Genomic DNA, 72,089 nt, shown 5'->3' with positions numbered 1-72,089 from the left:
AGGCAAGCTCTACTCCAAGCCCTTGGAGAACTTTTTCAAGCAGAACACACAGCAAGGTTCACCATTTGCACTCTTTTCAAGGAGAAGCAACAACTGCAGGCCAGTCCAGCAAAGCAACACATCAATGGGACAGTACTCCTCCTTCAGTTGTTCAGCTCTTCCCCTGGGTAGATGTTCGTCTTGATTCCAGAAAGATTCTAAAAGGCGGGGGTTTTGGGTACTCTTCCTGTACCCCTTTCTGCCTTTGAAGTTGGCAAGCTTCAAAACAAAGTCTCAAGTGTTTACAAGATTGTAAAGAAATGGCTCCCTGTTGCAGTTACCCCCCACTTTTTGCCTGATACTGATGCTGACTTGACTGAGAAGTGTGCTGGGACCCTGCTAACCAGGCCCCAGCACCAGTGTTCCTTCACCTAAAATGTACCATTGTATCCACAATTGGCACACCCTGGCATTCAGATAAGTCCCTTGTAACTGGTACTTCTAGTGCCAAGGGCCCTGATGCCAAGGAAGGTCTCTAAGGGCTGCAGCATGTCTTATGCCACCCTGGAGACCTCTCACTCAGCACAGACACACTGCTTGCCAGCTTGTGTGTGCTAGTGAGGACAAAACGAGTAAGTCGACATGGCACTCCCCTCAGGGTGCCATGCCAGCCTCTCACTGCCTATGCAGTATAGGTAAGACACCCCTCTAGCAGGCCTTACAGCCCTAAGGCAGGGTGCACTATACCATAGGTGAGGGTACCAGTGCATGAGCATGGTACCCCTACAGTGTCTAAACAAAACCTTAGACATTGTAAGTGCAGGGTAGCCATAAGAGTATATGGTCTGGGAGTCTGTCAAACACGAACTCCACAGCACCATAATGGCTACACTGAAAACTGGGAAGTTTGGTATCAAACTTCTCAGCACAATAAATGCACACTGATGCCAGTGTACATTTTATTGTAAAATACACCACAGAGGGCCCCTTAGAGGTGCCCCCTGAAACTTAACCGACTGTCTGGGTAGGCTGACTAGTTCCAGCAGCCTGCCACACCAGAGACATGTTGCTGGCCCCATGGGGAGAGTGCCTTTGTCACTCTGAGGCCAGTAACAAAGCCTGCACTATGTGGAGATGCTAACACCTCCCCCAGGCAGGAACTGTGACACCTGGCGGTGAGCCTCAAAGGCTCACCCCTTTGTCACAGCCCAGCAGGGCACTCCAGCTTAGTGGAGTTGCCCGCCCCCTCCGGCCCCGGCCCCCACTTTTGGCGGCAAGGCTGGAGGGAACAAAGAAAGCAACAAGGAGGAGTCACTGGCCAGTCAGGACAGCCCCTAAGGTGTCCTGAGCTGAAGTGACTCTAACTTTTAGAAATCCTCCATCTTGCAGATGGAGGATTCCCCCAATAGGGTTAGGATTGTGACCCCCTCCCCTTGGGAGGAGGCACAAAGAGGGTGTACCCACCCTCAGGGCTAGTAGCCATTGGCTACTAACCCCCCAGACCTAAACCCGCCCTTAAATGTAGTATTTAAGGGCTACCCTGAACCCTAGAAAATTAGATTCCTGCAACTACAAGAAGAAGGACTGCCTAGCTGAAAACCCCTGCAGAGGAAGACCAGAAGACGACAACTGCCTTGGCTCCAGAAACTCACCGGCCTGTCTCCTGCCTTCCAAAGATCCTGCTCCAGCGACGCCTTCCAAAGGGACCAGCGACCTCGACATCCTCTGAGGACTGCCCCTGCTTCGAAAAGACAAGAAACTCCCGAGGACAGCGGACCTGCTCCAAGAAAGGCTGCAACTTTGTTTCCAGCAGCTCTGAAAGAACCCTGCAAGCTCCCCGCAAGAAGCGTGAGACTTGCAACACTGCACCCGGCGACCCCGACTCGGCTGGTGGAGATCCGACACCTCAGGAGGGACCCCAGGACTACTCTGATACTGTGAGTACCAAAACCTGTCCCCCCTGAGCCCCCACAGCGCCGCCTGCAGAGGGAATCCCGAGGCTTCCCCTGACCGCGACTCTTTGAACCTAAAGTCCCGACGCCTGGGAGAGACCCTGCACCCGCAGCCCCCAGGACCTGAAGGACCGGACTTTCACTGGAGAAGTGACCCCCAGGAGTCCCTCTCCCTTGTCCAAGTGGAGGTTTCCCCGAGGAATCCCCCCCTTGCCTGCCTACAGCGCTGAAGAGATCCCGAGATCTCTCATAGACTAACATTGCGAACCCGACGCTTGTTTCTACACTGCACCCGGCCGCCCCCGCGCCGCTGAGGGTGAAATTTCTGTGTGGGCTTGTGTCCCCCCCGGTGCCCTACAAAACCCCCCTGGTCTGCCCTCCGAAGACGCGGGTACTTACCTGCAAGCAGACCGGAACCGGGGCACCCCCTTCTCTCCATTCTAGCCTATGTGTTTTGGGCACCACTTTGAACTCTGCACCTGACCGGCCCTGAGCTGCTGGTGTGGTGACTTTGGGGTTGCTCTGAACCCCCAACGGTGGGCTACCTTGGACCAAGAACTGAACCCTGTAAGTGTCCTACTTACCTGGTAAAACTAACAAATACTTACCTCCCCTAGGAGCTGTGAAAATTGCACTGTGTCCACTTTTAAAACAGCTATTTGTCAATAACTTGAAAAGTATACATGCAATTTTGATGATTTGAAGTTCCTAAAGTACTTACCTGCAATACCTTTCGAATGAGATATTACATGTAGAATTTGAACCTGTGGTTCTTAAAATAAACTAAGAAAAGATATTTTTCTATATAAAAACCTATTGGCTGGATTTGTCTCTGAGTGTGTGTACCTCATTTATTGTCTTGTGTATGTACAACAAATGCTTAACACTACTCCTTGGATAAGCCTACTGCTCGACCACACTACCACAAAATAGAGCATTAGTATTATCTCTTTTTACCACTATTTTACCTCTAAGGGGAACCCTTGGACTCTGTGCATGCTATTCCTTACTTTGAAATAGCACATACAGAGCCAACTTCCTACATTGGTGGATCAGCGGTGGGGTACAAGACTTTGCATTTGCTGGACTACTCAGCCAATACCTGATCACACGACAAATTCCAAAATTGTCATTAGAAATTGATTTTTGCAATTTGAAAAGTTTTCTAAATTCTTAAAAGACCTGCTAGGGCCTTGTGTTAGATCCTGTTTAGCATTTCTTTTAGAGTTTAAAAGTTTGTAAAAGTTTGAATTAGATTCTAGAACCAGTTTTAGATTCTTAAAAAAGTATTCCAACTCTTAGCAGAATAATGTCTGATACAGAGATGCAGGTGGTGGAACTCGACACCACACCTTACCTCCATCTTAAGATGAGGGAGCTAAGGTCTCTCTGTAATATAAAGAAAATAACCATTGGCTCAAGACCTACCAAAATTCAGCTCCAGGAGCTGTTGGCAGAGTTTGAAAAAGCCAACCCCTCTGAGGATGACTTCACAGAGGAAGAAATTAGTGACTTGGAGGGCAATTCCCCCCTTCCAGTCCTAAATAGGGAGACCAGGGCCTCTCAAGCCCTGTCTACAAAAATGATAGTCAGAAATGTTGCTTCCCTCACAGGAGGGTCCAGCATTTCTGAAATCACTGAGGATGCTCTCAGTGAAGATGACCCCCTGTTAGCCAGGATGGTCAAAAGATTGGCTTTGGAAAAGCAGCTCCTAGCCATAGAAAGGGAAAGAAAAGAGATGGGCCTAGGTCCCATCAATGGTGGCAGCAACTTAAATAGGGTCAGAGATTCTCCTGACATCCTAAAAATCCCCAAAGGGATTGTAACAAAATATGAAGATGGTGATGACATCACCAAATGGTTCACAGCTTTTGAGAGGGCTTGTGTAACCAGAAAAGTGAACAGATCTCACTGGGGTGCTCTCCTTTGGGAAATGTTCACTGGAAAGTGTAGGGATAGACTCCTCACACTCTCTGGAAAAGATGCAGAATCTTATGACCTCATGAAGGGTACCCTGATTGAGGGCTTTGGATTCTCCACTGAGGAGTATAGAATTAGATTCAGGGGGGCTCAAAAATCCTCGAGCCAGACCTGGGTTGATTTTGTAGACTACTCAGTAAAAACACTAGATGGTTGGTTAACTGGAAATGAAGTGTGTGACTATGTTGGGCTTTATAATTTGTTTATGAAAGAACACATTTTAAGTAACTGCTTCAATGAAAAGTTGCATCAGTATCTGGTAGACCTAGGTCCAATTTCTCCCCAAGAATTGGGAAAGAAGGCAGACCACTGGGTCAAGACTAGGGTAACCAAAACTTCCACTGGGGGTGACCAAAAGAAAGGGGTTACAAAAACTCCCCAGGAGAAAGTGGGTGACACTAGAAACAAAGAAAAAGAGTCCTCTGTAGGCCCCCAAAAACCAGAACAGGTGGGTGGGCCCCAAGACACAACCCAAAACAAAGGTGGGTACCAGGGTAAGAACTGGGATGCCACCAAGGCCTGGTGCCACAACTGTAAACAGTCTGGGCACCACACCAAGGACACTTCTTGTCCCAAAAACAAACCCCAGAACAAAATTCCTGGGGTAACCAGTGTAGCCATGGGAGATGACTCCTCAGATGAGGAGGTCTTCCTAGCCTTCAACTGGAAACAGGGCCCAACAGGTGAGTTGGAGATTCCAGAGGGAAGCAGACACTTCCACCACCTACTGGTGAATGGAATCCCAACCACTGCCCTGAGAGACACTTGTGCCAGTCACACTATTGTGCATGACAGGCTGGTGCTCTCAAACCAGTACATCCCAGGTGAGACTGCCAGGGTAAGAGTTAGCCTAGACAGGGTCACTAAGAGGCCTGTGGCTTTAGTACCCATAGAAGTGGGTGGCACTCTTAGCTGGAGAAGGGTAGTAGTCAGTACAGACCTCCCCCTTGATTGTCTCCTTGGAAATGACTACCCAGAGGTTAGTCAGAGCCCAAGAGAGGAACTGGTCCAGTGCCAGTCCTCTCCCAAGGATTCTGGAAGTCCTGCCTCTGCAGTAAATGCAAGCAGGCCCCAGAAGAAGAAGAAAAGAAAACAGAGTAGGAAGGGTGGACAACCTTTAGCCAAGGTTACAGCAAGCCAGGGAGATTCTGCTCCAGTAGGGGAGAACTCCAAAAATGGCCCTGATAAAGTCCAACCTGACCCACAAGAAGTCCTGGCTAGTCAGGCAACTGTTAAACCTGAGTGGGTGGCTCCTCAGCTAACAGAAGAAAGAGTGGAAGAAGGGTGTTTACTACAAAATGTGGTAACCCCCCACTCTAATACAGCAGACAGGCACCCTGAACCCAAAGAAGCCTGTAACTTAGCCCCTTCCCTTGTAGGTGAAGAGCTAAAGGTGTGGTTCTGGGCACTGACAGCTGTCAGTGGCCTCTGCTGGGTGTTAGCCTTTATGGCTGCACTATCCTTGGCATGGTGGTCAGACCCCATGCCAAATAGCAAGTTAGGCCCCCTGACCCTGTTGGTCATGGTGGGGTTACTCCAGCTCTGGGTAACCTCTTTGGGTAAGCTAGGAATGACCCTGGCTAAAATAAGATTAGCAGAGGTGGATACCTCTAAACCCAAAATAAAAAGAATGGGTGGAGACATTGAAGAGGCAGACAAGAGGCAATTCAGACTAGGTCCTATCACTGTGGAAGTGGGTCAGTTCCCCAAAGGGAATGACCTGAACAGAAGGATGTAAGGCAGAGTAGGCCCTGCAACTAACCAGCCTATTTCTCCTACTCTTCCTCGCCTGACAGACTAGGAAGACTCTCCCAGCTTGGGCTGAGTCTCCTGGCCTGTGGGCTGGGGGGGGCTTGTGTAAAGAAATGGCTCCCTGTTGCAGTTACCCCCCACTTTTTGCCTGATACTGATGCTGACTTGACTGAGAAGTGTGCTGGGACCCTGCTAACCAGGCCCCAGCACCAGTGTTCCTTCACCTAAAATGTACCATTGTATCCACAATTGGCACACCCTGGCATTCAGATAAGTCCCTTGTAACTGGTACTTCTAGTGCCAAGGGCCCTGATGCCAAGGAAGGTCTCTAAGGGCTGCAGCATGTCTTATGCCACCCTGGAGACCTCTCACTCAGCACAGACACACTGCTTGCCAGCTTGTGTGTGCTAGTGAGGACAAAACGAGTAAGTCGACATGGCACTCCCCTCAGGGTGCCATGCCAGCCTCTCACTGCCTATGCAGTATAGGTAAGACACCCCTCTAGCAGGCCTTACAGCCCTAAGGCAGGGTGCACTATACCATAGGTGAGGGTACCAGTGCATGAGCATGGTACCCCTACAGTGTCTAAACAAAACCTTAGACATTGTAAGTGCAGGGTAGCCATAAGAGTATATGGTCTGGGAGTCTGTCAAACACGAACTCCACAGCACCATAATGGCTACACTGAAAACTGGGAAGTTTGGTATCAAACTTCTCAGCACAATAAATGCACACTGATGCCAGTGTACATTTTATTGTAAAATACACCACAGAGGGCCCCTTAGAGGTGCCCCCTGAAACTTAACCGACTGTCTGGGTAGGCTGACTAGTTCCAGCAGCCTGCCACACCAGAGACATGTTGCTGGCCCCATGGGGAGAGTGCCTTTGTCACTCTGAGGCCAGTAACAAAGCCTGCACTATGTGGAGATGCTAACACCTCCCCCAGGCAGGAACTGTGACACCTGGCGGTGAGCCTCAAAGGCTCACCCCTTTGTCACAGCCCAGCAGGGCACTCCAGCTTAGTGGAGTTGCCCGCCCCCTCCGGCCCCGGCCCCCACTTTTGGCGGCAAGGCTGGAGGGAACAAAGAAAGCAACAAGGAGGAGTCACTGGCCAGTCAGGACAGCCCCTAAGGTGTCCTGAGCTGAAGTGACTCTAACTTTTAGAAATCCTCCATCTTGCAGATGGAGGATTCCCCCAATAGGGTTAGGATTGTGACCCCCTCCCCTTGGGAGGAGGCACAAAGAGGGTGTACCCACCCTCAGGGCTAGTAGCCATTGGCTACTAACCCCCCAGACCTAAACCCGCCCTTAAATTTAGTATTTAAGGGCTACCCTGAACCCTAGAAAATTAGATTCCTGCAACTACAAGAAGAAGGACTGCCTAGCTGAAAACCCCTGCAGAGGAAGACCAGAAGACGACAACTGCCTTGGCTCCAGAAACTCACCGGCCTGTCTCCTGCCTTCCAAAGATCCTGCTCCAGCGACGCCTTCCAAAGGGACCAGCGACCTCGACATCCTCTGAGGACTGCCCCTGCTTCGAAAAGACAAGAAACTCCCGAGGACAGCGGACCTGCTCCAAGAAAGGCTGCAACTTTGTTTCCAGCAGCTCTGAAAGAACCCTGCAAGCTCCCCGCAAGAAGCGTGAGACTTGCAACACTGCACCCGGCGACCCCGACTCGGCTGGTGGAGATCCGACACCTCAGGAGGGACCCCAGGACTACTCTGATACTGTGAGTACCAAAACCTGTCCCCCCTGAGCCCCCACAGCGCCGCCTGCAGAGGGAATCCCGAGGCTTCCCCTGACCGCGACTCTTTGAACCTAAAGTCCCGACGCCTGGGAGAGACCCTGCACCCGCAGCCCCCAGGACCTGAAGGACCGGACTTTCACTGGAGAAGTGACCCCCAGGAGTCCCTCTCCCTTGTCCAAGTGGAGGTTTCCCCGAGGAATCCCCCCCTTGCCTGCCTACAGCGCTGAAGAGATCCCGAGATCTCTCATAGACTAACATTGCGAACCCGACGCTTGTTTCTACACTGCACCCGGCCGCCCCCGCGCCGCTGAGGGTGAAATTTCTGTGTGGGCTTGTGTCCCCCCCGGTGCCCTACAAAACCCCCCTGGTCTGCCCTCCGAAGACGCGGGTACTTACCTGCAAGCAGACCGGAACCGGGGCACCCCCTTCTCTCCATTCTAGCCTATGTGTTTTGGGCACCACTTTGAACTCTGCACCTGACCGGCCCTGAGCTGCTGGTGTGGTGACTTTGGGGTTGCTCTGAACCCCCAACGGTGGGCTACCTTGGACCAAGAACTGAACCCTGTAAGTGTCCTACTTACCTGGTAAAACTAACAAATACTTACCTCCCCTAGGAACTGTGAAAATTGCACTGTGTCCACTTTTAAAACAGCTATTTGTCAATAACTTGAAAAGTATACATGCAATTTTGATGATTTGAAGTTCCTAAAGTACTTACCTGCAATACCTTTCGAATGAGATATTACATGTAGAATTTGAACCTGTGGTTCTTAAAATAAACTAAGAAAAGATATTTTTCTATATAAAAACCTATTGGCTGGATTTGTCTCTGAGTGTGTGTACCTCATTTATTGTCTTGTGTATGTACAACAAATGCTTAACACTACTCCTTGGATAAGCCTACTGCTCGACCACACTACCACAAAATAGAGCATTAGTATTATCTCTTTTTACCACTATTTTACCTCTAAGGGGAACCCTTGGACTCTGTGCATGCTATTCCTTACTTTGAAATAGCACATACAGAGCCAACTTCCTACAAAGATCCTTCCTTGAACAGGCCAAGCGCGAGAAATATACCAGTGGGTTGGAGACTGCATTGTGTGAGGGCAGGCACAGTCCTTTCAGGTGCAAGCGACCAGTCCTCCCTCCACTCTAGCTCAGATGGCTCATCAAGATATGCAGGCTACCCCCAGCTCCCTTTGTGTCACTGTCTAGAGGAGAGGTGTGAACAGTCCAACTGTCAAACTGACCAAGAGAGGGAGTTCGCACCGAGGCAGAGTCACAGAATGGTTTAAGCAAGAAAATGCCTACTTTCTAAAAGTGGTTTTTCAAACTCACAATCTAAAAACCAACTTCACTAAAAGGTGTATTTTTAAATTGTGACTTCAGAGACCCCAAACTTCAGATTTCTATCTGCCCTCAAAGGGAATCTGCTCTTTGAAGTTATTTAAAGGCAACCCCCATTTTAAGCTATGTGGAAGATATGCCTTGCAACAGTGAAACCCGAATTCGTCAGTATTTCATTGCTAGGATATGTAAAACACACCAGTACATGTCCTACCTTTTAAAAACACTGCACTCTGCCCATGGGGCTACCTCGGGCCTACTTTACGGGTGACTTACATATACCAAAAGGGAAGGTATGGGCCTGGCATGTGGATACACTTGTCAGGTCGAATTGGCAGTTTAAAACTGCACACACAGACACTGCAGTGGCCGGTCTGAGCCATGTTTACAGGGCTACTTATGTGGGTGGCACAATCAGTTCTACAGGCCCACTAGTAGCATTTGATTTACAGGCCCTGGACACCTCTGGTGCACTTTACTAGGGATTTACCAGTAAATCAAGTATGCCAATCAATGATAAACCAATCAACAGTACAATTTACCTAGGGAGCACTTGTACTTTAGCACTGATTAGCAGTGGTAAAGTGCAAAGAGACAATAAACCAGCAAAAACAGACCTGAAAAAATAGGAGGAAGAAGGCAGAAAGTTTGGGGATCACCCTGCAAAAAGGGCTATTTCCAACAGTACCTATCACCTGTACCCCTACATACCAATAGCATTGCCATTGATCCCAAGTGTAACATTGTTATGAACATTATTTCTTCAGTATTCCCTTTGTCAATTTTTTTATAGTTTTGGTGGAAATGTCAAAGAAGCACCCGTCTTGTGAAAATAAAAGTTTAAGGAATGGCTAGGCGATTTTGCCTTTGAAACAAAAGCACAGCCCTATCAGCATAACTTTGAGATAACACATTTATTCCTATTTATAAAGCTGAATTCTACGAAATTCTTATCACAATCTTGGCTCTTCCCACTCACTAGGTATCTGTCTATTTCGTTACTGATCGAGAAGAGCTCGAATTAGATCCTCTCCAAACACAGTACTACACAATATTTCCATTAATTTCCGTGCCCACAATTCCTACACCAGACACTATGCTCAACTATGCACAGTATCATAGTTGGCAGAACATGCATTTATATGTAAACACCCCTAAACTTTGGTTCAGTTTATAAACATTGTGGAAAAATAACTCAAACAAGAAAAAATGGTATCCAATCTTATTTTAAGTTGCTGTTTGCAAAACATAATTTTTAAATATATGCACCATTGGGGAACAACCGTTTCTAAGACTAGTCTTGATACAGCTTTAGCAGCCGTGTCAGTCACATGTAATGAGAAAGATTAATAAATAATACACATATTCACACGTAAGACGGGCTTTGTCTTAGTCCTTTTCAACCATTGGTCTGTTCAGCTGTCACTCACATTTAGATTCTGCCCACCATAATTACAGCATGGGGATTTATAGCCAGCTGCAGCCATTGGCTCTATTGCACACATCTATCTGAACGGAAGAGTAATTCATAACCTGGGTTGATGGGTCAATACTTTACTTGCCAAATGCGTTTATACCTTATATCCTTTTCTTTATCTTTTTAGATATTTTAATTCTTTTTATTTTGTAATCCCAAATGTTATTGATTTTTCCTTTTTGTAATCACATTTTAATTGTCCTTGCCTATTCCAACTAGATATTCAAATTACAGTAATTCAAAACCAGTAAAATCTTCCATTTGAGCAAATAAAGATTATACTTTACTGTGAACTGGATTAAAACTAAAAAGGATTTCAATACGTGTTCAAAGTAAACCTGCCTGCTAGGAAGCATCCATAGTGTTCTATTACAATTGTGTGTATTTTTTAAATGTTTTATTTCATATTTTATTTTTGTAGCATCTGCTTGCAATCAACAGTACTAAAAATAAACAAGTCACTGCACCACCTCTCAAAGGTCAAATCTATTGACTTTGACAATGCCTGTTACCTTTTAGTTCAAATCACACATCCCCTTTAGGTAGCTCGATACTGTAAAAGTGCTTGTTTGATTCAATAAAATTAGAACGCAAGTGTGCAGATATATGTATTTCTAATTGTTTTGTAAAACATGTTACGGCTGGAAAATTATGAATCTTGCTTTACCATTTATGTCCCCCCCCAACCCATCAACTTGGCGGATTGTCAGAGGATTTGGAGCGACTGTGATAGTACAGCAAATGGCAGAAGAAGGCACACCCATGCCTGACAGTCTGCATATCTTTGCAGCTTTTACAGACCACACATCACCCATGTTCACAAACTGTTTGTGAATGCACAGTCATGACTCCCATCCCATCAGTAGCTCAAACTTGTTTTTGTCTTTTATTAGACATATTAACCATATAGAATTAAAGAGAGATACATTTCTTCACAATTTCAATCAACGTTTGCAAAACTATTGATTTTAAAATGAATTAGATTAGAACAGTTGACATTATTGAAAATGTCTTTACCACATACATAGGGGGCGGTGGGCCGGCTTGTACAACACATACAAACTTAATCAAACACTGACGCTGTTCCCTTATTAAAATGATTCACATTTCAAAATTCTCCTTTCTACACCAACAAAATTCTGAATTAAATTAAATCATTTAAGCAAAGGCAACTAGGTTGGGGGGTGTAGGGGGCAAGGTTAATGAACTTTAAACTCCCAACACGGTCATCTACTGTAGTAGAGTAAAACCTCAAAACACACCAATACAGAACTGGACCCAAACAGGGAGAATCTATAAAACCGCACCAGTTACAACACCGGATTCCTTTCCTCTGCTTTTCACAGTAGCTCAATTATGTACTAGTGGTGTCTGCACTAACATTGCCCAGTTTTTAGCTATGTATTGAGAACATTGTCTCTCTACAGCAGTCTATGTCTGAATGCTCTTGGGGGCAACATCTGACGACCTCTGGTGGAGTGTTTAGGATATGTAGTTCTCCCAAGGGAGGGGCAGAGGGTGCAGTTTTCCACAGATCCTGCTCCTTGCAGGGCCCACAGTGCCACTGCTACCTCTACCTGATTCATTGGAGAAGGTTATTAGAGTAATTCGATTTCTCATATGTTGTAAATATGTTTTGTAAAACAGCTTCCCCTCAGTTTAATGTTGTGCAGCACAATGGTAGTTTGCAGGGTCACTCCTATCTCCTTGGATAGACCTAGGACTCAGAATCCCTCTCCTCTTCCACGATGTAATAGATTGTCCAAAATTAGCAATAGTTGCAGACATTGTCAACTTCTTTTGTTTTTTTTTAATGGACATGTTGTCTTCTACAAGACAAGTGCAGCGTGACGAGCAGGAGTGTAGGCTTCAGTTACAGACAGAAAAGACACAGCACAAAAAGCAGTGGCATCAAGCTTCCTTGCACTGAACACGGATGAAATGGATAACAACAGTGACACTTTCATTCCCAACCAGAACAGATGCCTGGCACACAGAAGGATCACAAGCCCCCCTAACAAATTTGTATGGCACTTAGAGAAGTTACACCATGGCAGCAGAAGTTCAATGTTCCCGCAAAACATGACCGCTTCTGCACAGGCAGTGGCACAGTGACCGCATCGCACAGAACCGGAACGTGTTTCACACTGAGGGAGAGGCATTCCTTGCTAGGGTCTGACTAGGTTCCTCTTCCTCTGTAAGCAGCAGTACCATTCGTTTCAACACTTGTGCAATACTGCATTTCTTTTAATACATAACCCATCTTTAACAAAGTCTATTTCTTCTGCAGAATGTAAATGTTCTCGTGTTGCATGTGCACACATGTAAAGAGAAACATTTGGGAACCGATAAATATTGTGCAGTCTAAGACCTTGGAAGCATTACCTGTTTGTCTTAATCCGTCAAATTCCACTCCTGAAGTTGAGATAAGTTAACATGATATTTAGCCTCATGACTGGTGAAAATCTATGGCTCTCACTTGACTTGGTTCAGGATATTCGTGCAATGTTTGACACTAAGGGCCTGATTCTAACTTTGGAGGACGGTGTTAAACCGTCCCAAAAGTGGCGGATATACCACCTACCGTATTACGAGTTCCATAGGATATAATGGACTCGTAATACGGTAGGTGGTATATCCGCCACTTTTGGGACGGTTTAACACCGTCCTCCAAAGTTAGAATCAGGCCCTAATTGTTCTCTAAAAAGGTTGACCATTTTCCGCTGTCAAATTCATTTTATCAATTTCATTCACTAAGCGGAACCCCTGCGCTCGAAGAGCGCAGTAGAGTGAAGGAGGGGGTACTGCAGCTAAGCTTCAGATATGTAGCAGACCTGGGGGTGGATGAAATGGACAGAGCCTCCCAGATACATACCCATAGCACTGCCCAAGCATATCCATGCTGTGAAAGTCAATTGTAAAGTGATGAAGGCTGCTGGCATGAACTGGAGTGGCCTCTCCAATTTAAAGAAAACATTGATCCATCCAGAATCCCAGACACTGAGTCAGGTTTGATCTCTGTTCTAGAAGAGCATGGCATCTTGAGGACACTGCGGATATCAACCACTGGGAACTGGGTAAGATGGCAAAATGGGTCTAAACACTGTTCATACCTCACCAAAGTAAGTTTGAATTCTCGCATTGCATCGTGTTAAGCATTAGTGTCCCACTCACTCGTGGTTCAGTTTTGTGTTATGTCACATGTCCAGCATAGGTGAGGGAACACAAAAGTAACGGAACCAGACAAAAAACAGAATTGTATTGGGTTCTCAAGTACGTGGCTTCAATTAAATGCTTGGGAGGGGCACAGAGTAATGGGCTGGAAGCAGTTACTTTCTTCAGAGCTGGAAATGACGGACACAGTCATTCACAGACATGTGACATCCCTCGCTGCAAGATCCTTGCCCTTCATGAGCATTTTATTGTAAAGAGGTTGTGGAGGTTTTGATGCATGTACTAGTCTGACAGCTGGAAGTAATGTCAGAGCAATCGAGGTAATTAACACACTGCATCAGGTCAGAGTCTCTGCTGGTGTGGCTGCTGGCATTTCATACCCTTACATTTGAACTCATGATATAAAGTCTTCCATATTGATGAATATGAATGAGGTGTGTACAAATCTTTGCGTATTCGGGTCTTGCACAAACATTTGAAAAACTAGATCCATCTATTTATGTTTTTTCATGGCAAATCGACTATTATGGCTTTTAGTTTTCCATTCCATTTTATCTAGAACATTGGTACAAAGGTAGACCCCTTGCCTCTAGTTGTGGTGGAGTCATTCCTATATAGAGACACCACTTTCAGTTTCTCCTCAGACTAGGTTCTTTTAGTCTCAGCTAAAGGTATTGAAATCAGACACTTATATTCGAACAGCAGATCCTTTTACATATACAGATCAGTTTTGTGTCCAAGTAGAAGAGATAATCACAGTGGTTCCAGTGGCAGACTAAGTGCACCAACTCCTCTTTCTACATTTGTCACAAAAACAATAATTTTTGAAAATAAGTAATTGTGATAGTAGCTGGATAGGGGGTTTCTGTTTCCCTTTAAAAGTGTGTTGCAGTCTAGTTTAATGTCTGTGGGGAAGCCAGATCCAGATCCTTACATAATGCGTTTATTTCTATTCTCTCACTTTCTAGCTAAACAAAGGACTTTTATTCTCCATGAAAAATATCTTTACTCGGAAATGTGTCCCTGCCCCAAGTGATCTGCCTTTATGTCTTACTAGGGGCCTCAGTTACAAGAATCTGACGCATTGACATTGATGCCTCATATTTCTTGTGCCTGCCGCAAATGCCCTAATGATGTGATGGTTGCACTGTATTTATAATATAGAGCTCCATAGCACAGGTTTTAATGGAAGCGTCAGAAATTCTGATTCATCTGTTGACGCTAAAGTGACACATTGCTGGAGATGTATTGTTAAACTGACACAATTCCAGCAGTGTGTCGGAACACAGAGGAGAGTTGTATATTAAAAGCCTTGCATCATTCCTTTTGCCTGGTCTAAGGAGGCATAAGAAGTTTGACGAAGTCAAGTCGGAAAGTGATGCAGTGAAAATATGTACATTTCACTGCATCAGATCTGCATGACTTCTAACGTGGGGAATGACTACCCTGCATACATTATACATGGTGCATGTATACTATGACGCAGGTCTTTACAAACTTACGCATTGGGCCCAATGTGTCAGTTTGTAAATATGGAGCAGTTTGGAGTACTGATTGCGCTGCCACTGCATCTTAAAAAATGATGCAACGATGGCCAAGCTCCTTGTAAATGAGGCTCTGGGAGTGTTAAGGGTTGTGACATATGGGTTCTGGGCTCTAATTATCCCTTTCTGTAATACCAGGGTAGTAGGTACATGTGGAATTCCATTCCGGTAGTGGGATAACAGTATTCAAATATCCCACATTCAAGGACAACAGATATTTGTCCATACTGAATAAAAATGATGGGGTTGATATAGAGTTTGGCTTATGGGTCACTCCATCACAAATGTGACAATATCCCATTTGCCTAATTACAAATGCATTATATCCTAATGCACTTGTGAGTAGGTGGACGGTATCTAACAGCACATTGAGGTTTCATGAATGAACTGCAAATACTCCCTGCTGTGGGCTTCTGGCCCATCTATTTGGAGCTTATCAAATTTGATTTGATTCCCAGGTTGTGTGTTCCAGGTCCAGAAAGTCTCTTGGGAATATAAAGCAACATGGCTTGCTTCCTGAGCACTTGCTGTAGTAGATATAATTGCTAACAAACATTCTCTTTGACTGCTGATCACCTACATCTATTTAGGGAGAGTTTGGAAAGTGTGAAAAATGTAATGTCCTTTGCTGATTTGGAATGTATATGTCTCACAAAGATCCACTAGAGTGAATATTAGATTCGAAATCTGGCAAATCATGGCTATGGTGTAACAACAGTTTTTTAACAAAAGATGTGTAGTGAATCCTATTTAGTTTTTATTGGGACTCAGGAGATTAACTTAGCCCTTTGGCTTGCAGTCCTGTCCCCACTGTCACCTGGTGACTTTTCACCTACTTAGCGTGCACTGTTTTAGTCAATTTATTGTATTATTTCCTTTAAGGCAGCTGCCATTGTTTATAGTTATAAAAATGTTTTGATTTGCATTATAAGTGCCACTATGTGAAGGGGTCACTATCAGCATCATAATCAAGTGATGTACGTAGGTATTCACACCATGTCCCTATCTCACACACATGTGACAGGAATATAATATACACTTGTTGGGGATTGTTTACATAATTGCAGCCACAAGTCTTCCTCTTTATCAATTGTTTGGAAACATACCTACATCAGGAGTCCTACATTATCTGTATAAGTACATCTCACACAGATAAGGTTATCACAGGCATTCCTTCCAGATGCCATCTACACTGCACGTCACCTTGCTGCAGAAATCAGCCTTTGTGTCACCAGGTAGTCTGACTAGAGGTATCATTCCAAGGTAACGAGGGTTGGTGGGTGCTTCTCATGGACATGGTAGTGGAAGATTAGATTTATCATACCCAGATCTCGTTAGGTGAGAGATTAGGTTATCTATGCTAGGGAATTGACATTTCATGCTTATTGCAAGATGGTGGGGTCTTTGTATTCACGACTCTCATCGTTATGATTATGCTTCTTTTATTGCTCGTTATCCTAATCATTGCAGCTCATGCATTTTATCACAGATTGAAGTCTTTTCAATGAACCTATTGAAAACTCTCCTGCATCTCCTTCATTGCCTGTGTGTGACTGAGACTCAATGCTAACATGAGAAAAGGGTAACTTCTGTTCAAACACGACTCCTCTGAGAAATCTCAGTCTAGAGTCCACGCATAGGACTGCCAGAAATCACCTTTTACTGTTTGGGTTTTTGGTGAGGTACTGCTTGTGAGCAAGGAGTGTTGAACCGACAGCTGTGACTTGTTGTAGGAGTGACAGAGTCGCCTACAAACAAAAGTGCTGTCATCCCTGAACCAACAGTCTCGCCTAGGAGCGAGAGTCCAACTATGACAGGTATTGTTACCCCCTGTTGTTATGTCATAAAGGAATTCCAGGATTCTTTGCCAGATGTCTCACAGAGCCTGTCAGTGAACTACTGGAAGAGCAGAGAGCATCATGAGTGGAGTTGAGGGGGAAAGAGGGCATAGAAGGGGATGATGGTATGTGGTAGAAGGCCAATTTTGTTTCTACAATAGGGAGGAGTGGCCATGTTGGGTATGGTTCCTCCATTTCGCCTCTGCCCCTGCATAGTAGTTTGAAATAAGGGCAAATGATTTTTAGGGGCCATATAAAGTGTGAGTAAAAAGCGTGTTACAGGATGTTTTTCACTTCAGGGTTCTGAGAGACATCATAGACAACTCGAGCTTCACTCTTGTCTGTTTCACGTGACTCAGAGACCCTCAGTGAAAAACATCTGTTACCCATCTATAACTCAATATATAAAATTAGCCTATCCATGACAGTCACTTAGATACTGGTGTTTGTGGCAGGAAGGAATATAATATAGGGTCAACATGGCAATCTTTTAGTTATGTTTTTTTTTTTTATGAGAATAATTTTGTCTTCAATGTTTGCATGTACGATGATATGTATGAAAGGTGTGAGAGCTAGAATGCGATTTGCAAAGCTATGTCTGTGCAAATACGTTTGGAATATTTTCTGTGAGAGGCAGAGTATTTTCTATTCCACATGTGGCATTGAAGGGCAGGTCAGTATTGATAGCAACCAGATTACATTTAAAATGCTCTTACCATTTCGAGGTGTATACCCAGAGAGACATAATGTTTATGTAGTGCATGTTAATCAGTAGTGTTGCACTGCAGAGACAAACATGTTTTGAGATGCTTGGGGTTTGCGATTTGTTGTAGAGGGTGTTTATCAAGTCCTCCTCGGTCTAGAGGGAGTAAAGGGGGCTGCATGTGCCTGTTTAATGATACTGAGTTGGAAGTGGATGTGAGCTGACTGAGCGATTAGAGTATGGAAGAATAGCTGTGCATTCTAATTGTACAATGTACCTGCTTCTGAGTCATGCACCTTCAGATGGCTGCATGTTAAAAGGTATCCATATGTGTCTAAAATGACACTCATCCATGACATACACTTTCTGGTGATAAGTACTGCAACTGTTGTATGACCGATTAGCATATTCTTTCTGCATGCAGACTTGCCTCCATCTCCTCCATGAAATGCTGCCTAAATAAGCGAATATTGGTACTTTTAGTTGGAGCTTACTAAATAGCATGTGTGCTTTCTATTTCAAGACATAGTACGCCTTACTAAGAAAATAGAGGTGTTTGGAGCTCTCACTTTGTTTGCAATTGATGGCTTTCCTTGTCACCTTCATTGGCCCTCTTCTTATATGTCTCCCAAGTTCTCAATTTTGTGTCTGTCCCTCCCATGCAGCATTGTCTTCTTACAATATCTTTGGTTTACTGGCATCACTGCTTGCTTTTCAAGCACTACTTTTTTCTTTTGTAAAAATAATTCAATAAGAGTGCATGATTTTTCAAGGTGCTTCCCTCGTGGACATCTCTCACCCTGCACTTCGTGTTTGTCTCTGTTGCACGAATGCTTCAACCCACCCTCTTCCCCTCACCTGCGTGCTTCTCTGGTATGCATCCCCCACTCTCGCCCTCTGTGTTGCTTTCCCCAACCCCTTCATTGATCACATCAGATCAATCTTTATTTGAGTGTCAGAGACACATATGAAGTTACATAAAATATACAAATAATATTAATAAAATGCATACTATATACGTACCTCAATATTGAGTCATTTACAAGCAAACATAGGAAATTACAAAGGTATTGACTGCCTACCATGAATTATTGACTTCAAGAACAACCCAAAACATGCCTCATCTTCATTTAAAACTTGTAAAAATGTCGGGCTACTATACACTGTGCAACTTTGCATTTTCTTGAAAAGGGAGTTAAGAAACCAACAGTAAAATTTGTGTACATTTTACAAAAGAAAATAAAGTGACCTAGAGACTTTTCAAAAACGTTGTCAGGTGGACATGTGTGCAAACATGGATCAGTATGAGGACCCAGTGGGATTAAGAGCAAATATCTGATTGCCCCTGTTTTAAAAGGGAACAGTATGATATTCCCCATTGACCAAGAGTCAATAACAAGTAGGGTCCTAAGCCAAAACTCGTTTTTAAATAGGCTCAGGTCTTTATAGTTGTTTTGCAAAGCTCCATTTCTTTCCTACAAAGATGCCTGATTTCCATAAAAAAGGGACGTCATTGTTTTTTACTCAGAAGCACATACAACAGCCGGACTGTCAAACAAGGAAGATCGCCCTAACCATGCAATGGTTTTACACACATAGGGAAGCCATATGATGAGTCCTTTGTCACAGGATAGGCAGTCTGACAGCTACAAAGATGTTGGGTCCATTTTAATACAGTCCTATGTATGAGAGCCTCAATTGTTTGTGGCTGATATATTACGATGTGGGGGGGAGTACTGAAAGCTTCCAGCTACAGAAGCAGTTCTCCTCAAGCTGAACCATGTATAACAGTAGGGGTGCATTGCGTTTCATAAGTTCAGAGAAGGGGTGAAATTGTCCTCCTGGCCAGAGGCAGGGCAAATTTAAAAGCACACCCACGGATCACCTGAGTTATGTATGGCAGTTAGAGACATTAGACATTAGACAAACTGTCCTGTAGCACTGATAAGAAGTGCACTAGTGTGACCTCCCAATCTAGCTCAAGCAGGAACTACGGCAACCTAGCGAGACTGACCTTGCCAAACACGGATGACAAATTCGTGAACGCCCCTGTGATGCTTTCACTCACCTCTGCCCTCATTGCTTTTATGTCCCCATCAGCCCTTTGACCTCTGTTGCTTTTGGGTCCCTCTTGTGTTACTTTGGCATTCTCGCCCACCCTCCCCTATGTTGCTTTGCCGTTTGCACTCACCTTGTTGCTTTACTGTGCCCCCTCCCACAAGTGGTTTCCATCTTCTCTAGTCCTCCTGCTTTTAAAAAAATGCTTTGCACAATTTATTAGGTCGAGGATAGCAGTGCATAAGCCCTGCCTTTTCTGACGTGTTGGTACGTATCTGGGCTTTTAACCACGCCCACCCCACGCCCATCACTATCACTCATTCATGGGCTTGCCTTTCGAAAATCCTTTGTTTTCATTGGTAATGCTTTACGTTTGTCCCTCCTTAGGGCAGTTTTGTTGCCACCTTGGCCATCGACCCTGTTATATGGATAATTGCACTTTTGTCGATAACTTTGACTGTGAGCAAACTTATTTTTCCCTTTGTCTCTTTCTTTGCGCTCATGGTGGCGCTTTGAATCATCTCGCTTATATTAACTGTATTATTTTTTTCTCCAGTTTGTGTGGCAAGAAAAGTCCAGTTAAGAATTTACAATGCTAATAGCTCTAATGCAAGCAAATGCGAGACCCATTGCATTGCAAATGCTGGTTTTTGTTTAAGTTACCTATCCAACGATCCTTAACTACAAAAAAAATACCTGTGTGAATTTGTACACAGATAAACGACTGGCTGCATCAAAGACTTATTTTGTTCTTTTTTCTTTTTACCTTCAGCCACTCTGAGCAGTATAGCGGATGCTCTACAGCGTGTTTAAAAACCATAGTATGGCACCCCTAACGAATATAAAAGGACATTAGCATTGGGGTAATAGAAAATACACAAAAGAAGAAAAGACAGGAATACTAACATTTTCATATATATAATCTGCCCTGAAATTACATTCCTACTGGTTATAATTACATGACTTTATGTGTGAATCACAACAGGCTTATAGCTCCAGAATCCCTGTTTAGAAGCTGAACAGGCAACCCAGTCACAAGTAACTAGTCCACAAAGATAAATGAATCGGACTTCCACTTCCAGAACTTCTCCCAAGGCTTTTCCGCTCTGCACATAAATTGCTCCTCTGGAAATTACTGCAGATTTTGAGGATGATGTTAGTACCTTTTTCATCAATATCTAAAGCTGTTGAAAAGCATGGAGTCTTTTAACAAACAACAATCACAATTAGAATTCTTTGTAAAGAAAAGTCATTATTTCCTTAGGAACGAACAGCAAAAAACATGAAAAGTCAGGCAGGGCGAGATGATACATCACTCAGGAGGGGTTTTCACAGAGATTTTGAAACTGTCAATGTTGTTCCTAGATGTAAACGCTTCCCCGTCTCCTCCTTGCTTTTCCTCTCTATTGTCTTAATTCACTGCTCACTTTACTTGTATGCCCATCGCTGTGCATTATGTCAAAGCAGTGGTGTACTTTGTTACATCTTTAACAACGCTGTTACTTCTGCATTCTGCTTTTCTGTTTTGTTCTCTTCTTTCCCATAGTAAGATGTCTTCTCGTTTTTTTTCACATATGGCTAGGCATTGTCACTGAAAACCTTTTTCAGGTATTGGATGTGATCTCATAAGAGAGCCTTTGATATTAGTCACTGCTTCAAAACTATGGTGCACAGTGCTTACAGAAGGCGGGCTTTAGTACCAGCCTCAGGCCAGAGTTAATAGAACCCGAGTAGCATTATCTCACGCTACTCTTAAAACGAAGTCGATAATTTCACCCGCTTGATAAACTCTTTATACTTGTCTTCTGCGAATAAATAGTCTGAGAACTGGCTAAAGTTATGAATCTACAAACTGGCGACAGAAGAAATAAATCTGGACTGCCTGAGCATTACAAAGGTCAGCTCTACTGATTAAGTATGTGGCCAGACACCGAAGACACCATGATCAATAGATGTCTTCGTTTTCAACTGCAATTATATTGCAGCCTACAAAAAATATCTGAACTCAGCAAGGGAAGGACTTGTAAATATAAGCCCATTCTCAATACGATTGAAAAACAAAGCTAAACTGAACTCTTTCTGGAGTCCTCCTTGAGTACCCCAAAATATGTCTAGATTGAAATCAAAATGTCCAAAATGAATCTACTCTGACTGCATTTCCTCAGAAAGGCATGTCTGTTCTGGGAAAAGGACCAACCGCGCGTGCATCCATCAGACACCTTCATGGGGCCAGTTTCACCTTGGAAAACTGCTCTGATTCGAGCGCTTTGATGTGTGAAATCCCAGAGGCGACTGCGAATTCTGACTTCACACCTTTCATCTTCAAACCTTGCTCCACGCTTATGTTCGAAAGCACTTACACTCCATAGAATAAGCCTCAGGTGTAGATGCTAATGACGTGCCAGTGTATCTTGTAAAGCCGTGAGCCGCATCCAGAAGCACCTACGGGGCCGCGTTCCACCTTATTTTACCTCAGCGTTCCTAAAGAAATCCTCCATAAAGTGCCACGTGCAGAACGCCTTTTGAGCGCAGCACTATGTTTTGGTCCTTTCTATGGTTTTAGGTATCACATCCGTAAACAAGAACGCTCAAGATGTTTGATCTAAACCTTTGTGAAGCGAGTGCAATACATTAACTGTTTCTTTGTTAAGCCCATTGCGTTAGAGCCAGTTGTAAAGAGAAAGCAAATCACTTAAAAGAAAGCCAGGCGTACACATGTGAATGATGTCAGTGAAAGCTCTTGCCTCTGCCATTCAGCACTGACGCAGGCCTAATCTGGTGACACCATCCAGAACACAGAAGAGCACTCGTCTCCGGAAGAGGGGGCGGGGCTCTCCTTTCAGCAGCTATCCACGCTATCATAGCTTCAACTTTTGAATGGAGTACCGATTATTGCTTGCTTTTTATTTGTTTTGTTACATTATGCAGCTTTTATGCAGAGTACATTGTGTGCATTTGCCAATAACTCGGTCAGCATTTGTCTGTGATTGTTGGGGAGCCCATGGGAGGTCTTCAGAGAGTAGGATTTACAGACCAGCCTTACCTTACCTAAGATGACTGAGTGTGGTGTGGGGGGCTTAAAGGGCAGTGGAAAGAGTGAGGAGGGTGTATCAATAGGGTCACTTAAAACACAACATGTTTTAAGCTTACCAACTTTTTGGAGGACTTCAAAACAGAGTTGAGAGATTGTTGTCAGTGTGGACATGCAAAAATCCCAGGTGAAATCTAACAGACACCTCACCATACCCGACTGAAAGCATTTGTACACAACTATTTACAATAGAATACATGTTTTAGGTGGGGTGGGTGGGTGAGTCCTCAAACAACCCCAATGAAGGGACACCCCCAACAGTCTCTATTTTAAGGGTCAGTAGTCCTTGTCACTGCTGGCTTAATCTCTGCATGCTCATTACACTCCTTGCTCCCTAGCTCTTACAAATGTTGGAATTGCACCCAGAGGGATAACTGCAGGTGGTGTTTGTAAGAAATTTGGTTACTGGTTGGAGGTGCAGTGAACTACTCAAGCAGCAACCACAAGCCTGGTCAGGGTGAGGCACAAGCAAACCACAAATTAACCTGTGTCCAACGTTCTGGTAGTTTGGCATACAGAAGTCAGGCTTGACTTAGAGGCAAAGTGTAAAGTATTTGTGCAACATTTCAAACAGTAATAAAGTAAAAATACAACCCGGGAAACAACCCACACTACTTTAGAATCAAAGAAGAAAATATTATAAATAAATACCAAAATGACAAAAATACAATCAGTAGAACCGGAGATATGAAAGTTTAAAGATTTCAGTGAAAATAGTTCCAAAAAGTGCAAAGCGCCCACTGTGGATATCTGGTTGCGTTGGGCTGGGACAAAGTCACAAGTTCAGGTCGACCACCATGGAGTGTGGACGAGCTAGAGGGACCTACTTAGGTCCACTGTATGGAGTATCTTAAGCCTGATGTGCGGTCTGCACGGTGTCACTTTGCCAGACTTTGCGCCATCTGGTGTTGCTTCTGCTGAAGTTGTGTGCGGGGCTTTGCATCACATTCGGTGACTTTCAATGAAGCTGACAGATGTGCAGCAAGGTTTTGTATGGTTTTGCGTCAGTTTAGATGAAGCTGCGTGCAAGGCTCTGTGTCACTTTGCATTATTTCTGATGAGACAGTTGTGCGGCAAGGCTTTGTGGGGCTTAGCGTTGGTTACAATGAAACTAGCAGATTTGCGGTGAGGCTTTGTGGGGCTTTGCATTGCATTTCTTAATGTCAGTTCTGATGGGGATCACATCTGGACTTGGCAGAGCACCTTCAAGCCCACTTCCAAGGAATCAGGACTGGGGAGACACCACTTGGAAAGGCAGGGCTCACAAATGGCACAGTCCAAGTGCTGGGTTCAAGGTTGTTAAAAGCCTGTTATGTCCCTGAGGCTTCTGATCAGGAGGCTAGAAGTCTACCCATTGAAATCACTTTGGTGTCCTACTTTCAGAGATGCATGTCCAGTCCTTCTCACCCAGACAAAAGGGCAGCAGGGCTGCAGTCCATCAGGCAGCAGAGTGGCAGCCTTTTCAACAGCACATCAGTCCTTTATCCTGGCAGAGTATCAGCAGGTCCAGAAGCTTACTGAAGAGGTGGTATCTAAGGTCCAAAATGTATACCTGGGTCTTCCTTTGAAATAAGAGAAGCTGCTGGAGGGTTTTCCCTTTCATGCCCTGACTGCAGACTAACTACAGGGGTATGCAACCCTTTGTGTGGTGGCAAGACACAGCCTAGACTATTCAATTCTAAGTAGGGCTGCGCCCAGCACTGCCCTCCCAGTGATGGCCCACCCAGGCACATCTAAGCTCCCTATTGCTTGTGACTATCTAGGAGGAATACACAAAGCCCAACTGTCAAATGCACTCAGTCGTGTGACCAAGAGACAGGCTGCAGCCAGCAAATGGCTAAGTCATGAAAATGTCAGCATTCTAAAAGTGGCATTTTCAAAATTGTTAGTAAAAATCCAACTTTACCATAAGAGAGGATTTTTCACTACAATTCCAAAAACACCAAACATGAATTGTTTACCTGTTCCTATTTGGAAGTTACAGCTTATTAAATGTAACAAGGTAACTCTGGTGTTATCCTATAGGAGAGGCAGGTCTTGCAGGAGTGAAAAATGAATTCAAGAGTTTTTCACTATCAGGACATGTACAACTAAAAAATACATTCCCACCTTTCTTAATATATTGCACCCTGCCCCCTCCCCCGGCTGTCCAGGGTCTAGTCTAAGGTCTGGTAGGGTGATGTAGTGTCATGTGGCAGGGTGGTTTTGGGGGTGTCTAATAATACTAAGGGGTGGTTTTTATGGGGTCTGGTGCTCACCTTTCTATTGGTAGTATATTTAATCTCAACAAATATCGATTTAGTTTAATCCGACGGTGCTTAAGCTAAGAAAAACCTCTGCAACTAAAGCTTAGCAATGATAACATCTATGAATGTTACCCTCAACTCTAATCACAATAAGCACTCGTCATATTCCTTGATTTAACAGTAGGTCGTATCTCAATAAATATTAAAAAGTCCACAAATAAATCAGATAGATTCCAACATTTGGCACATGATCTTCTTTATTCTTCCTATTGAATTCCGTTCTAGCCAAGCCAACACATGTTTTGTCTGGGGGCTACCCCTCGACTTCTTCAGGGCTTTCTGAATCTGGCCTCCTCTACTGGATTCGTCGTCTCAATCTTCACTGCCTGTATTTGTTTAGTAATGCCAAATAACTAATACTAATACTGTTGAATCAAGGAATATGGTTTTGGGGTGATTTGCAAGAGGCCTAAGCAGTACCTGGCCATTTGCTTTTCAGCAGTGAGAAAGCAGTTTTTGCACTGGCCGGCCGTAGCAATACCAGGATGTTGCACATGCGTAACTAAGGAACGTATATACAGATGTTTATTGGCACGATGCATCTTGATGCGTAGCTGCATCTGGTCAGAGCCACCTTGGCTACATAGACATCGTTAGGGCCACGGTAAACCTTTTGCAGCCTGCCCTGCTGGTGCTGTGTACCCAATGGATGCCACAGTGACTGACCTGCCTCTGGTTGGTTGGTACTCGAGTCTGAATTTGCTGTAAATTCAATGGTACATGAACCCTGACCAAAGGACTCTAAGCAGTCAGTGCTGGTCCAGTAGCTTGTGACCCTGGCACACACAGGCAGCATCCCGGTGGGCTGCTAGAAGCATGGACAAGAAAGTAAAGTGCCTGAAGCAGGGGCAGCCTTGTTTGACACGAGAGGGTACAGATTGCTAATGTGAATGAAGCATAGTACAGAAAGCCTCCACATGTACTAATTTGCACAAGATCATACGTGGTGAAATTTTGGGAAGTGCATTGAAGGGACAGCGGGGCACAATGGAACCGGAAAGTGAATCACTTTAGGATAGATCAGCCTATTAGAGTCAATTAAACCTGTGAAGTAAATTAACTGGCCTGCCTCCTTTTCCTTGAGAAGCTAGGCATGACCTAGTGATGTGACCTACCCAATTCCTGGGGGCTTGCACGGTTCACTGAACGGGCAATTAAATGAAGGAATTATTGAGTGCGCGTGGGCAGGCTCGAACATGCTTGCAAACTGAAGCTCACCCAAGTCCTGGTGGGAGTCACTGACCCAGCTTTATCTCTTACACCTAGGTTGAGGACTCAGTCGTGAGCCAGTGATGATTGTGTCCGCATGCCTAAGAGTTACACTGCAGCATTGACTCAGATCAGGAATGCAGACGTCTAAAGTTAACCCATAAACCAAGGGTAAGAGGCACAAAATAACTGGACACTCAGGTATAGTGCTCGGTTACACGCAACACTGCTGACAAGATAATAGTTACAATGAGAACCTTCTGTTTTTATTCCCATTTACCACGTACTTGGTATTTGAAGATTAGAGTAGCCATGGCAGTCACGAGATTCTTCCAAGCACGGTTTATTTCTATCTGGCAGTGGCCGAGTAGAAAGGGCAGTTTTTACTGGCAGCATAGTGTGCATGCATTGCACATCCTGCTTTCTTGCTCTGATGCTCACATACGGCAACACGCATTAGAGTCTCGGAACATAATTGGAAACTCCGTCTTCCATTTCCACACTTAAAAATTTAGCCATTAGATTGTTTCTGTCAATTGCACTTAATAGCCGTACTTAATGTATGGGCCTTGGAAGGATGCTAGGACGGGTTACGGGGTCGAGTGTAAATCTCGCGCCTCGCTGACTGAACTACCACACTCAGACAATGGTTCTAACTGCCAAAATGTTCTAACAGCACTGGAAGGAACCCTGGTAACATAACAGAAAGGAACCAAAAGCAATGAAACAATACGCCAGAGAAAGGAGAAATGTGAGGTATAAACTTATTAAGAGTGAATAAAAAACGTAACCAACACCGTACTAGCACCGAGTACTGCTAGTGAAATTAGAGCAAGGGGGAAGTAGCATACCCTGGGAGGGACAGGACAGGGACTCCTTGTTGAAGGGCGCCAAAGGTGTTTTTATATTAATTATTTTATTTTGGTAAATGCTGCAAAACAACATATGCTAAAACAACAAGGTGATGGATGGAATGCTCGAATTAATATCAACCATTGGCAATCGTTCGGGCCACATCCCAATCCATCGTTTTTCACCCACCATGCCAACTTAGCTTGGACCCATCCATATGCAAATCAATCTTGGCCCTGCTCCTCATGGGAACAGTCTGCCCTGAACTGCCAGGCCAGATTGTCCCTGAACAAGAAGACAAACAACCCAAGACTGGTTTTGCCCTTATTAGGGGTCTTCGGCAAGGTATAGCTTGGTTCCAGTGGAACAATGAGCCAGGGACCCATGTCTGGGAATACCCTGCACACTTATTGTGATTCATGGAATGCTTGACTTAATCACAGTCACTGGGAATCGCTCATGACCACATCCCAATCTATCACTGGAACCAAGCTGTACCTGGCTAATGAGCCTGTGATTAAGGCAAAACCAGTCCTGGTGACTTGTGCTCTAGTTTAGGGAGTCCTGGCTTGTTAATTCGGGCTGGACTTTTCCTGTTGCATCAGGTTCCAGTCTGATTTGCCTATAGCTGGGTCTCAACTGAGGTGGCTTGTTATGCAAAATAACAATGGAGTGTGATGTCGCTTGAGTAATTACCAGTGGCTGAGATTAATTCAAGCATTCAATCTATCACTTTTTTGCACACTTTCAAACAACAATACGCAGCAGAAGAGCACTTGAAATACTGTGTTGAAAACTGTGACTTCCTTAACACCTTTTGTATTCAGCAGCATAAACTAACCCTTTCCATGCTCTCACGGGGGACCACACTTTGATAATTACTGCAACACTGGTCCTTCGTGCCTATATATACCCATATCCTGTCAGGGTCAGACTGACCTAATAACGCAGAGCCCCATGAGCTGATCGCATAAATTAGTATGTGGGCTGTCTTTTTAAAAATGTTTATGGAGCTGATTTATGGCGAAGTGGGGCAGTTTTTACTGTTGATTTCTCTGATAGTAAAATACACTTTGACTGCAGCAAACACAAATACATGCAGTCACCCACACCTTGCAAAATACTCATACATTGTGTCTTTACAAGATCAGAACTGGCCTGATTTGGGAATCTGGGACACCTTTTATCTATCTGGTTCACCAATGAGGACCACTTTTATTTTGGTGCCGAAGCCTATATTTTTTCCCAGTCCGACCTTTCTTGTATCAAACACAGCTCTGTGCTGGTGGTGCTAGTGAGGATGCAGTCTCTAGAACTGGATGTCTGCCCAACCTCTGCCATTACAGAAAGGACTCCAGAGACCTCTCTTCCCTTCTCCATCCCTTTGCCAACCAAGCAGGCCGTCTGGTTTTGAAGGCATCACTCGAAAGCAAAAGTCCATTTTTTATTGCCTTGCAGGCTGACTGGTGCACATACAGACTAACCATCACCCAAAGTGGTTGTATTGTATAGATGCCAGTCTAGTGGCTTCAGAGACAAGAAAGTAAGGTGAGAATGAGAGGTCTTAGAAATGGGGCTGGATCTGCAGTAGAGAGGTGCAGGGAGAGGAGTAGAAAAAGTGGAGAGCTACAGAACTGAGAAGCACAATAGGAGAAGGAGAGGAAACAGCTTGCAGCAGGGGTCATCAAGAGATAGAGGTAAATGCTGATTGACACGTGCATCAGATGGAATTGGAGAAGGGCACGGCTCAGTGGAAGGCATTACAAGGGTCATGTTGCAATAGCGGTAGCAGTGGGCTGTGACAATGTTGGTCAAGGACCACAAACATCTAAGAAAATTTCAGGCATCTCCCTTTTTCGTGTTTTACAACTTAAGCAATGCATTATTTTCAAGCTGTGTGGAAATTCCTAATTGTGCAGAAATGAGGGGTTATGCTTTGCATGGTAAACCATACATATACATAAAGCTAGTTGTGGATTTTATTTTTTCCTGCACTGAATCAATTTTTTACTCATTATAATTATGCATATCTCAATTGTACTCACAACCAAGAAAAACTGGCCATTTTGGCCTACTTCAGCACACAGTCTGCACCACCCACCAATAATCATGCAAAATGTAAGTTAGATGAGAACTAAGGTGATCGAAATGCTTTGCGAAAAGCTTGCCAGTGGCCATAATGTGGTGCATTTTAACACACTTTCAGCTCCACATATTCACAGATCATTTACAAATGTTAGAGAAGAAACTAGTTAATTGAGATGCATTGTAATGAGAGTTTTGGCTGCATAGCTGTTCACCACCTTCGTATTTCACATCCCAACATCCCCCTGATAATAACAATAATAATAATAAAAATAATAATAGTATAACACAATAGCAATAACAATAATGTCAATAAATAGAATTTCAATAATAATCACATGTTGGTTTGAAGAGCTTATCTAGGTGCTTTGTTGAATAAACACTCAATTATCCTATTTAATGGTCATATATACACAGTATTCTAATGTAAAGGTAATGATTATGGTATATTTCCATACGTTATGTACACTTCCTACACAAACACACACCCACACACACACAGATCTCACTTAAGACAATTACTTGTTTCAATCTTTTTAAATTATGTATAACTTAGACTTGCTTTAGGCTACATTAAGATGCTTAGCATCCCCTAACCCCCCTCCAGCTCTATGCAGAGAAGGGGTGTTGAATCTATGGGCATAACTAGGTGGGGTGCCATGATTGTAACCCTGAAAGCCAAACATGACATATGACCTTATCTTACAATCATTATAGCTCCTTTCCACTATTACACTCCGCCCCCGTGACACTGCTATTTTATCATGGCTATCTCGTGGGTCCATTGATGTATACACGTCTGACATGTTGATAGAAAGTGCCCGTAACGTCCCTATTCTATTTGTTACATATTTCATGAGTGACCTTCCCATCCGATTGTAACTGCATCCTTGTTGATTGCCTCTCCTCCTTCAAGTGCGAATGTTTTATTTTGAAGATTGATAACACTGAAGTATTCTGACTATGACCAACTGCGCCCATTGTTATATTTGAGACAATTAAAATAAAATTGACTGTTTTTTAAAAATATATGGCTGCTGTTGATGCAGGGTGTAGTGATAGACGTTGATATTTGAACTGTTAAATACAGTATGGATTATTGTTATTTTATTACATGCTAGACCAATAGTTAAAAAAACAATACTTCTATTTTTTTTAAAAAGGTACTGTGCTTACCATGAAATAGTTTTGTTTGTTACATCAAAGGACAGCATTGTTATTAGTGCACAAACTAGAGTGATTTGATTTATGAAAACCACTAAGATGCACTTTATCGTGTGAAGGTTATATATGCTAAAAGATAGATTATTTTTTGTGCTCTTGCATCCCTTCAAGATTCAATCATAGCTGGTTTGTATCACTTGTATGGAAAACAAATACATTTATAGTATCACGCTTGTTTTCTATGCGATTCGTGTTTTTTCTACTTATAATTATTACATTCACTTTTACTTATTTATCTTTTAAATGAAGACACATACATTATTTTGTTTGTAACCAGAGAGGGTGAAGATATTGTTCAATGGCTGAATTGTAGAGTATGTCACCGGAGTTCACATTTTTGATATCAGGACTCACAGGTGGGGCAGTCTATTTTGCCGTTCTTTGCGTTTGCTTGTGTTTTGTTATACACGACAGGGCATCTGCTTCCTCCTTCGGACAGAGCAGGTGGGATTGATGGCTGTGGTGGCTTCAGCCAGTTGTGTGTATGTCACATATGCAGAAATATAATTGACATGAATATCGCATCCTCACAATTGTTTATAAAAATATACTCCTATCTGGTGTACATTCTCCATTATTTACTCAGGAGGAGTGATATTTTTCTAGTCAACATTTAAGATGACAATTATGTCACATATTCTGACAATTATATTCTGGTATCACACCATTTTGCAGTGTTGGTGACGTGGCAGTCTGAGAGGCTTTTATTCTCCGACCATTTCTGACATGTTCTAACTTGGCCACACCATAGAGAAATTAGATCTACAATGAACCACCTACTTCCAGGTCACAGGGTCAGCATAAGACCTGTACTTCATTTTTTCTTAGTAATGTTGGGAGTTGCACTGGGTGTCCTTACTTATGCAGTTTGCCCAGGGCATAGCTTGGAGGGGGGGGGGGGCTTACACTCCCCCTAATGTATTTTGTGATAACTGGTTTGGTGCAGCTGCTTTCAGTCGGGTACAGTGAGGTGTCTGTCGGATTTAAACAGAAGATTTTTTAATATATTCTTTTGCCTCTCATTCCTCAGATATCAATTTTAACACTTAGGCTTGCTGTGTTTGATTCCATTGGTTCTTCCTCACTGGGTCTAACAACATACATTAGATGTGTGGTTAAGTCTTTTCACTATTTTGTTCAGTGATTAATTTGTAAATAAAAATGTGCCGGTGCCCAAAACTCTCCTCTTAAACACGCAACTGGTGCAATTAAATGTGCGAGCACGGAAAACTGAGGCAGTGGAATCCTAAAGCCATCTCGGGCCTCTTTAATCTATTTACAGCCACTACCTACCCCTTTAGCTATCTCTAGCAGCTTTCTGCTTTCTCCTATTGTGACGATTTTTCATTTTTCTCTTCCTCCGTCTTTCCCATATGTGTCTTTTGCTTGCAGTAAATGCTTGAGGCAGAAAGATAAGTGTTGGCCCTCAATAATAAGTGCTGGTGCCCGGCACCAGAAACAAGCACAAATTAAGCACTGATTTTGTTCCTGTCTTTGATCTGTTTAGCAAATGTTTCATGCATTAAAGTATTACACTAAAGCCACGTTTTCTTTTGGGATTCTGTTTGTGGCAACTGGCTCCTTAAAGATGCACCTGTATCTTTCTCTGTCCTCTCTTTTCTCAATATATCTGCCACTATTTTCTTTGACAGAGAATATGTTTGATATCCTCTGCCTTGGTGAGGGCTACGGAGAAGGTGTGAAGGGTTGCTTATGAGGTCAAGGATCCTGATGCTATCTTCCTAACCTGTCTGATGTTCGTAATCCTAGGCAATCACCGATGTAACTGTGGCTCATTTTCAGTGTGTGTCAGATTTTAAATTATAGAAAATCAAAATCCTCACTTGCACATGATTTAAAATACCAGAATGGTATATTATTATTATTATTATTATTATTATTATTATTATTATTATTATTACTAATAATAATACCAATACATTTGCAAATTATAGTAATAATACTTTAAACAGTAATGATAACAATAATACATGTAATAGTAATAATACTACTAATACTAATAACCACAATAATACAAAAATAATACAACTACTAATAATAACAATAACAGTCCCTTATGTAATGCACATAACGCACATCCCACGCCGTATTCCCTCTTTGCTCCTTCACTGCAAAGTTGCCATTAAATTCTGATGTGGGGAGAACTTTGAAAGATAATGTTTAAGTTATCATTTGTTTTAGATGCCGCATATTAGGGTTATATGATCTAATGTGTTAAATTCAAACACTTGCAGATATTAAATAGGGTGCTATGTAATTTCCATAATAAAGCTTTCCATGACTCATCTTATATATTGGCTCCTAGGACCAAGCTAGAGCTTTCGCTTTGCTTTAGATTGTCTCTCCACGTGAATATGCTGCTGGCCTACCTTTACTCTGAAAACCGTTCATACATAGAAATGGTAGACCCTTCTCTGGAAAGGCACTTGAGTGTGCCCCTCTATGGAGTGATATGTCTTGACAAACTGCAACTGAAGTATCTTGTGTAGCAGATGAATGGTCTCAGGCCATTTTTCATTTACATCTGTGACACAAAGCTTCACTGGCATTCTTTTATATATAAAGTTGTTTCTCATTTAAAACTAGCCTTACTTCCTTATAGCTGGGCCATGGAACTCCAGATAGACATCTGCATTTCTCTGCTTAGCCCTTGAGATGTGCCATCATTTTGCATCACGTGAATAAAGTACATTATTGAGCTGGAGTAATGCATGACACTCTATGATTGTTGGCCTCTGGTTTTTAGTTCATCATAACAATTTCAACAAATCTACTGCATCTCACAATTTCCATAGGTGTTTATTTCTATGCCCCAAATCATCCCTAACCAGCAGGTGTATGTTTTTGCGTGTGTGGATATGTATCAGAGAGAGAGAGAAAGAGAGGGCGAGAGAAGGAGAGGGAGGTAGCGTCTCTCTGTGTGTGTGTGTGTTTTGTTAGATAAACGGTTTCGGTTTTCTGGTCATTCATCTGCACATGTTGTGTGTTGGTTTGATTTGCAGATTAATACTCAAATGTGTTCAAGCTGCAAATTGAAAAGAGAATGGTGTTTAATCTTCATACACCCTTTTGTTGCCTATCTCTTCATTTCAATTTACAGCTCTTAGATGTATAGACTTTATACTGAGCACTCTCAATAGTCCTTATGCGTATGGCATGCATATTATAGTATTTTTGATACTAAATATATGTACCAACGTGTTTCATATAGCAGATGGTGATATTGTTTTGGTTCTGTGGACGGGCACAAACACAGATCAAAGCCGAGTGGAAGCATTTTATTTTATCCACTAATTTGCCGAGGTAAAATGTTTCCCAGTTAAAACCTATAGTTTAAGTTCATTGTGAAATTGAGAAAAAACCGAAAGGCTTTTTGAGTGGCGGAATTTCATATCATAGTCTCTAGGAAAATAAAATAATGAAGGAAAGGACACTTAAAGTTAATTTTCGGAGTGAAAGTAATTTGCCACTCCACAATATTTTACATGGAGCTAAGTAGGAATGATCTTATTGTTGAACTGACGTTGGGCTCAACCTAATTATTTTTCCACTACAGATAGAATATTATTAATTTAAAAAGAGTTATAATTATAGTGAGTAATTTTATGTTTATGTTTCGTCTCTTTTAAAGCGTGGCAATTACCATGGGGTTTCTTGGCACTGGAAGCGAAGCAGGATGCTATTCTACCAAATAGTAACAAAAGAGGAGCTAGCTGGATGAAAACGACTGCGCCTTCAAATCCTCCTGAATTTTAACCAAACATTTTGGGATTTTAAGGAAAATAACAGGGTATTCCAAAGTTTAGCAGCTGCCACAGAACATGCACGACCTCCACATAGTTAAGAATTGCCGCTCAGACGAGGGAGGCGGAACGCAGGCTCTGTGAGGTGTTAACGCAAATATATTAATTAGAAACTATTAATGAATGTTTATGTATTTTGAATAATGAAAAATGCAGAAAATGATTAACGTAGGAAAATAATGTGCACGTTTGAAAATGTGCCCTCAGAGAGCGACTACCAAGATTCACGAATTATAGTAAAAAGTGACTAACATATGTGGAACATTGAAAATATATAAAAATAATGTAGTAATATGTCATATTGAGAGATATAACATATGTTTTGCATTATATTGTAGAGCTTAACTTAGCCAAAGTTGTGGCCTAATTTTGCCAGGCCTCGTGCAGAAGCTAAATATTAACGTTCAATGTAAGACACTGACGGGTTGAACTAATCGTGAACTGCTCATTGTTTAATAAAATCTGCTTAGCTGAAAACTTTTGCATGAACCAATGGACAGGAGACGATGGAATCAAATTTTTATCAAAGACTGTGAAAAGCATTCAGAGTGTACTTTCCCAGGACTTGAACAATAGAGACACTGACTGGAGAAGAAGATGCAACATTTTTGATACCTGACGAGCCAGACGATGAGGACATCGTAAAGTGAACCAATCAACTACATGGGAACTGTGTAATGTTAGAACTTATAGATTTGAATTATAAGGATCATTGGACAAAGGAAAATCTTGTGATGAATTGACTAATTTGGAATTGGGAGATAGTCTGGGTGACTTTGATATAATGTTGTGGCAAAGGAAGAAAACTTCAGATGGAGACAGATGTTAGGAGAGAGACCTTGTTCTGAAATTGATGCAATATTGGGGAGAAGAGATTTGAGATTCTGTCATTGGGCTCATGCTCTTGAGAGCCTGATACGATGCTGATCAATTGATGACCTGAAGACGAAGACTGAATTTGTTGCTTATCCATACCGTGGATAGGTAGCTATGACAATGTGCCTTTCTAGGTACCAACTGCGCTGTCTAATAGTTTCCTTCTAGCTAGATGTTGTTCGAAATTTGTGTTTTAAATTGTTTTTGCATGAAGTCACACATGCTAATGCTAATCTGGGGTAGGTGAGGTTCCTATTCTAAGATGTTGACATATACAGTGACAAATGATTGACAGTCTGATTTGCTGAACTCAGCTACTCATGTTGACGTATTCAGTTTTGTTTCATATGTTGACTTCTGCAATTCCTTTAGAATTTATTCTGTCTCAAGTTTTGATTAGATTGTGTTATTGGTTGTTACTAATGAAGTAATCTTGATTTTGATTTGAATAAAGTTTGAATTAATCTCATGACTTAGTATTGTAACTAATAGGGAATAAAATGACTAAAACGTATATTGAGTTGTGGTTCTTCATGACTGAAGGGTCATGGTGTGATTTTATTACCTGTTGATTAATGATTTGTTTAATGGTTAGTGATTCTTGTGTATTGATTATTGTGAACATTGGTTACATCGTAGCTAGGTTACTCAATGCAAATCAAAAGGTTTATCAACCTATACGCATCCCCTTGTAAGTTTACTTATTAGGGACCGGGTGGGCAAGCAGATGTTTGTAGAAAAAAACTATTAATAACGATTTAGAGCTGAAAATAATCTTGTGTACCAAACATAAAGGTTTGAAGGCCACTTGCCCTCTACTGGAAGCTAATGTTGTGTAGCCAAAGCAGTAGAGGTGGAGCTGAATAGATTTTGAAACTGAGAGCTAAGATACGAGCAGCATTTTGGACCAGTTAAAGGTTAGGTTGTGCCTTGGCAGGGAAATCAAAGTAAATTGCATCGCAGTGATTTAGGCACGAGGATAGAAAGGCACTGAAGATTGGGATCTTGTGGGAAAATAAAAAGAGGTGAATAAACTTCTTAAGCATTCCGAGTTGAAATATATATGAACGGACCACTGAGTTGATTTGATTTGAAAGTGATATTTTGTTCTTCACACAGTTATCTGGAGCTGATTTCCCTCCGAGACAAGATGAACAGAGTGGGGGATCCCAAATAAGATGTGAGCAAGGAGGCAACAAGATCTCGATTGTAGTACTGTTAAGTTTCAGGTGATGCATGCACATACAGGAGTTAACCGCTTGAAGACCATTAAGTAAAGCATAATAACTCTGAACTGGTTTCCAGAGACAGGGAGAGGACATATCCTTGGGTTACACTGCATGTTAATAATCTGTGTTCTGAGAGACAAGGTGAGAGTTTCACCTTGAGACCCTGTCGAGCAGGAAACTCCTAAACCATTGATGGGCTGCCAACATGATTCCAGTTGCAAACAAAGGGTTTAATAGCAGCTCATTGTCTACTAAGACGAAAGACGCAGAGATCAAGCAAAATTAAAACTTCTGGGGTATCAGTATTGGGCTCATACGGTGCTCATTATCTAATACTGCTATCACAACTCACTGGGTGCTGCAGGTTGCACAAAATCCAGCCTGAGCCAGATATAAAAGTTTGTGACCCTCGAATTTGAGAAGCTGATTAAAAAACGCATGTTAAAGCATCTTAGATAAATTTGGAATATAAGAAATAGTCCGGATATTATCAATAATCTCAGGATCACAAGATTAATTTTTCAGCTGTGGAATAATTCAAGTACATTTTAATTGAGCAGGAATAAGTCTTCTCCTTAGTAAATTATTTATAATCGCTTGCATGTCTCGACGATCTTTTAATAAAAGCTCTCTGTGAAATTTAGCTTGCAAAATATCTGCAGCTGACCCTGATGGCTTACTACTTTTTATCAGCTCAAGGCATTGCCCGTCACTTAGAGCACAGAATTGTGACAGAGATTCCCCTGAAATACTACTTCTATTAAATGCCTGTTCATCATGAGGAAAGCAATTCTGTGTTTTTCACAGTGGGATCTAAAAGAGAGATCCTGAAATTATTAGCAAATTGATTGTATCACTCAACAATACTAAATTGGGAGTTGGATGCCTTTTAATTAATTAGTGACTCCTTTTAATTCATTAGTGACTGTAAAAATAGCAGCAATCATATGAGAGGCCAAAAAGATTTTCAGAGCAAAATACTTGGCATGACATTCTTATAATTTAATCTACTACACTAGATTTTAGCTTCCTGTGAGTAGTTACGAAGCCAGGAGCATTCCAGTAGCCATAGCTTCAGTGAAATTTTGGTAAGATCTTCATTGAACCAGTTCTTATACAGTTTTGATGTTTTTTTAAAAATTACAGTTATATAAACTTAATTTCAATCAGTTTTCAAAATAAAATATGCGTACAAATGTTTAATTCAAATAAATGTTTTACTTTCCCCTATACCTTACAACATGGAGACTCCACTATTGGGGTAGAGATCTCTCTATGGAAAGTGCAGGGAACATTTAGAAAGCTTAACCAACCTTACAATGAATTAGTAAAAATATGTTTATGTTAAGTATTATTGTGAACTAATTGTACATATTTAGTTTAAATGTATAACATAATTAAAAATGCTACAACACTATTATCTTAATTTTGAATTCAAACTTTATTTAATTTGAATATATTTTAAACTAAATTATTTTTTCCTGTAGTTTAAATTAAAAACTAAATTCCCACCTAAACACAGTTTTATTATACATTAATACCTAGTATAAGTAATGTATATATTAATTTAAAGTAACTTAGCTAAATTATGATAAAATAATTATGTCACACCATATTTGAATTCAAAGATATTAAGAAATTTATAAAATGAGTAATAAATATGTATTATGTTTATATTTTTGCATTAACTGTAAATTATATTTATTTACATTATTAAGTATTTGAAATAATTTCACTTAATTTAACATTATTTCCTATGAGATGTATTTTAAGTCTCTACAGTCTTGATATTCAGTGGGAGGGTGTTGCAGTATCAGTGGTTGTCCATGTGTGGTGCTTGATCTATTATTGTTTCTTTTTTAGCAGTAATATCTTACATTTGTAAATGTAGCTACCACCATTTCTCAAGGGGTGGAGATGTGTAAGTATGCACTTTTGAGGAACTTTACACTCCGATTATTTGAGTTGCCAAAAGTAATAAAGTAGCTCAAAGTGTAAATTACTTGTGTAAATCACTTACAAGTGTATGTTACCTTTGTGAATAGCCCCAAATGTGTGAGGTCATGAGCACTGCATTGGGGGAGTTATGATTGTGTAGCTATCCATAACTGTCAGATATCAGTGGACTTTTGATTTTGTCTATTCTCCATAACATTCTTTCCACTAAAGTTGTTTTATTAGCTTTCCATCTGTTAGAGATCACAGGACGAGACCTCTGGTTTTATGAATAAATATAGTTCCATGAAAAATCTTCAGTTGAAGATATGTTATGGTTATGATCTAAAATCTATGAAATTTGCGTGTTAAGGTAAGCCCAACAACCATAAATCCCACCAATACTGTGTACTCTATGACCTCACACGGGACATTACAGATGGCATCACAATTTACATTTACCAATGATATTATCAATAACTTCCCTCATGGGGCAATAGTACATTGGAATCCTAATGAACTCATTCTGTTTCTTGGTTCCCATTAGCTTAAATTGACGTAACAAAATCACTGGCCATGAGTTATTTGCTTTGAGAGAAATTGTACCCTACATGGCCCAGATCAGGAGTATTTTTACACAACCTAGCAAATATGTGCATGTTTATGTGAGAAAGCAAATGAGCCACTGGTTTCTAGTCATATACAGCAATGTAAATCTATGATATAGTTTATATACTTAAAAAGAAAGGCGATAAGCTGAAGAAGCCCCATGCTATACCATTCAGTGCAAGTATGAATGTCTCTTTTAGTACTGTACTTTGATTGACTAATGGCAAAAATAGCAATTTTAAGATTATAAAATTGACTATCTGCTAAAAGAATGCATTGCTTCCAAATGTATTATCTTCAGAGAACCTGTTGCCACCTTCTTTAGTAGAAAGTGCGTGATACTTTTTAAATGTTCCATCATCTGCACTAAAAACAAACACGTTCTACACTACTCTGGTTAAAATACACCAGGGACATAGCCAAAAACTAAGAGGTTTAGGATTTGTCTCCCTTTACTCCCTCCCTGGCCCAACAACGTCATTAGTAATTCTGACCTTGGGGAATAGCTTTAAGCCCAGAAAAAGTGCTCACAAAATGAGCAGACAAGGCAGTCTAGCTATCAAGGCTAATCAAAAACTCAGACCCCACCACAAATAACTATTTTGTGAAGTGAAGGGGCATGCAGTGAAGGACAGCACTCTATCAAGAAGGCATCAACGTTCAATCCCATTGAAGACTGCAAACATATAAGGCTGCAGGTGAGATACAGAGGCCCAGGCCCGACCCTGCTTAGCGCTTCTGAGATTTGGCGCATTTAGGACTCCGTGGATCACCACTTCGTGGAATTCCAATGAGTTTTTTTTCAACTCTGTGGAATTCCACAGAGTCGGACTCCGTCAACTCTACCCAGGCCTAATAGTGATGGAAGGTTACCACATTTACTGAGAGCTTAGTAGCCCAAGCGAGTTGGTGGTAGCAAACTGTTTTAATAGTAAATAATCAAGTAATATAGCCAGGTTGTCTGATGTGTGTCAGGGGAGTGGAGCCTACTGTCCCACTCAAAGGAAATTTCATAGCCCTGTGCTCAGTTCAACCTTGGTCTACATCAGGACAGATGAGAGGAGGCAGTGCATGCACGTTGGGGGTCGCCGCGCTGGTAAGTACGTCAAACAGTGTGTGCTAAGTACATGGAGACAGCACCTACATGTTGGAGTGCACAGCACTGGTATTTCTGTGATACAATCTGTGCTAAAGTACATGGAGGCACTGCGAACATGTGTAAGCGCATCATGCTGGTCTGTAGGTATTCCCGGGAAGTGGTACGGTATGTGAAGGGCTAAACACATGTACATGTGAAGCTCCAGAGATGCACAAATGCCTGTGAGTGGTACAGTGCATGAAGGCCTATGGGTCCCATATTGGGAACCACATGGCTTGTTGAAGGAACATGTGGAAGTAGATGAGCACTTCAGACAGATTTGTGGGTAGATGCATTCCTGAGAGCTGGATGAATCACACAGCAGTGGAAGTAAAAGCATGGCTTTTCATTATCCTTCTAAATTGATCTTTGATTCTGAAAGAGGTCACTGGTCAAGGGGGCTGGGATACATCTCAGGAAGGAGATGGGGCACATAAGGCAATCATAAAGATTAGGGCTGGAGCCCTGGTAATCATTTGATACACATATCATTGAGGCTGATCCTCTAGTTACTCCCAGGGCCTTTATTTGGGGCTCTCAGATTTGGAGACTCCTCTGCTGTGACAGAGGAAAAGGCACCTAGAAGTGGCAAACCCATAACATGAACTTCAAAAGCAGAAGCACTACATTACATTTGTATGGAACTGGATTATGAAAGGGAAGCTTGAGACTGCGAAATTGAAAAATTGAAGCTGTGCATCATCATGGAAAAGCTCAGTATGCATTCTGCCTGTTGTAACCAAGACTGGGGACAAAGGATCTGCCAGTCTCTCATTAGATTGAGGGGACATCACACAGAGAATCAAGAACCCTCTCTTGGACCCTGGATCACGAGCCTCTGTTTGGCAAATGAACTGGTGACCCTGAGAGGAGAAGGAGATCGCATGGAGGGAGTAAGCTCCAGTGGGGATCCTGTCCAGTGGATCTTGGGAGCAGAGTGTCAAATTCTGTTCCATCAGGACCACTGCACTGATAGAGTTATCTACATGTGTGCACTGTTAAACCAATTGGGCTGTCCTCCCATGTGCAGAGTCTACAACAACCTTTATGCCAGGTGGGGGCTGCAGCAAAGAATAGGAGCCATCACCCTTGGTGTCACTCTGAACAAAAGAAGGGCCATTATTTGCATCTCCATCACCTGAGGAGGGTCATCACCTTAACCGTGTTTCTCATGACCTCCGTATGTTGGGCTGCAGTGAAGATTAAGGGCTATCACCCTGGTGCAGTGTTAGATCAAGAAGATGACTGTCGTCCAGTGTACCTCTGTAGCCAGAAGGGGACGTAGGCCTGTATGTTCTGTTACAATCCCCTGTGTGTCCACAGGGTGCAGTGGTGGATTGAAAGGGCCGATGGCCTGAAGCAGCCTTCAACAATGAAGAAGAAGTGTGTCGTGATCTGTGAGGAAAAAGCAACAATTCAATAATCTGAATCTGGGAGCACCCAAGACTGGATGAGCACTATGGATGCCTCCTTTTTCTTCTGCAGAATCCTGAATTCCGTTCATTGCCTCTGAAACTTCACTCCAACAAGAGTGGGTAAGACTAAAATACAGGAATACAGGGCCTCGGCCAAGCTTGTTACGACTCGTGTGCTACAGTGTGGGGACACAATGACTTTCGCAAAGTCTTAGAACTTCTAAGACTTTAACTCACTAGTGTGTCTTAGCCTGGATGTTGCCTCAGGTAAACGGGGAATGATCACAGCCCTTGAAATTGTCAGTGGGACTTGAGAGCTGATCTGAGTAACACTAGCTTGCCTGCATTAGGAAGACTGTTTATATTATTTTGGTGTGATGTATTGTACTTTGTGATAGTAGGCAAATGCTCCTTTATTCATAAGAGCAAGTATTGGACTAGACAATCATTTATTGGGGTTGCTGGATATATGTTGAGTTGTGAGCCTGCATTCACCGTACATCTACCTTCTCCTTGAGAAGCCTTGGACTGATCAGCCCACGCTACCACTGAGATTCAAGTGCTGAAGGGGTGCTTGGACTAGTTGCTCAGAGCACATAGTAGGCCAGGCCCTAGGATACCAGGAGTGAAAGGCCTAAACCACCGCTGTTGGGACTGGTAAGGCCTGCTTGCCCTATGGCCCCCTGAAAGGGTTCTGACAAGATCACAATAATCTCATTCAATGTATGTCAGGGATCTTCAAACTGGGGGGCGGGTCACCCCTAGGGGGGCCTCAAGTGCTCCCAAGGAGGTTGCCAGGCTCTGGCCAAAAGAGACATTTTGCAAATACTGTTTTTATGCAGAAAAACACTTATTGCTGTTTTAAAAAGGTAACAGAACCTAACTACAATGTTTAAAAAGGTTTAGGCATATTTAAACATTGCCAACTTAATTGAATAATTATGAAAACTTCTGAGGGGGGCCCCCGGAGATGTTTTTTTTCCCCACTGAGGCGCTCGCGGCATTAGAAAGTTTGAGAACCCTGATGTATGGTGTTTAAATGCCTTTGCCACAAGAACCGGGGTAGTACAATTACTAAAGAGGCTAAACGGAAACATCATCTTTGTCCATGGAACACACTTCTTGGACAGAGATGTATGGAGGATGAGATTTCCTTAACAGTTTTATGCCTTAGTGAAAACTAAACCTAAACAAGCATGTCCAATGTAATGGGTCTCCCATTAGCTTGAGTTAGAGCTATTGGCTTTATAAATTAATAACTGGACTTTTCTTGCCACATAAATTGGTAGACTCTGTCTCATAATTTGGTATTTTCTGCCACATACATCCAGTGGTCCTGCATATAACAAAAGCACTTTCATTTACCTTCTTCCTCCATCTGCAGCCAAAAATGAAAATGTTGCCATTTAGCATCCCAATTTAAATCTGCCAGGATAATTTCAATAGAATACCACTTTCACCACACCACCATCAGAGTTGCTGGCTGGCCAACACAATTCCACAAAAAAAGACAAGTGTTTGCAATGCAATGGGTCTCGCATTTGCTCAAGTTAGATATATTAGCATTGTAAATTCCTGACTGGACATTTCTTGCCATATAAATTGAAAATGAAAAGTAAAACAGTTGACATAAGTGAGCCGATTCAAAGCGCCATGGCCACCATGAGCGTGAGTGAGAAGGAGAGACACAAAATGAAAAAGAAGTTTGCTCGCAGTCAAACGTATCTGCAAGCCTGCAATTATCCATGTAACAGGGTCAATGGCCAAGGCGGTAACAAAACCGCCCCAAGGTGGGACAAACCTAAAGCATTTACCAATGATAAATAGGATTTTTGAAAGGCAAGCCCATGAAGTAGTGATAGTGATGGGCGTGTGGTGGGTGTGGTTAAAAGCTCACAGATAGATCTAATGGGCCAGAGTGCTTGCGTACTTGACCTAAAAATAGCTGTGCATGACTCCTAAAACCAGCAGGGCACAGCCACCGTTTGGTGCATTAGGCCTGCAGTGCAGTCTGTCAGCATACCTACTTCACACAAATAAAACCACCCCAAGCAGCAGGAGCGATGAACACCATGTTCTACCTTGCTTTCAGAGATTGCATACTGAATCTGTACGTTCCATTTATCACTGCTCCCCTGTGTACTCCTGGTGGTATTGACGTGAGAAAAGCAGACGTGTTCTTTGAAGAAGATGGACCTGTTACGGCACTGCTGCAGAAGGACATAGCAGGGATTCGTAAGATACAAGGAATGGAACATGCAAGCACATGATCTTCTTACAACAATTTGAGAAAACGTGGCAAAATTATGTGCAGCTACTCTAATTTTATGTGGCCTGATTCACAAAGAAATATTAAATCTGGGCCCGTTTACTCGTGGGTGCAGAGTCATAACTTTATCAGGATGCACACGCATTTACAGAGGTATGCCGGAAACAGAGCTAGCCTTTTCTCCAGTGACACTCAGGACGGGATCAAATTTGCCCCCCTCCCTTTCCTTGCCCACATTTCGTCTTAGCTCTAGCCTACAGTCTGCTCTATTGTCCCTTCCCATTATATTACTTACCTAATCCTTTATTCTACCTTTATAGAAAATATTCACCTAAGCAATCACTTTAAACTAATTTATGAGCCCTGGTGAGGATCCCTCAGGGTTCAGAAGAACATTCTGAGACTGAATTACCTGTTCATAGGGTCTGCAAAGTAGATACTGAGAGATGGACTTTCTAGGTCACTCAACCAAGCAGACAATCGTCTAGAGCAAATGCACCACTACAGATGGCCTTACATTAGAAAATAAGGTGCAAATAATGTGCAAATTATATGCCCTATTAAAAGTGTCATAGCCAGGATATCGACTATATCGACAGTGTTTTGAAGCTAAGTAAGTCTAGGTAAGTATGCAGTGGTGTAACAAAGGCCCCCGCATCCCCCGAAGTGTGGGGTGGGAGCTCCAGGGGGGTGCCTCAGCACAGTACCCTGGCCTGACAGTTCCTGATGGAGTTCAGAGGGGGCCCTTCGTGTAGTTTGCTAGTTTGCAAGGGGGCCCCCTCAGGTTTCGATATGCCACTGTAAAGTATGGATGTTCTGTTCTTAAATGTGTATATATATATATATATATATACGTGTGTGTGTGTATTCTTTGAGGAGTCTGTGCCATTTTGCACAACCCTCGTTTTTGCCCTTCTGAATGTTATACTAAGAAGTGCATTTGTTGCATCTAAGAGAGTGACAATGAGACTCTATGAAAACATTATGAACAGATCTATGGTTCAAATGTATTTACATATGCAGTTCGGAAATGACTGTACTTACATGAGCAATTGGCAAAACTGCAATTTACATTACCAATAAGCGTATTAGTTTACAAAACAAATCAGTGTGTGCGAGAAGAAAATCATGGAAATGAGACCTATATGAAGAATTGAGAGCAGCCACATATGTGTTCGTCCTCTTAATGAGACACCGTGCACAGCCCATCTAAATGAGGGTCTTCTCCAAAAACCAAGCATATGTATATGTAGAAGCACATATAAATTAAAGGTTTGTTGGCTTGTGAGTTGAAAAGTGCTCAAATTAGGCGTTTTATTGTTTAAATATGTGTTATATATAAATATATATTTATATAAGAACTCACTAACCTGTGTTGATTAAAGCGAAACGAGAGCACCATATCTGCTCATAGAGCTTTATTTGAGACAGCAATCCCAATGTGTGGAATACTTGGCATCGGGCTCTCACAGACCGGTCTGTAATTTTCAAAGCGCTCTGTGCGCTGCAAATATATTTCTGTCACAATGTACACAACAGTCAATAAATACATCGACATCACAACAGACAAGGTAACCGATATAGCGTGGGCCAGGGCACAGTCTGAAATATAAAGGTACAACTAGAAACATTTGTAGGTATTTGAAAAGTTGATTTCGTGCGAGGAAAGCAGTATTTCTTACATTAAAAGAACACGGCTAGCGTTGCTTTGCATTCCTTCTTTGGAGCTATCATTGCAGATGAAACAAGGTCGATAGTATGCGAAGCGCTGGACTTCTGCCCAGCGAGATCGCGCTGCGAAAACAGAGAAAAAGTAGTCCACAAACCCAGCGAGCGTTGCATGTTTTCTGTACTTGGTCGCTGCGCTCGAGGAGGGCTTACCACCGAAAAGGCATGACGTATGCGTGCCTTCCACTAATCAAAAGAAGCGGATTCTAACAGGCAAGCCAACTTGCCAATGAAAGACACTGACGTGATGTTGAGGGGGCTCCGAGCCCTTTTCTAAAACCTAAAGTGTCTCGCTAGCGATACGCATGCGCAAGCGCATGCGACGCAGGTTCAACCCTAAAAAGGAGGAATCCTCATAGGCCAGCATCTGGGATTCATTCTGACACATACAAATAAGGAGAAGGAGTGCCATTGATCGTTGTCAGTGGTACCCAGAGAGGGAGGGAGGCTTTAGTAGTAGTACATGCTCCTAATAGTGGTCAGAAGCTTCTCTTTAAAAAACAAGAAATAGTGAAATTAACAATGGGCCACACTTATCATGTGAGAAGACTGGAATGTGATCTTAGATGGTTAATTAGGTCGATCTATCCAGGGATATCGAGTACTCAAGATACTATCAAGGGAATGCCAGAAGTGGATATCCGACTTTAGGTTCATAGATGGTTGGCGAGACACACACGCAAAAGAAGTGGACTATTCTCGTTATTCTGCTACACACACATCTTATGCCAGAATAAATCATCTACTACAGGAACTCAAAAACTGCATTACTAATATCAATCATGGAGTCATGTTCCAGTCATATCACGCTCCTGTCATTGAGACTTTAGACTGGGACACAGCAAAAAGGGTTAATGCCCACCAGTGGTGTTTTAACACACAAATACTGAGGGATAAAGTTGCTACAGAGGCAATGCCCAATCAAATCAAATAAGTTCTGCTCTACAATGATACTCGGGAAATACCCACCCTCCAGAGCATGGGGCTCACTTAAATCAGTAGTCAGGGGATTTACATAGCTTAGAAGACCAACTCAGCATATTAAGGAATATGTCTTTAAATATTTACCAGCTCAACTTTAAAAAATAGAATGACACCATAAACAAACCCACTCGCAAAAATCTGGAGGCAGGTCATTGGAGTTAGGGGAGACCTTTGCATGCTTTAGTTAAATAAAACTGAATGCTCCTTAAATAAAGAAATACTATGTGGGAGGGAATAGAGTTGGGAACTATTAGCCCCCAAAATGAAAAAGTTGCAATCACAATCTTTGACCCTTAGCCTTTAAAAATGGATAGGTCTTTGGTTACGCATGAGCATGAAAAAGGGGTGGCCTTTAAGGAATATTACGAAAATGTATATGCCACCGAGCTGGTTGCTCCAACCGATGCTATGAGACATCTGAAAGAGTCTGTCTATCACATATTACTTAAAATCAGATTGAAGTCCTGAATAGCCATAAAACCGAGGCAGACATTATTAAACAAACCAAAGGGTGGCAACAGCAAAGTCACCAGAACCAGATGGGCTGTCTCCGACTTTCTATACGACCTGTTTGGGACCAATCAGATTAATGTCAAAAGGTTATAATTAAAGGACAAGTACAGGGAAGGTCACGCCGACAATAACCGTAGCTCATATAACTGTCCTCCTAAAGTAGAGGAAGCCTATAAAAGATGCTACTAAACGCCGGTGTTAAGATCTATGCTGAAAGCATAGCTCATCGACTTCTAGGTCTCTCACCAGAGCTGAAAACGAGAATAGCCTTTAAACTAATTCCATAAGTTACTGAGTCCGAGGATCCCCAATCTAAATGCCCATTTAGGCTATCTTTTCGAGTGGTCCAGGACAGAAACAGAGTTCCAACGATGATTTATTGACCACTTTATGTACCGAGGCTATCCTCTGGAAACCCATGGAAACCCCTGAAATATCTATGCTCGGACATCATAAATTCCAACGTCACAATGGCGATCATACAAAAATGCAATGAAATAGATGAGTACTCACAAACTACCCATCAACATTTACACAGATGTTTGGTGACTCAGACTTTAGACGTGAATAAGTAGGAGACACGTTCCAACAGTGACATAACAGGAGGTGTGTAAAGACAGGGGACGTGCTTACTAAAGGGACAGTCAAACTTTTGAACAAATTGAGTCAGAGTAATGACTTTCAGAATCAGAAAGATTCTATGCCTGATTTAGTGTTTGACGGATAGGATACTTGTCACAAATGTGACGGATATTCCATCTGGCATATTACAAGTGCATTATAAACTATGGCACTAGTAATACAGTGGACAGGATATCTGTCACATTACTGATGGATTATCACATTCTCCCAACTCTAAGTCAGGCCCTTAGATACTTCCACATAAGACACTTGGTGCTACTAATGGAACTAAAGAAGGAAGCCATCTGATCATTGACCACCTTTGATAAATTACCTTAGCGGGTAACTGGAGGCCCACTTTATACCTAAAAACTATAAAATATTTATAGGCGGGCGTGGACACCCTACAAAATCATTGAACAGTTAAAGTTGGAAAAAGAGCTGGGCATCTCCCTGTCCAGAGAACAATGGGGATCACTACAACATTTACAAAGAAATTAGACATGTACAGCGGAGAGAAATCACCAGGAAGATATTACTTTGCTAGCATTGGATCCCAAATCGGTTTCACGCTGTTAGGGACCCCCACTCTCCACTGTGCTGGTGAGTAGGCAATCAGGAGGGCACAATCACTCATATACTTTGGTCTTGCCTGACATTTACCGGTACTAGGACGAGGTCCTGACTGCAATTTGAAAGAAATTATAGATACACCCATGCCGAGGGAACCTTCTGGGATACTTTTGGGATGGATAGCTAACACAAAATGTGAGCAGCGTGGAAATCAAACTAAACTCAAAACTGGTCTGTTTTAGAAGCAAAACAGCCAGTCCTTACATATTAGTGATAGTCAGACACCTGTGCCAGATGACTAATATGGGAAACTTTGGTTTATCCTGAAGGTGGAGAAAACTACACATTCAATCCGTGACAATGAAAAGAACTTTGAAATAATCTAGGGTCCAGCTTTGGTGGCATATGGCTGTGAACCTCAGGACTTTGACGTGCCCTAGCACTTTGACAGCCCTTCAACTGACTCAACTGTAATTATGTCATATGGGTGTGTCTATTTACTCTGATGGGTTAAATATTGAATTTAGTAGTGGCTGATGCTGTCTTGGGATTAGCTGGTGTGGAAATAGGAGGGGCTTCTAAGAGGTGTGGTTTCTTTCTTTGTTTCTATTTTAATGTTTGGACAAATCCATCAAAATCTCATTGAAATATAAAAACAATCACAATTCACATGCACATGCCTGAACCCTTAGTTCATGAATGTCAATGGATGTTCGCAACTGATGAGGGCATGAAAGCACTTTTGTGTTTGTAAATTGGGGATTTATTTTGGATCTGCATAGTGAAATGTCTTGCCAGACTTGCCAAGGAATAGTCTGTCTTCCTCTCTCACTCCAATTCCGATGCCAAAACCACCTCTATGGAAACAGTAAGATGAAGCATAATAATGCTGCCTGTATTGTGCAACCAGAACAAACTCAACCACGAAACAACTTGGGGTTTGGTCTTTAATTCAACCCCAAATTGCCTTACTGTAGATCTAGGTACCATTAGTCATGTGTCACTAGTTCCAGACACATTCAGCACTGAGATCCTGCTTCCTTCCTGGGGCACATGTGCACACCTGGAGGAGGGAAAAGCCCAACAGTAGAAATAGCAACTCCACTAACCTCCAAAGACATTGCTGTGGATTCCATCATTACATGAAATATGTAGAAGAGCACAACAATATAGGAACATTCATGTATTCTGTGTAATAATTTTTTTTAGTGAAAGATGGTAAACTGAAAAATATTGAAGGGTAATCGTTTCAAATACTTGCATCAGTATTTTTTCCGGTTTTGAAATTAGCTTTCCACTTCTCCTAGATGAAGATATGTTTTATTGAAAGTTTCAAATAAAAAAGCAACAAATATGCTAAAGAACAGAACAGCTTCAATATGGGTACTCACATGAATCCTCCCCTGTTTATCCATTTATAAGGCAGTGAGCAATCAATGTGCAGTTTGTTAACATCGAACGTCAAATGTTCATTAACTGTGATGTCCTTTTGAAGCAATGTGAAGATGAAAGTATAATATCAGAGCATGATACATTTTCTAAAATGCAAATATTTAGTCCATTATCCTCGGAACCATGGATTCTGGACATGTGCACAATCCTTCTTTCTCAAAGGCCTCAGAACTCCTTGTCTGGGCCTATCATTGTGTTCAGTACTCTGTGGGTGGAAGCTGTGGCTGAAGGTTACCCTTCCCAAAGAACTACTTCAAACAGTGCAGACCCACAAGACACTGGGTGCCTGATGACCCTCAGGACACCCTGTGTCCACGTAAAGCTAGAGCTTGGTGTGCATCCCGGGCTCTTAGACAGCATCCTGAAGCAGTCACTTTGACATCAAAACACACTGCGCACTTACTTAATCTATGCAAAGTGCGCTCTGAGTGTGTGGTCCTAAAACCTCCATTGGCATTGAACCCAATGTGCATAGCCTTTCACATCAGGATGTGGTTCTGTACTAAGTTCCTATAACCCACGGAACCTGCGGACAGCAGGCTCTGGGAACAGGGATCAACAGCAGACAATCCCTAGGCCAGGTTAATTTGCCATCAAACACTGGTGTGCATGTCCTGTGGTTATGCACAGCCTGTTCGGGTGGCACATATTTTATTCCATGTATACACAATCAATCTATCAATCAGTAATTTGTTAAGCGCGCTGCTCACCCGGTAGGGTCTCAAGGTGCTTGGGTCGGAGGGTGCTACTGTTCGAAGAGCCAGGTCTTGAGGCACTTCCTGAAGGTCAGGAGGTCCTGGGTCAGATGTAGGTTGATGAGGAGGGAGTTCCAGGTGTTGGCGGCAAGGTGGTAGAAGAATATGCCGACTGTGGTGGTACGGTGGATGTGGGGGATGGTTGCGAGGTTGGCGGAGCGGAGCTGGCGTGTCGGGATGTAGAAGTTGAGACGCTCATTGAGGTAGGCAGGTATGGCGTCGTGGAGAGCTTTCTGAGCGTGGATCAGGAGTTTGAAGACAATCCTTTTGTTTACGGGGAGCCAGTGGAGGTCTCTGAGGTGGGATGAGATGTGTTTGTGGCGAGGGAGGTTGAGGATGAGTTGTGCTGAGGCGTTCTAGATGCGCTAGAGTTTCTTCTGGAGCTTGGCCGTTGTTCCTGCGTAGAGGGCGTTGCCATAGTCCAATCTGCTGCTGACGAGGGCTTGGGTGACCATTCTTCTGGTTTCCATGGGGATCCATCTGAAGGTCTTGCGTAGCATGTGAAGGGTGTTAAAGCATGAGTATGAGATGGCATTGACTTGCTGGATCATAGAGAGCGAAGAGTCCAGTATGAAGCCGAGGTTGCGTACATGGGTTGTGGGTGTTGGGGCCGAGCCCAGAGTGACAGGCCGCCAGGAGTCGTCCCATGCTGATCTGTTGGGGCGAAGATGATGATCTCGGTATTCTCCAAGTTCAGCTTGAGGCGGCTTGCTTCCATTCAGTTGCCGATGGCGTGAAGTCCGGTGTGGAGGTTGGTCTTAGCGGTTGGGGGGTCCTTCGTGAGAGAGAGGATGAGCTGAGTGTCGTCCGCATAGGAGACGATGTTGAGGCCGTGGGATCGGACGATGTTGGTGAGCTGTGCCATGTAGACATTGAAGAGGGAGGGGCTGAGTGAGGATCCCTGGGGGACTCAGCAAATGGTCCTTGTGGCTTTAGACAGGGAAAAGGGGAGGCGGACTCTTTGGGTTCTTCCAGAGAGGAAGGATGTGAGCCAATCCAGGGCTCTGTGGCAGATTCCGGCGTCATACTGGTGTGTGCAAAGGGTGTGGTGACAGACGGTGTTGAAGGCTGTGGAAAGGTCAAGGAGGATGAGGGTAACAGTTTCACCTTTGTCGAGCCTGCACCTGATGTCGTCGGTGCAATCAATGAGGGCGATCTTGGTGCTGTGGTTCTTGCGGAAGCCAGACTCGGAGATGTTGAGTAGGCTGTTGTCCTCCAAGAAGCGGGATAGTTGGTTATTGACTGTCTTCTTGATGACCTTCGCAGGGAAGGGGTGTTGGGAGATTGGCCGGTAGTTTTTGATGTCTTCGGGGTCGGAGTCTATGGTGCTCATGGTCTTGGTGGTTTCCTCGTCGTTGCTGGGGGTCCAGGCGCTCAGGACGTTGGTGTGGCTGGGTGCGTTGGGATCAACCTTGGCAGTGGTGGTGGACACCAGTGCGATGCTTCCATGGATGTCTGTGATCTCGCGGTGAAAGAAGGTGGCGAGGGAGTTGCAGAGGTCCTACGAGTGGGGTGGGTTGGCAGAGCAGGACTTGGGATTGGTGAGTTCCTTGATGATGCTGAAGAGCTCCTTGTTGTTGTGTGCGTTGTTGTCAATTCGTTCTTTGTAGAAAGAACTTTTGGTGGTCCAGATGAGCTATTGAAGTTTGCGGATGGTGGATTTGAGGTTAGCGTGGTTGCTTTCTGTTTGTTCTTGGCACCAGATCTTCTCGGCTTTCCGGCATTCTCAATTGGAGGCCTGAAGGTCTTGGGTGAACCCGGGAGCTTTTTTGTTGGCGGGGGTGTTGGTGGTTTTCCTGAGTGGAGCGTGAGTGTTGGAGCAGTCGTCGAGCCATTGCTTGTGGTTGAGGCTGCGGTGTTGGGGTCGTTGGTTTTGGGTGGTAGGGCGTGTGCGAGGTTGGAGATCAATTGGTCCTTGGAGATCTTGTTCCACTTGCGGTGAGGGAGCCGATGCTGTTGGTGGTAGGTGGTGGGTTTCTGGAAGGAAAAATTAACACAACGTTGGTCGGTCCAATGGAGTTTGGTGGTGTGAGTGAAGGTAACATGGCTACTGGAGGAGAAGATGGCGTTGAGTGTGTGACCGGCTGAGTGGGTGGGCGAGGTGACCAGTTGCTTGAGGTTGGCAAGATGGTCCAGTAGGGCTGAGGAGTTGCTGTCGCCGGTGTTCTCAGATGGAAATTCAGGTCGCCCTGGAGTACGTAGTCCATGGAGGCGAGGGCACGGGTGCTGATAGTGTCAGCGATGGCGTTGCAGAATTGTGGGCGGGGTCTGGGGATCTGTAGACAGGGGGTTCCTCTGGTGTTGGCGTTGACGTATATCTGGAAGTGCAGGTGTTCTGCGGCATCTAGGGCATCGTGGGTGTTATTACCAGTGAGAAGTGGTATTTAGAAGATACAAAGCTATATCATTTGCAATAGTAATCTCACATTTTTTTGTCAGGTGTACTTCGTAGACTCATAAACACCAAGGGTAAAGCATTAGGTCATTTCAGTGAGCTGGATGTACAAACTTTGGCCAGTCTTGGTTTAATAGTTCCTTTTAATTGCTCCACAAAGCCTAAAGCCTCTGATCGGTAACTGCAATATAGCCTCTGTTCAATGTGTAATGCTGCTCACAACATTCTTATAGTCTCTCTATTGAAGTGAGTAAATCGATCTAACTCTGGAGAAGCTGGTATACAGTACCTAGGTACTAGCCCCCTCAACAGTAACTACAGTGAGACTATCATTTGTCCTTTTTGGGTAGGCATCCACCCATGTGGAGAAGATGCATACCATGCCTAGTGAAACCCACTGCAGAAGGGCCCCTCTTTGTCATTACCATGGCAGTAACCTTGCCATGGCATGGACTGATCAGCCCCAGTCTCACCCCTTCACGTGACCCCGTTGGTGCTCCATGACAAAGGAATGCTGCTGACTCCCAACAGAGTGTCACTACATGGAACAATGACAGCCCCGGCTGGTCAATGACTACCACACTCACAGCTAACTGAGATGGGAAAAATTCCACTTTGTTCAGCTCTGACCCTATTCACCATTATCTTTACCACTATTTGGGGTAAAGGAGTCAATAACTTTAGATTCACTGAAACATTTCAAGTCAGGAGCCGTTACTGACTCTTGGCCCTTTCAAGGCCCCCAATTAAATTGACAAAATGCAGTATATTTGGAAATGCATGATTACCTTTCCAAATGAATGAGTGAACGTGAAGGGTAAATTTAATGTCCTGTGTTACTTTAAATTACACATTTGCACAACTGTGCGCGGAGGATGCATAGCTACCTTTCAGACATTCTAATGCTTCAGTACAACTATCCCATTATTATCGATCAGTGCACTCCTGCAGGTAGTCTAATGACTTTGGTTCAAGGACAGGCCTTTCAGAATTCTTCAAAATTAAGCTATGAAATCTGGATCTTGGCAAATGAATTTTAGTCCATCTGGCACCACAGAGATTAGCCGAAGGTTTGTAATATAGATGGATGAGGTGCAACTCGAAGCAACCAAAGCAACATTAATATATGTCTTCCTTCCACATACAGTTATTCTTAGATTCGACTTATGTTACCCGGTTTCGCAGTCCATCCATAACAATAAAGAGGTTGCAGATGGTCACCTGTAACAGATATCTTTAGAGACTCTCAGAATGAGCTTTCAAGACCTCAGTGTCTGCGGATTTGTGTGTGTGGGGGGGGTTTATGCAGTTGCTGTTGACATTGACATGTCACAAAAAGAGCTCAACAGTATTCAAACCTTGCACGACTGATCCATGTCCCCATAAACTGTACAAATAGAGTGACCTCTAAACCACTGCCATGATCTTTGTACAACTTATGCAGTTATGGGAGGAATCCAGATGTAAAACTCAGAAATAGAAGAAAGCAGGGAAAACAAATGTGGCACAAAAATGTTATTTAAAGCAAGCACACTAAACATGTGCATTCACAGAGATATCACATGAAATGCTATGTTGTTACTACAGACCAGCAAAACTGACATTATAAAAACACTGCTTATGCTCTCACAGGATGCATGTGGCACTGGTCTTACACAGATATATAATAACCCTTAGAATGTGGTTGTGGGTAAATACCTTTTTAAAAACACAAGCACATCTGACAAAATGCAAAGGCATTTGCCACATGCAGATGTAATGAGCGTTATTAGCTATTTATTGCTATTGTTGATGGAGGGTAGGGACATCATGGCCCATGCAAGGCTTTGACCGTAATGAGTCATAGCCAATCCCAATATTCAACAATACTAATAAATATAATATCACACTTTACACTACACACAATACACATATACATAGAGACATTCACAGCAAATGTAACAACCATGTAACAGTACAATGAGTGGTGCATGAAGGAATATGTTAAAGTGAGGCAGAAATACTCCCCCCAGTGTGATATGGAGTGTAACATGTAATGAGAATATCAGCAGTAAGATTCTGAAGCGTTAGTTAATGATTTGTGAGGATGAGCAATAAAAAAAGATAGAGTCAGTTTTTGGCTCCAAGAATGACTGTATGGTGACTGCGTACCTGCAGGAGTGTGAATTTTCTAATGTTTTTCTTAATGATTTCTAATGTACTAATCATTGGTGAATTAACATGAGAAAACGGGTGACTTTTGTAAATGGTCGCCATAATTCATTTTTGTTCTCCGACTAAGCAAAACTTTAGCTAAAGTCGTAGTTATTTTCCATTGCTCAATGCTTACATAAAAGAGTGTGCTTAATTGCTTGTAAATGTGTAAATAGCTACCCTTAGCGGGTTGCTGCATAATGTCTTACAAGGTCAGATTTATTAAGTCATTATAAGAGTTGAATGTTCTATTGTTTGAAATTGTCACTAGTACATGGTTTCTACCTCGAGGATGAAAGTAGGTGTTGTGAGTTGAGACATTTCTTACTGAGAAGAGAAGTTTAGATGAGATGGAACAATGGAGTCACAGACGAGACGGAAGAGGAAAAGTTACTGTTATGAATGTGCCCTGGTTATTGTCGATGCCATTGTATTTTAGATTATCAAATAAAATAACTATTGGTTGAATCTTAAACCACCGTGTATACTGACCAATCATAGACTTTTCGAAATTAAATTTAACGATCTGTCATCTGTTCGAGGGGGTTGGTTGTGAAGTACTGTAGGAGAGAGAAGAGAACGAGATTCCGCTATCCTTTGATGATTTAAGTCATATTAGCGATGTGTGTTTAACTGTTGATGTAGACCCGATCCTGATGTGTCCCCTTGCTGAAGTAGACTGCTTGTTGTTGTTCTATGGGTAATGTATGAAATTTCATTGATATATGTGTCTTTTTGCCTTGCAGGTACTAGTTGCAACTTATAGTTTAATTGCTGCAAATAATGATAATAATGATTTTTTTTATTATAAACCGAGCTAGAGAGATTTTTCTAAATTAGTGTTTCTAAATTCTTTTACATGAAGTCCAAAATTTTAATGCTAATTTTTGGTTGTGAATCTACCTTCACAAGCTCATGATTCATGTTGGCATTCTTTGATTGTTTGTACTAATGTATACTTTACCTTTGTTGCCAATTCGAGTGTTATTAATCAGTGTTACGATACTTGAGATTATTTGCTTGATTGCTTTAATTAAACTTACAGTAGATATATAAGATGTTTTAATCAGCCACTGTTGATTCTATATGCTTATTATTTATGTTTGAGAGTTAGTTTCATGACATTAGCATTGTTAATTAAGGGAAATAAATTCATAATTCTTCTTATTAAACTGGTGTGGTTATTGTTTGAGCTCCATATCTTTGAATACGATTATTGTTGATGATTACATTACTCATTATTGACATCCCCTCAAGCCTTTGTCGTGTCGATCCATTGGCTAGCGCAAAATCTACTACTTAGTTTGGAGTAATAGCTAGGATTTTGTGGTGCTGCAGCATACCTTAAAGGACTGGGCTAGTATGAAAAAATCAGTTCATTAGATCTGGCAGCAACAAGATCAAAGTAAAATAGACAAAGGACTGCTCATCCATGAGGAAGTCCTTGGTGGGGTGAAATGTGTTGGAGCAGACTTGAGTCTGTGTGGGGTAAATGAAACAAGGTGGAATAATAAACATAATTTATAAGTCAATCTGTTAATTTGGAATGCATGCCATTCAAATCTTTGAATCTTGTGGAATATTGTAACACATGGGGGAGCTATAGTTACAAAATAAAACCTAAAACCCAGATAGTCTCCAGTTATGGTTCAGATTTTATTCACAGGATTGCTATGCAGAGTCAGGGGACAGACATGTTTCCAGCATATGACGATATTTGCATTTCATTGCTTTTTTAAGAATCCTCTCTCTGTCCCCAGCTGATTTTAAGACTAAAGTTACAGACGCAGCACCAACAATCTGAAACTCTCTTGGCTAAGTTAGGATGTTTAGAAACACTACTCCAGTTTTGGAAAAAAAGCCTGAAAACGTTCTGTTCAAACTAAAACTGGAGTAGTGGTTGTGCTCTCTAGCTATCAGTATTGTCTTGCTAGCTCTTCTGAACAATCTTTTGAGTGAAAGCACACCCTCTCATTCTCTTCTCTACTGTCAAATCCACAGTTTCTTTCCCACTTTGTGGTCTCTTGTGTCCTGTTTCACCTTCCTTCTGGAGTCTCACAATGTGGTTTTGATGCTGAGATGCACACAACTGTTCCATCTACATGTTTGCTTGCTTTGGCTATAGGTAATAATGCTCTGAATTGTGTTCTACTTCACAGTACGCTGATACCTTTTGAGTTGAGTAAGTTCTATAAGAGTGTGCTACCAATTATATAGTATCACCCCACTTTTGTCTACCAGTTAGAATTTTGAAGCTCTGTCAGCACTCCTGTATCACTTCAACAGATCATCCAGTGATGAAGATAATCAGGAATTGCCACCATCCTGTACGATGGAGACACACTATGAGTATGTTTGCACCTCTGCATGCATTCTCAAAAGTGTCCAATGTGTCTCCATGTTGATTATTGTGTGCACAGCACAGTCCCTAAATTCGGGCATGGTTTCAAGGAGAATATCATATCATAATGGGCACACTCAAAGGAATCAACTTGCTATCCTTTCTGCAAATTCTGTTCTGATAGACCGCTGCTTGTGAACCACTCTAATTTTGCTTCCACCGACTTAATCTCCCCACTAATTTCTCCAGTTATGCAGTGAGAATATCATCGTCAAATTGTCATGAAGTGAGAGCATCATTGTGTTTGATGCACTACAAATGGGATTTGAAGCAGGATCTATGTGGGTTGCAAGCAAGCAAAAAAAAAAAAAAAGCTATAAAATACTATCTCAGATTTGATAACCATGCTTCAAACTATTGTGAATCTAGCCTTACCCATGCTATTACCTGTCTTTCTCCCTCCCTTTAACCTTCCAATGCCATGTGAGCCTTGCATTGTTATGATACATGAGTAAACAACTTACATTTTTGTGTTATTGTGGAATCCACAGTCTGCATGTTATATTGAGGTTGACAGTGACTCTTTCTGTGGTAAGAGGGCAGTACCACAAACACACTTCATTAGTGTCACAAAACTGGAATTTATTTATATTTGAAATAGATTTTCTGTCACTGCTTTGACATTCTGTTTTTTTAGACTATGCCACAGCAACATGCACAAACAACAAGGTGATGGATGGAATGATTGAATTAATCTCAACCACTGGCCCCATCCCAGCCCATAGTTTTTTACCCCACCATTCCCTCTCAGTTTGGACCCAGCCATCTAAAAAAATCTGTTTTGACGCTACTCCTCATAGGACAGTCCATTCGGAACTGCCAAACCAGGTCCTCCCTGAACCGGAACACAAGCCACCTAGAAACAGTTTCACCCTAGTTAGGTCTCTTCAGTCAGGTATAGCTTGGTTCCAGTGGCACAGTGAACCTGGGACTTGCATTTAGGCATACCCAGCACATTTAGAGCAGCAAATGCAAAAACAATTAGGTGATACATGGAATTCTTTGATTAATCTCATCCACAGGCAATCATGCAGGCCGCATCTCAACCCATTGTTTTTTTAATAGATTTTCTTGCACTTCTTTGGCATTCTGTTTGTTTTTTGTTGTTTTTTAGAATATGCCACAGTTACATGCACACATTAGGTATTTATGCCCAACATGTTAAATAGTTGACCAGCTGCCACCGGCCAATGGAAACTTGAAGGCATATCTTATTAGCAACCTGGTACATATATGGGTGATAGCAAAACTAGATTGTTGTCTGCACCAGTGACCATCTTGTTATTTTATCAATCCTGTACTCATTAAATTAAAAAAAAAAAAACTTTAGTGATGAAATTTCCTCTGAGGTCATCAAAGGCAAAGGTCATGTGTAATCACCTCTGTGATGGTATTGGGGGGCATGGGTCAAATAGAATGTGATGTCACATAGGCTACCTGTGGGATCTTTTGGGTGAAATTGACATTTATCCTATAGTCACCACCCTGGCCTCCTGGAATGTGGGTCATGGAAAGTGTTTGTACACTATGAAGACAAGGAAGAGCCATGACATTTGCTACTATTCTCTTCTCTTATCAATTCCTAAGTAAGAAACTGTTGCTTCCCCTACTAATAGAAGAGGGATTAGGGACGCAAGTATAGTGGTGTTCTACCTTTTAAGTGAGCTTTATTAGGGACACAAGGCTTATCAAATCCCCCGGGACACTGGAATGGAGCCTAACAAAGTGCACGGAGAGCAAAGAGTGAAATCTAGAAGGTACGTTGGGATGGGCAGTGAGACAGAGGTGTTCACTTGCTTTGTTTAAAAAGGCTTTCTGTGCTCCAAACATGCTGTTTGAGCTACAACTGTTACTGTTACATCTTTCTGTGTAGGTCGGTGAGGCTGCCTAAACAAGACGGTTTGTATTTCATTCCAGGTTGTAAGCCTGTAAGCAAGAATTAATAGGGGACTTGGGAAGACAGTTTTTTCTAGTAGGCACACATTCACCGTTTCACATATGTACAGCCTTGATTAATTCATGAAGCACATTAAAACATAGTTACAGGGTGTTGGAAATGACCCTTTCTGCAGGGTCATCCCCAAACTTTTTGTCGTTCTCCTCTTATTTTTCTGACCTTTTTATTGACTTTAGGACTCCGGGCGCTTTACCATTGCCAATCAGTGCTAAAGTGCATGTGCTCTCTCCCCTAAAACATGATATGATTGACTTACACCTGTTTGGCATATTTAATTTACCAGTAAGTCCCTTGTAAAGTGGTATACCATATACTTAGGGCCTGTAAATTAAACCTACAGTGCTGATTGCACCACCGTCAGAAGTAGCCTTTCAAACCTGTCTCAGGCATGCTACTGCAGTGCCTGTGTGCGCATTTTACTGCCACCCTGACTTGGCATTTCAAACTACTTGTCAAGGCCTTCACTTCCCCTTTACTACACCTATGCCACCCCTAAAGTAGGCCCTAGGTAGCCCCGTGGACAAGGTGCTGTGTATGTAAAAGGTAGGACATGTACTTTTATGTTATACATGTCCTAGTAATGACAAAGAGCCTGCTTTGTTTTTCACTACTGTGATGGTGGCTCCTCTCATTGGTTAGCATTGGGGATTCACTTATATATTTTTAGGTGGTAATTTCTGATCTGAAAGGAGCAATGTTGCCATGCTAGGTATGACTGGAATGGTAGCGAGAAACCCTGCTTACTGGTGTTGTTTTTACATTACTATTTTAGAAATGCCACTTTTAGAAAGTGGGGCTTTCTCTGTGCTTATAACTCTTGTGTTTTGCAGCCTGACTCCAATCTACATCTAGGGCAGAGTGACAGCTATACTTTGTACATACTTTTCAAAATGCCACAGCACAAGAAGGACTGGGTGTGACAGGAGAGACATCTGCATCTATCTGCATACTGATAGTCTTCTTGGGCTTCGAGAGAGAGAGGTCGTTCACATCTTACATGTCAGTAGGCTGTGTCCTGCTCTTACTCAAAGGGCTGATTTACACCCTACTGATGTCTGGAGTTAGGGCTATGTTGAAAGGGGTCTGTGTTACACTTGAAAAGGTTCCTTTGAAGTCACCCCTTACATCAAAGACATTTTTTAGTATAAATACAGGGGCTCTGACCTCATGTTTTCAGAGCTCTTTTGGAACTGAGACTGAACCTCTGTCAGAAGGACTTATGGGCTGCACAAAGGTCTCATTTAGACTGTTCTTCTGCTGTTGCCCTGCTGCCTACTACTTGTTTGGTGGCATAAAGGACTGACTGGATTGCTTTTCTGCTTGTTGTCCTACTGCTAGCTACTCCCTGACTCTGTTCTGCCAAGGCACTGTGGGACTGCCAGGAGGGGTTGCCATTGGAATCGCTGATTTTGTGTGGTGGTCTACATGCCCACTGCTGTTTGTCTCCCCCCCAAGTGTTCTCCCAGGGGCCTAGTACATTGGGAACACTGTGTTACTCTTGACTTCTCCTATCCAGAGCATGGTGAGCACTGCATTTTCATTTACCCTCTTACAAAAAAGTAGTGCATGCTGAGTGCTTCTTCTGTGGCTGTACTGGCTGTAGGGCATGTCACAAAAAGAGCTAAACAGGTCAACATTGGAAGTGTTCAACTCCTCAAAATGAGAAGAGCATGTGGAGCATATTATACCTAGAGCATGGTGAGCATGTCACTCCATGCAGACTGAGGAGTGCGGACACAATAGAGATCATGGTGAGTGCTGCACCTTTGCTCCTCAGTGCACTGCGAGAACCCCCTCCACGGGGCCCCATCAGCAGGACCGGCATGCTGAGTGCTGCATCAAACTTAGAGAAGCTACTCATTGCAGCCCCCTCCCACTGAACCTGCTGGCGGTCCAACACAGAGGGAAGTCCTGGAAGAGATGAGCCCACCCGAGCCTCTGATCACCGCTGAGTCAGCTCCAATCATGGGAGGGACAACCAATGTGGCCCGTCCAAAGATAGGTACCATGTGCCTGAGCTGAGCGCTCATAGCGGAGCAAGCCCCTTTTACTGCCTGTTTCAGGGAAACCACTTGAAGGCTGTGACACTCACACCTGGGATGCTTGTTGTCCAGGATCCCACCACCACCACAGGTAAATCTCGAAGGAGGCCCTCAAGTGTGGTGTGGGATTGCCACCAGATGCTAGCTTGCAAGGGGACTTGAAATCCCCCATAAAAAGTCTAATAGGTACCGTAGTGCACCAAGTCCTATGGTAGACTGTTTCATGTAGCTTCGACTCTGAGATCATTGGTACGAGATGTGTGAGATTAACCCTAATCTGACTACATTTTAGTATTGTTGGCAAAGTGGTTACATCATACACAACGGCATCCAATGTACTGCATTGTTTCCACAATGATTAACGTGATCTGGGGTCATTTGGGTACTCATGATGGTATCTGAGGATCTAAGTGTTTTCCCTAACCAAACTGCTAAATGTCATGCCCTGATGTTAACGTGTATGTCGTGTAGATACTTGGACCGTCTGGAAAACGAGTACTATTCAGTAGTGGTGTAATAGGCATAGTATTTATCATTTTTGTTGTTGCTGATCTATGATACAATTACAATTTAAGAAAAAAAAAATTTACACAGCCCTGTGTGGAGTCCCTTTTGTGGTGTCTTTATTGCGTTACTGGTGTTAGTGTGTTGCGCAAACACTTTACACATTGCCTCTGGGGATAAGCCTGACTGCTATGCACCAAGCTATGAGGAGGTGAGCACAAGTTATCTTTGGTGTGTAACTTACTTGCCCTGACAGGAGTGGTGGGTTCTGCCTGGCTTAGAGGCATACCCTAGCCAACCAGAAACCCAATTTCTAACACAGGGAGTGCTAGTGGGTTTGGGGAATAGATTATCTTTACTTTTGCTGTTGGGCTTTTCATTGTGGGGTGGGTGTCAGAGCACTTCACCCCTGGGTTTAACTAGAGTTTACTCTAGAAAATGCTAAATTGCATCCATCAGACAGTGAACATGGGCTAAAGGGGGAGGATGACTTCCATTCACTACTGCATCATAGAGGACCATTTTTGCACCTCATATTTTCTCAAAACCATTGTAAAGCCAGAAGGGGAGCACTGGAGAAAAGGATGGGATAGTTCCTTAGATAAGAGGTTTCCAGACACACAAATGTAGGAAATGAAAGAGGAAATTTGAAAGCAAAATGGTATGAAATAACCTCTTGTAAACAGATGTTGACTTTGCTCCTTAGAACTGGCAACTCCTCCAAAATATTGTAGGATGCTGTAGTTGCCAAATTTTGCTTCAATGAAGGCTCATTTGAAATAATGAATGACACCATCTCTCGCTCAGATTGCTAGTGATACATCGGATGTTGAACTGCCAGAGAGTGCAGGTCTGTTGGAAAATTAGTAACCTCTGAAAGAGAACAACTTTTTAAAAAGTGGAAAACATCTCTTCCCTCACAGATGACGTCCTCAAGACTAGTCATTACTCTATTAGAGAGAAATATTCCCTCTGCTGAGATCTTAAGCAATGGGAAGTCAAATCCAAGCAGGTTGTCCAAGTATGAAGAGATATTGCTTAATCTTTTAAGGTCAATCTGAAGAGAGCCTTATGTCTATGCTGGAACTCTCTGCTCTGCAGCACAGAGATGCACACTTACTACATATGTTATGGTCATGCCCTGAATTGTACACATACTGGGGGGAAATAAAGGAAACTTTGGTGTCCTTGACAGGATGACAGCACTGGGACATGATGGAACATTGAATATTGGGACTCTACTCTAGACCTAAATCATTACAAACAGAAACATGTTTTGTGGATCTTGCCCTTCACCTAGCCAAAAGGTTAGATCGTATGTCGATGGAAGTCGTCCACCTCGCCTCCTGTGACCAGCTGGCGGGAGGAGGTCTAGAAATAAGGTCCTGCTGGGAGCTCCTCACTGTGAAGCGAAGAATACAGAGGACTACGTAAGTGACCTATAACTATGGCATGGGATAAGGCACAGGGAGAAGATAGTGATTGAATCAATACATGTGAAAAGTGAATGAGTGTGTAGGGGCTCCAAATCCTGATGTTCCACCTGCTCATATCATGGAGTAAGCAAATGTAAACATGAGGTATGTCTTCATTTAACTGTTTTGTCAGGGGTACCCTCCCTGTTTCCTTCCTTACACCAGACCTGCTTGGGGGGTGGAGGGTACGTTCTATGGTATGGACATACACCAATAACATATTTATTATTAATTATGTTGTCAAGGTCAACAATTCCTGGGACTTCATACAGCTAAAACGATGAATTAGACACACGCCACGGAGCAGTTCATTGGCTCCCTAATGTGACCACTACAGAATGCCATAGATAAGAAATGAAACTGTAGCACATTGTATGTATTGCCCCTGTTTTATTACAAATACAGGGAGTGCAGAATTATTAGGCAAGTTGTATTTTTGAGGATTAATTTTATTATTGAACAACAACCATGTTCTCAATGAACCCAAAAAACTCATTAATATCAAAGCTGAATATTTTTGGAAGTAGTTTTTAGTTTGTTTTTAGTTTTAGCTATGTTAGGGGGATATCTGTGTGTGCAGGTGACTATTACTGTGCATAATTATTAGGCAACTTAACAAAAAACAAATATATACCCATTTCAATTATTTATTATTACCAGTGAAACCAATATAACATCTCAACATTCACAAATATACATTTCTGACATTCAAAAACAAAACAAAAACAAATCAGTGACCAATATAGCCACCTTTCTTTGCAAGGACACTCAAAAGCCTGCCATCCATGGATTCTGTCAGTGTTTTGATCTGTTCACCATCAACATTGCGTGCAGCAGCAACCACAGCCTCCCAGACACTGTTCAGAGAGGTGTACTGTTTTCCCTCCTTGTAAATCTCACATTTGATGATGGACCACAGGTTCTCAATGGGGTTCAGATCAGGTGAACAAGGAGGCCATGTCATTAGATTTCCTTCTTTTATACCCTTTCTTGCCAGCCACGCTGTGGAGTACTTGGACGCGTGTGATGGAGCATTGTCCTGCATGATAATCATGTTTTTCTTGAAGGATGCAGACTTCTTCCTGTACCACTGCTTGAAGAAGGTGTCTTCCAGGAACTGGCAGTAGGACTGGGAGTTGAGCTTGACTCCATCCTCAACCCGAAAAGGCCCCACAAGCTCATCTTTGATGATACCAGCCCAAACCAGTACTCCACCTCCACCTTGCTGGCGTCTGAGTCGGACTGGAGCTCTCTGCCCTTTACCAATCCAGCCACGGGCCCATCCATCTGGCCCATCAAGACTCACTCTCATTTCATCAGTCCATAAAACCTTAGAAAAATCAGTCTTGAGATATTTCTTGGCCCAGTCTTGACGTTTCAGCTTGTGTGTCTTGTTCAGTGGTGGTCGTCTTTCAGCCTTTCTTACCTTGGCCATGTCTCTGAGTATTGCACACCTTGTGCTTTTGGGCACTCCAGTGATGTTGCAGCTCTGAAATATGGCCAAACTGGTGGCAAGTGGCATCGTGGCAGCTGCACGCTTGACTTTTCTCAGTTCATGGGCAGTTATTTTGCGCCTTGGTTTTTCCACACGCTTCTTGCGACCCTGTTGACTATTTTGAATGAAACGCTTGATTGTTCGATGATCACGCTTCAGAAGCTTTGCAATTTTAAGAGTGCTGCATCCCTCTGCAAGATATCTCACTATTTTTTATTTTTCTGAGCCTGTCAAGTCCTTCTTTTGACCCATTTTGCCAAAGGAAAGGAAGTTGCCTAATAATTATGCACACCTGATATAGGGTGTTGATGTCATTAGACCACACCCCTTCTCATTACAGAGATGCACATCACCTAATATGCTTAATTGGTAGTAGGCTTTCGAGCCTATACAGCTTGGAGTAAGACAACATGCATAAAGAGGATGATGTGGTCAAAATACTAATTTGCCTAATAATTCTGCACTCCCTGTATAACAAACTATGTTTTAAAAAATGTCTTTGCTGAAACTCGTGTGACATACAGAAATGCTATCCAAAGAGGGGATTTCAAAATTTTTTAGCCGTTGTTTGATTTGGATCAGCCCTCTTGAGCCATTGCTTGATGAAAGTGTCACAGAAGTAGTTGGTCTTTACCTGTCTGCAGCCATTTCAACGGTGAATTAGGAGTGTAAATCCATCTCTCTGGAGAGCCACTACCAGCCTTATAGTGGCTCTTTACCAACGTTATTTAAATACTGCTATTAAACACAATTTTAGTTGATGTGGCTTGACGTGAAAACCTATTGATGTTTTACTAGTCTCCCCAGGTTACGTCCTCTGTGCATAAATTACTTGGGGGCTGGTGCTTCAGGGTGCAAAGGGATTTTAGCATAGTGTTCGAGTCAACTTTCGCCCAAGAATTGTTTTGCGTTCAAATTTGACTTACCAGGGGCCCAGCCCAAGTTCACAGTGGAGGAGAAGTGATCTAACCAGCATTATTAATTATGGCCACACTTGTTCTAACTTGAGGATAAGACACTACGTTTTTGCGATATCGGTAACCCAAATAGTAAATTCATCAACATGTTTGAATTCAGCTACATTTCGCTCAAGTGACCTTTTAGCTTTATACTGTTTGCCGAGAACTATTCTATATGTTTTTTCAGTTTTATATAGCGCAAATTCGACCCAAGGGAATTGGAGCACTTTACATGACCATCGGTTATATTACACAACGTCAGATTTATGATTTAAGGGGCGGGAAGAAGAATTGGTTTGCCAAGAATCACAGGGTGTTGAGCCAATGCGATTCGAACCTAGTCCCCCAGTTCCAAAAGTGTGATCTCTTGTGTAACGTTACACCATCTCCCTGTATATATTCGTATTCATTTTTAGTTTGTACATAATTATACAGACCCTCCAGGATCTAGATATTTTGTGATTTCCAAAAATAAAATCAATCACAAAATCTGCAATTTTGTAAATTTGGAGAAAAAAAACTGGGACCGACCATTCCTTTATTGGACAAGTGCTGCTACTGGTCCCATAAAAGGTGGGTGGACAGCAGACAAGGGAGGTGTTTCCATCCTCCAGCTCCTGCATGGGATGCGACACTGCCATGAATATCCAATGGGATCCATCTCCCAGAAGTTGCTAATATTCCGCTCTTGTCCACTTTTAGCCTCTGATGCTGGAAAGTCAGCAGAGCTGCGACAAAATAGAGACTGCAAGATTCGATTTGACTAAGACTTGGCAGGTATGCGAATACCTTGGCACCCTTTGGCTGCTTCTCAATACTGCCTTTCTAACTCTCCTCTGTTGCTGCATTCACCCCCGACCCCTGTGCAGACTTGTGATTGTCCATGTCAACATCTCTGTCATGGTGCCCATCCTTTAGTGCCCTACTTCCATGCAGCAGGGAACCATCAGTGTCCACGCCCCTTGACACCTGTTTTTCTATGCATCCTTTACCGTGCCACGCCAGTCTCTTGTGCCCTCTATCCCAAATGGCACCTGGTCTCCTTTGCCTCTTCCCATCCCATCTGTTCCTCCATGCTCAATTGTCCAGCAGCACTTAACTTCCTTTGTCACAAACACCACAGGCCTGGGCGTTCTGTGCCCAACCCAGCCACGCCGAACCTGTCCCAGGTGTTTTTATGAGGGATTGGAGTGTGGTGTGAGTTGCTGTAAGTTGGCCCACTTAGAGCAATGCATTTATCTGGGACATTGAAATCTGCACTCTGTCTGTAATCACAAATCACCCTTTTCTTCTACCCCCAGCATCAAAACATGGTACTGGGTTGGTGAACAAAGACAGCTTGAGAATAGCTATTGGAGAGCCCAACTTGCACTGCCCGACCTTGGGTAAAAAAGACAAAGGTCAAGCAGTATTTTTCCGGTAGCACATTTTGCGCTCGTTGCAAAAAAGAAGACACACACTTTTTTGCAGTTTTTACTGCAAATATCCGAGGAGAATAATCATAATATTGAAGGAATGGTTAATGGGAATTTTTTAAAAAAAATATGTTCCATTGGGAATTTGTGTCAGCACAAAATGGCTGCCCAGTGTGAAGTGCGGACACATTTTAGAGAGATGACATGAGATGTGTGGATCAGGGTACAGCAGAGGCAACTGCAACATGAAGATGGGAACCTTTATGACAAGGTGCATGACCTTGCGAAGGTCACTTTTACCTGTGGGCTCCAAAGCAGCACTGCTAGAGTTCAAAAAAAGATATGTGCATGCATTGCTTGCTCAGTGGAGGTAGTAGAGCATTCAAAGAAAGACACATTTAACATACTGAGCACTGGCACGTTAGGTAAGGGGGAGAGAAGGGCTGGCAGGCAGAACACATCCAAGAAATGTCAGTGTTCTCCCCGCGCAGAAGCATGTGCTGAACCAGGACATGCTGCTGGCAATGAACAGTGTCTGGCTCTTGGTTGCATCAAAAATCAACAGCGTGACACTCATTTTGGAAGGGTTTGCTTTCAGTGGTTAATGAATTGCACTGGCTGGCTGGGGGATGCACAGTTTGGGCCCTGTTCCTTCAAAGGTTAGCTATAAAGTACCATCATGCTTACTTGCTGGGATATGCAGTACCTGAACATACTCTACTCTCTGTCCCCTGTATCTATTCTGGGCGTTGCATTGCCCTCAGGGTCCAATTACACTGACAGTACATCCTGCCTGCACAAGGGACTGTTCAAAGCCGGCAGAGGGTTTTCCATCAGTCTGCAAACAAGAATGTAGTTATGGTAAACAGCAATAGCATTACCTGAGGACCAGTAATGGCCTGTGAGCAAGTACAAAAGGGCACCTGTATGGGAAATATCGGTATTCAGTGGGCACTATGTCTCAGTGAGTTAATGCCTGTCTCTTTGAAGTATTGGTCACACCTTTTAACACCAGCAAGGCCTAAAGATCTTTCCATCCTTTTTATTTAGGTAACAGGAACACTTGGTTTTACAATAATTACAGAAATGTGATATAAAGCACTGTAAAAAAAACATGTTGAGTTAGGGAGAAGTAACACCATTCATTGTAAGATTGTGGGGTGCATGGCAGGCTGTAAGGTGGCAAAAGGTGCCAGTGAGGATGCCGGCACTGAATATGCCCTAGCCCATCACCTGGTGACATGACGTATGGTTTGACATGCTCTGAGCTATTCCTCACTCATGTTTATCTTGCAGTGTTATAACTGATTTTGTAGGTATGAGTTGTTTAAATCATTATAGGACTCTTTATGTTTGCTTTCTTGCCTTGTAGCTGTCTCTAGTTAGCCTTCAGTATCTCAACATTTCAAGCTGTTTACTTCACTCCTGCCGAGGTAGAATAAAGCAAGGCTATTTTACATCTCCTTGTAGGTAACATAAGAAGAAGAAATGAAAAAGGGCTCGCTTTCATTTAATTTCTAGGGTACCACTCACAGACCTTATAAATAAACAATATGAAGCTTTTGTAACAGGGCAAGTTGTGGAACATATTCTTCTAACCCAAAGTCACCCAGTACTACTGAAAGGAAAAGTAGTATGGCAGTACTACTACCACAAAAACATCAGCCTCTCCGGAGGTCTCATCATGCAGGGGCCGAGTGAGGCCTCAACTGTACTGGTGTTCCCTCCACACATACATGTTTCTGAGGCAGCTCTGTTTACTGTGGGCGCTCACACACCTTTAACCCATCCCAGGTGTATGTCAGGGCCTTTTGTCATGTGCACCATTCTGATATGTTTTGACTTCATTACTACTGCCATGCACAGTTAGCATTTCTCCCCCTAGCATCCGCCCATGCACATTGACTACTGTTATTCCAACCAACTTGCATTACAGAGCACAGTTTCCATTCACCAGTCCCATCTTTTTGTGGTTCCTTCCTCTTGCTATAATGGTTCACATGCCTGATGGGCAGTCTGGGCATGTAGAATGCACCACTTCCCCACTTATCTCCTGCATGCATACCCAACCCACATCTGCTCTTCCTTTCCTCCTTTTAGGTGCCATGCTTGCCCTACCGTTCTCAATTCCCTCCCGCCTGCTAAGCGCAGGCTGTGTGCGGTGCACTTAATTTAGACAGCTGTAGTAATGATGATGTGCATGCATATTGGCATCCAAATGTGTCAATAGAAACTATTTATTTTCAGCATTTTTTCATTTAAGTTAATATTTAACCATATCGTTTTGCCACATTTTACTCAAATGTATAAAGAGAACAACCTGGACCCGCACCACACCCCATGGGATGTAGAGAAGTGTCCTTCTTTGTAAGAGGAGACTCACACGAGGAAGCAAAGTATTTGGTCGTGTGGTTTATAGATAAATAAGTCAACTGCTTAGTTCTTTCCTGATGTGCAAGAATAACATGTTAACCCCTTTTAATTAAGAAGGTTAGCTAAACCTCATTGCCAAAAAGTGTCTTTGCTACCATCCTGCACATTCTACACTTCATCCCACTCTCCCTCCTTATACCTGCTACCGTTGGCATCCTATGCTCCCCTTCGAGTCCACTTTGTATCCTGCATCGAAACCTTGCACCATATTCCCAGCTTACACTCTGCACATGACCTGGGCCCTCAGCTGGCCTTCTCTGCTCTGCACTTTCCTTTCACTGTGAATATTCAATGTAGCCTGTGGAGATTATTTCTACGAGTGGCAATTATTCTGGGCTTTGTGTTGTAGAGAAACGGTGGTCACAAAGCTTAAACAACAGAAAGTACATATACAGCACGCCAACTAGATTTCAGCCTTACCTATCACAAAGAACAGTTACACGACAGCATCAAATTCTTCCTCACACAGAACAAGTAAAACATGGGCAGCAGCAGTACAATTTCCACTTTATGAGACAAGCATCAACCACAGATACCCATATGTTTCTACTGCTGTGCATTTCTCAAGCTTGTGGACCTCTTGTCAGTATGAAAAATCACGAGCAATTGGTTTCGCCAATGTCTGTTTTAGTATGGTTCTTGTTATGTAGCATTCACTACTTCAGCATCCCCTTCTGTCGATTCCCACTGCGTTAGGAGCCAGAGGGAATAGCAGGGGCTGCTGGGTTATTAAACAGCAGACGAACCACACTGTGAGCGTATAGAGATGGGTTCCATCACCTGTGATTTTGCTCAGGTCCACTGCTAGATATGGCACCGACTGGATGTCCTGCCCTACCGTGGAGGTGTAGTAAAGCTGAAGGCTAGCTGAGCACACCAGTAGCAGTAAGAGAAAAGATGGATAATTGTAAAGAGCAGGGCAGATTACACGTTGAGGGACCAAATCAACATCATTTGTGTTATGTTTGAACCTAACTCCATTCAGAGCATAAGGTGAAGCGACCATGGGCTGCAGTGGATGGATTATGTAATTATTTTTATGATAACAAATGGTTTTGCTGATAAAAATTTGTTTGAAAAAAGCCTAGAGATGAAACTACAATAAGCAAACATGTTAAAGGTTTTGGAAATCTTGCCAGAGACCTAGGCAGGAAAGCAAATTAAACGGACAAAGTTGAACGTGTCAACAAATAGAACGCAGTTGTTTCAGAGTTCAGGGCACACATTAGAAGGATTCACAAATTGATTGCCACAAAAAAGATATAAATGTCAAAATATATTACTAGGTTTATATTATTTGAAACAACTTGGTTTGCAATGAGAGGTAGGTTGGGTCCTGATCCCTTTTTATGTCTTATGTGTAAATCTGTGATAGGAATGGCAGTTTCCATTCGCTGCTGTTTATTTTGGAGTATTGCATTGTGAAATGAATCTTCTGCAGCCAGGCAGTGGAATGAAGATGGATTATAGTATCCAAAAGGGTGAGATATTTCGGGTAGTCTTTGTCAATAGATGTTGAGCGGCTAACAAGAGGAAGTGATTGGGAGAGAGGTCTGGGGCTGGTAAAACTAGATGGGTGAGGTCTGTGAAGGGTGTCCTAGGGCTTGAGGGAAAACCATGGGGTCGGCATAAACTATGAAGGTGGTGAGGGTACTGGAGGAGTTAGTGCGAGTTGTTTAACAAAGACATTTTACTAGGAGAGAGAGTGAATGTTTTCGAAGTAAGGGTGAGGGAAATCTGTGTTGGTTGTGGAACTGTCGTCACTGAGGGTGTATTTTAAGTGGGTTGTGTTGAAGTGGAGTCTGGAATTGTCAGAACGGACTCTCTGAGCTGGTGTCCTCCCTCCCTTGCATTCAGTACTAGGATGGGATGCATTTATTTCATTTGGGCCTGCCCTGTATGAAAGTGACCCTCCTACCCTGGGCATCTGTAGAATGGCAGTTGGCTTTGGGCTTAGACAATGTACTATTAATTTCCATCTAACATGGCCAATATTAGTAAAAAAAACAACAACAAGCACCTCTGCCTTTGGACACTGATATTGTTTCCAATTGATTGTCCATGAGTGTGACAGTGACAGTAAACAGTCCACTGTTGCATGAAGTCACTATTGAAGCAGACGCTTCTTATTTATCGGCCTCTCTTACTTAAAGCAAAAATAGTAATCATTATAACATTTTATTATGTGATTTCACTTGTACTCTGAGTAATACGGAACATTGGAACAGGACCAAGTATGATCTGTCTAGAGTGGCATAGTTAGCAAAAAAAGATGGATTGAAAGGAGGACTGAGAGTCTGCCATTAATTCAAGCTTTTTACCAATCAATGAGCCTCATTTGCAACAAACTGGTGCATCGATGATGATGCACCAGTTCGCTTGCGGTGCCCTGCGCCTCCCTAATGACACCATGATCCTTGTTAGCACAGCTGTGTCAGAATTTCTGACGCAGTTGTGGCACTTTGCTGGACTAGCATAAAAAATGTGGACGCTAGTCCAGCAAAGCTGAGGGAGGCCCATTTAAAACAGCCTGGCATCACTTTAATGCCATCCTTTGATCCGGCGTAAAAAATTACG

The sequence above is a fragment of the Pleurodeles waltl genome, chromosome 1_2 (assembly GCF_031143425.1).
Source record: "Pleurodeles waltl isolate 20211129_DDA chromosome 1_2, aPleWal1.hap1.20221129, whole genome shotgun sequence".
Taxonomy (NCBI): domain Eukaryota; kingdom Metazoa; phylum Chordata; class Amphibia; order Caudata; family Salamandridae; genus Pleurodeles; species Pleurodeles waltl.
The sequence above is the reverse complement of the archived record's forward strand: the minus strand, read 5'-3'. Positions refer to the sequence as shown.